The 60,948-nt window shown below is 38.0% G+C and overlaps 1 protein-coding gene across 1 annotated transcript; it reads right to left on the bottom strand.

Moving 5' to 3' along the window:
- Positions 1–12,306: 12,306 nt before the first annotated feature.
- Positions 12,307–57,053, bottom strand: CTSH (cathepsin H). The gene is made up of 12 exons (XM_007479293.3): positions 56,821–57,053; positions 54,206–54,237; positions 50,797–50,902; positions 49,009–49,079; positions 37,608–37,712; positions 28,843–28,929; positions 24,482–24,537; positions 18,743–18,824; positions 18,586–18,654; positions 16,740–16,846; positions 15,539–15,664; positions 12,307–13,389 (listed from the first exon to the last, which is right to left on the bottom strand). The coding sequence occupies exons 1-12, from the start codon at positions 56,906–56,908 to the stop codon at positions 13,314–13,316; spliced, it is 1,005 nt and encodes a 334-aa protein (XP_007479355.1). The 5' UTR covers positions 56,909–57,053; the 3' UTR covers positions 12,307–13,313.
- Positions 57,054–60,948: the final 3,895 nt, after the last annotated feature.

Genomic DNA, 60,948 nt, shown 5'->3' with positions numbered 1-60,948 from the left:
ACTTTTACATTCAGTCTCAACCCTAAATTTACCCCTTACAAATTGAAGGTATTAAAATAGGTAGTGAGGAGACCCAAGCTATCACTCTTTGCAGATGATATTATGGTCTACTTAAAAAATCCTAAAGAATTAACTAAAAACCCAGTAGAAATAATCAACAACTTTATCAAAGTTGCAGTATACAAACTAAAAATACTTAGGAATCTATCTGCTGAGAAAAACACAGGAACTATATGAACACAACTACAAAACACTCTTCATACAACTAAAACTAGATCTAAACTATTGGAAAAACATTGATTGCTCATGGCTAGGACGAGCTATGTGATATGGAAATCACTTTAAAAGACTGATATATATATTAATTTAAGGTTGCCAAGGAATTCAGCTATGAAATTCCTAAATGAAAACTCAAGTCAGCAGTCAACCTTTTATGGAGTTTTTAATTACCAACAGGAGGAAGAAAGGTATTAGAGAGAGAGAGAGAGAGAGAGAGAGACAGAGACAGAGAGAGAGAGAGAAAGGGGAGAGAAGGGAATAGGGCTTAAATACCCCCTCTGCTTAGGCTGGGCCAAAGGCCCAAGGCCTTGGATAGCCAAGGCAAAGAAAAGAGATCAGTCCCTATCACTCATGTGACCAAAATGGAGAAACAGTCTCAGGGCCTCCACTCCAAGCACCCAGGCTCCAACAACCTCCTTTCCTCCACACAGGAAGTCCCCAGACTCCTCAGCTGTCCTCTACCTCACTTCCTGTGTCTCCCCTGTGCCAATGGTGGCTCTAGCTTAACCCAGGACCGCCCAGAGGTCTGTCCCCTTTGCACATGTCTGTTGAAGGTCATATTCTCAAATAATTAAATCTTGAGCTTTGCTGCAACCCTTCCTAAATCCTGTTACCCTGAGTAGGGTGGAGATTGTAGTTTCCAAGACCTGATTCTGTCATTCCAAGTATCTCCATTGTTATTGATCAGGAAATAGCCAAATCCCATCCTCTAAAGAATGGTTAGAACAGGGTTGAGTAGTTTTGAAATTCACAATTTCCCCCGAGGCCCAAGGAAGGCTAACCTCTCTGATGGGTCTTGTAAACGTACTAGCTATGAAATTACAATAGTTAGAGATAAAGGAAAAATAGGAGAGATAGAGAGAGACAGCAAAACCAATGTTTTGTGGGGCACATTGACAAAAGCCAATTAGGGGGCAGCCCCCTTTGGCAGAAGAGTGTACATTCAAAATAAATTCAATCAATCTTCAGTTAAAGCAACCACACCCCAAGGTTCATTCTTGATCTTGATGTAATGTAGGTTTTCTGGCATCTTTCTGCAACAGTTCATTCTCTGGATTTAGGAGTTAGAGAGCTTCTTCCTTGAAGTTGTTTCTCAAATGAAAAAAAATTTTCAATATCTTGGAATTATTAAAATACAATCCCTCCTGAAGTGGGTGTTAAAAAAATCCAGTTCAGCTCAGGATGCATTGTTGAGTTATGGGGGTATATGAGTCAGTTATTAAAAGAATTCAAAAACAATAAAAACAAAACAAACAAAAAACAAAAATATATAAAGGGAAAAAATATGGAAGAAAGTAAAACTTTTGGGAGAAAGGGAAGAAAAAAAATTCAAAATCAGAATCAAAATACCAAAATCTATGTATAAAATGTTGAGTAAACAAGAATAACTTCATAATGGGCCCTTGTAAAGGTCCAATTTACAGTAATTTCTATCCCACAAGTCTGTACGACAGAATGCAGTAATATTTCACTTACCCACTTGCAGCAAAGACTACAGGAAGTTGTCATAAGAAGGAAAGGAACTAGAATTTTATTTTGATAGGGAAGAGTCATTCCCTGGTCTGACTTTTTTCATTCTCAAGGATATAGGGAGCCAGCATGATAGTCAAATTTTTGTACTTGTATGAGTACTTCATAAAGAGTGTAGATACAAAGAAGTCCTACGACTTAACGTATGTCAAGTATCGCAACCTTGAGTCCACATTAGTATTCCCTGTGTGCTCTTTTGGCACTATTCATATAAATTCTGTGCTCCTTATTTTTATCCAATTTCCTGCAATCAGACACAAACATTAATCATAGTCCCATAACATTTTATCAATAAATGGCAGGTTCCCACAGTCTAAAGATGTTTGGGTATGTATATTTAAACTTATATTACTGCAGAGAGAGAGAAAAAAAATTTAATTGCATGTACCTTTTGTACAAGAAATGAGGAAAGGGGAAAAAATTCAAATATTCAAAAGAAAAGCAATAATAAAAAAATAAGGGAAAGAGAAGAAAAAAATCAGGAATTCAATGTGTTTTTGAAAAAACAGCATCCACTTGTCAATGGATTATTATTTTCAATGCATGTGATAGGATACAGTCAATCAGTCGCAGCAGAAAATGAGCAATGAATCCAAGAGTCCTTTTCTCCAACCTTTATAGATGTTGGAGCAGTTAACAATATTTGGAACAGTCCTTCCCACAAAGGCTAAGTTGCTCCAGTATGCTGGAAATTCTTAATATACACCTTGTCTCCTGGGTTCAGGTCGTGAAGTAAAAAGTCTAGTGGTCCGACTTGTACTGCAGCTCCAGATTCATGAAGTTCATGCAGTTTATGCTGTAATTCCTTTATATAGGAAGCAATAATAGTATCTCTCCCTAATAGTGATGTATATGCCGGGGAGAAAGGCTTAGCCTGTATAGGCGGATATCCAAAAAGCATCTCAATGGTGAAATATGTAAGTCTCCTCTAGGCCTGCTTCTAAAATAAAATAGGGCCAGAGGGAGAATTTCAGGCCATTTTAAATGGGTCTCAGTGCATAATTTTCCAGTCATAGTTTTAAGTTCTTTATTTATCCTTTCAACTTGGCCTGAGGTCTGGGGATGATATGGAACATGGAATTTGGGAGTTATCCCCAAGTAAGAATATAGTTGGTTTAAGACAGAATCAGCAAAATAACTTCCTCCATCGGAATCAATACATGCTGGCAGGCCAAAATGAGGAATAATTTCTTTTAAAAGCACCTTAGCAACAAAAGCTGCCGTGGCTCGGGTCGCAGGAAATGCTTCCGGCCATCTGGTCAGTTGATCTACTATGACTAGACAAAATTTATAATGTCCAGCCTTTGGCATTGTTATGAAATCTATCTGTAGGTGCTCAAAAGGTGTGTAAGCCAGAGGACGCCCACCGAAAGCTTTGCCACAAAAGGCGTGTTGGTTATATGCCTGGCAGGTAGAGCAGGCTGAACACACTTTAGAGGCTAAGGTAGTTATACCGGGGGCTATCCATACTCTCTTAACAGAGTCCACGATGTCCTGGGTACCAAAGTGACCATTTTTATGAACAGATTGGCAAATTTGGTGATAGAAACTTCTAGGGAACAGAGGTTTCCCTTCAGACGATACCCACACTCCATTAATCTGTTTTGCTTTAAATTTTTGTTTCCATTTTTCCACTTCCTTTTCATTATGCAAAAATGATAAATTTAAATCATCAGTGGTTGTTAATGTTAAAATTAATCCAGGTCCTTCTATGACTGCTAGCTTTGCAGAGGCATCTGCTTGGTCATTTCCTCTAGAGACAGGGTCAGAGCAACCTGTATGGGCAGAGCAATGAACTACAGCTAGGGCTTCAGGCAGTTTGAGAGCAGAAAGAACTTTATTAATAATTTCTGCATTAGCTATGGATTTTCCAGCTGAGGTTAAAAATCCTCTCTGGAGCCATAGCATCCTGACTGAGTGACAAATGCCAAAAGCATATCTAAAATCCGTATAAATTGTTGCCTTTTTTCCCTTGTCAATTATACAGGCATGTTTCAGAGCTATGAGTTCTGCCCCTTGAGCACTAATATTAGAGGGCAGTGAAGCTGACCATTCAGTGACAAATTCTGTGACTACAGCAGCTCCAGTGTAGCGTATGCCATCTCTCATAAAAGAAGAACCATCATTAAATAAGACCAGATCTGAGTTGTTTAAGGGAGTGTCCAGGAGATCATCTCGAGGCTTTTCTGCCATGGACACTAGTGTTTCACAACTATGTAATGGTTCTCCTGAAGTTGGTAAATCTGGAAGCAAGGTGGCAGGGTTAAGAGTTGAAGAGTGCTTCAAGGTAATGTTTTCACTGTTTAACAAGGTTATTTCATACCTTGTAATTCGCTGATCAGAAAATGTCTGTGTTCTATATCTTAACAACAATGCTTCTACCTCATGTGGGCACATAAATGTCAATGGACATCTCAATACTAGATCAACAGTTTTTGTCACTAGTAAGGCAGTAGCAGCTACTCCTCTAAGACATGGTGGTGCTCCTGATGCTACTGGGTCCAGTTGGGCAGAATAATAGGCAATTGGGCACTGAGAAGGTCCCAAAGTCTGAGTTAAAACACCTGAAGCTACCCCTCTTCGCTCATGTAAATACAAAGTAAATGGCTTGTTGTAATCTGGGATGCCTAGAACAGGGGCAGACAGGATAGCCTCTTTTAGATCTGATAGAGCTGACAGGTGTTCTGGTTCTAATTTGAGGGGTTCAGGGACCGAATCCCTTGTTAGTGCTATAAGGGGTTTAGTAATTTCCCCATAGCAAGGAATCCATTGTGTACAAAACCCTGTTGCTCCCAAAATTGCTCTTAACTGTTTCTTAGTGGTAGGAGCACTTAAATTTTGAATATTCTCAATTTGTTTGGGAGAAATCAAGCAGGCACCTGCAGACAGGATGAACCCCAAATATTCTACTTTATGGAGGCACCACTGAACCTTATCCTTCGAGATCTTATGACCTCTTTTGTGCAATTCCAAAAGAAGGTGCTTGCTATCTTCCTGACATGTTTCTGCATCTGATGAGGCCAAGAGTAGGTCATCTACGTACTTGATTAATTTGCTGTTTTAAAATTTTATATTATCTGTATTGGCTCAAAATTTGCTCAAATAAGCTCGGGCTGTCTACGAAACCTTGTGGCAGACGACTCCAGCAGTATTTACGGCCCTGCCAGGTGAAAGCAAAGATATGCCTCGAGTTCTCATGTATGGGTATCGAAAAGAAGGCTAAGCACAAGTCTACTACTGTAAAGTATGTAGCTGTGCTAGGAATAGAAGAAATATAGTATTGATATTGGAAACTACGGAGTGTCTTTTTATAACGTGATTGTTCACAGAAGAGGTGTTTGCCATTGGTTTTTTTGGTTTTTTATTTTTTTATTTTTGGTTTTTTAACTGGCAGGATGGGTGTGTTGTATTCAGATTTACAAGGGATTATTATTCCTATGCAATTAATGAGTTAATTACTGGGGTAATTCCCTCAATTGCCTCTTTTGAGAGGGGATACTGAGGAATGGAAGGAGGTGAGCTAGATTTAGTTTTTATCTGCACAGGAACAGCAGACTTAAGTAAGCCTACATCGGAAGAAGATGTGGCCCAAAGAGACTCTGGTATATCTTCAGGTATTGCAAAGGTGGGATGCTCTTTTTTCTCCTGATTCTCTGAGAGAATTACAGGGAGTAAATTTAAAGATTCCTCTGGTACTTCCAATGATAAGGAACTATCTGGGGAGCAGGTTATTGTGGCTCTGAGTTTGCATAGAAGGTCCCTCCCCAGCAAATTTAAAGGGGAGTCAGGCATCAAAAGGAAGGAATGTTGTACCTCTAGAGGTCCTACAGACACCATTCTAGGAGGAAGTCTTTTAACTCTTTGGGTTATTCCTGATACTCCCATTACATTCTCTGAGCCAACAGAATAACATTGTAAATCAGATGTTCTCTTTAATACAAAGCAGGAAGCTCCAGTGTCTAATAGGCAATCATAATAGGTATTACCCACCTTTAAAGTAACATGGGGTTCATTATTATGGGGGGTAGTGGATAGGGACAACTGGTAGTAGGACATCAGGGTCTGGAAAATCAAAGGTTGTATCCTCTGATTCCTGTGCCCCAGCCCCCCCCCCAGACACCTTCATTGTGTTTGGGAAATTCCTTGGGCACCCCCCTGAAAAGCGCCCCCCTGAAGGGCACCCCCCTGAGGGGCATTCGTGCCTCGAGTATTTTTTGGATGAGCACCATTTTTTATATTTTGTTGTGGAGTTATTTCATTTGAGTTATCATTTTCCCAATATCCATTCCTATAGTCATCATTCCTAAAGGTGTGTTTTTCATTGTCATAATTATATTTATTTCTATAATTATCACTTCTATGGTTGTTATTAAACTGAGTATTCCTTCCTATAATCTTGAGAAAAGCTCTACACTGTACCATATTGTGGCCCTTCTTCCCACAGAAGTGGCAGGTAATGGATTGATAATTAGATTTCTGGAGAGAGGCAAGTGTCGTTGGTTCATTATCATGCCCACTTTCTAATTCAGTTTTCCTATCTATTACACATCTCATTTTTTTCTTCATTTCCTCCATGTCATCATTATTTTCTTCTTCCTTTTCTTTGTTTCCCTTTAAAACATATATAGCTGTTTTTCGCAATTCTTCAAGGTCCATCTCTGACCATCTTGGACATTGTGTTCTAAAATAATTTTTAATTGTTTTGCAAGAGTTATTGACATAGATCCTTTTAACTTCTCTTAAGCTAGTTTCTTTAGTTAGGTCCCAATCCAGGTATCTGTCCCAAACTCGATTATTCTATCCATGAATCTGGAGGGTTCCTTCATCCTTTTGCTTAATTTTTTCAAGTTCCATCCACTTATCTGTATTGTCTGCACATTCCTTCATTGCCATAAGGATGGCCTCTCTACAACGGTATAGTTGTAGATAATCCTCAGGGTTGTTATAGTCCCATTCGAGATCCTGAGATGGCCAATATGCTGCATTACACCCCCGGGTTTTGTTGACATGTGCAATTATTTTATTTTTTTCACATTCAGTTAAAAAAGCCTGTAGCAAGTTCTCAACGTCCTTGTAAGACAGATTATACTGAAAAAATATGTCTCCCATCTTTTTTGTTACTAGAAAGGGATCTTGTTCATATGTGGGGATATTTCGTGTAAATTCATTTATTTCTTGGGGAGTAAATGGTATCCTATGTCTTAAAGTCACCACATCCCCATTCCGTCCTATTTCAGGTACTTCTCTTAGAGGAAACAGGCCTCTAGTTGAATTTTGTACCTATGGGTCAGTTTGACAAGGACAGGTTTCTCTAGGAGGATGAGATCTCCTTTGTGTTGGAATTTAGTTTTCTGTAGGAGAGGGAACATTAGAAACTGGGATTGCAGGGGAAGGGTTTTGGGGATTAAATTCAGTCAAGATTTGTACTATACAAGAGAAGCAGTCTGTTAACTGAGCTATAGGGAAGGTTTTTTCCATCTCTATTTCAGGGAAGGAAATTTCCTCATTCAAAGGTTCAGAAACAGGTCTGTTTCTGGTAGAGTGGGTGTTTGCCAATTGATCCTGTAAGAAACATTTTAGATCTTCTAATTGGGCTTGCATTTTATCCTCAATTTTTTTCATTTTAGCATCTCTAAATGCAGAATTGAGTACAAAAATGACAGTACATATTAATATAAAAAATTGGAGGTATCCTGCATTCCTCAATGCCCCTAATTCTTTAGCTGCCATATAAATGTCAAAGAATGCAGTACTCATTTATATATATATATTGTAATTATTTCTCTAACAGTCTTCACAAAACACGTGGGGAGCAGGGCAAAGCAAAAAACTTTCCACAGGTTTTTTTTCTAATCTAGGAAGTTGTTCCTTAAGGGAAAGGATATTTAGAAACAGCTCTCCCAGCCAGGACTTTAGGGTCCTGTTGCTGAGATTTAAAACAGCTGTTTTCTATCTAACTATCAGAGTCACACAGCTGAGAAGTATCTGAGGTCCCATTTGAACCTAGGACCTTCTGTCTCTAGGCCTGGCTCTCAATCCACTGAGCCACCCAGCTGCCCCTTAAGATTAAAGGGAAGAAAAAGAAAAACTGCTGATTCCAATTTAACTTAAGGAGAAAAGAGAAGAGAGAAGTTTTTTATACTCATTTGTTCTAGCAGCTGTGTCTTTAAGCCAAGTTAGCTGTTAAAAAGGGACTAAGTGGTGAGAAGGTAGAGTAAAAAGGCAAGAAAATTCAGAAGTTTATTGAGAGAATTCTTTAGGCTCCCTTCATGGTCACCACAATGTGATATGGAAAACACTTTAAAAGACTGATATATATTAATTTAAGGTCGCCAAGGAATTCAGCTATGAAATTCCTAAATGAAAACTCAAGTCAGCAGTCAACCTTTTATGGGGTTTTTAATTACCAACAGGAGGAAGAAAAGTATGAGAGAGAGGGGGGGGGGGGGAGAGAAGGGAATAGGGCTTAAATACCCCCTTTGCTTAGGCTGGGCCAAAAGCCCAAGGCCTTGAATAGCCAAGGCAAAGAAAAGAGATCAGTCCCTATCACTCACGTGACCAAAATGGAGAAACAGTCTCAGGGTCTCCACTCCAAGCACCCAGGCTCCAACAACCTCCTTTCCTCCACACAGGAAGTCCCCAGACTCCTCAGCTGTCCTCTACCTCACTTCCTGTGTCTCCCCTGTGCCAATGGTGGCTCTAGCTTAACCCAGGACCGCCCAGAGGTCTGTCCCCTTTGCACATGTCTGTTGAAGGTCATATTCTCAAATAATTAAATATTGAGCTTTGCTGCAGCCCTTCCAAAATCCTGTTACCCTGAGTAAGGTGGAGATTGTAGTTTTCAAGACCTGATTCTGTCATTCCAAGTATCTCCATTGTTATTGATCAGGAAATAGCCAAATCCCATCCTCTAAAGAATGGTTAGAACAGGGTTGAGTAGTTTTGAAATTCACAGCTAACATAATAAAAATGACAATTCTACCCAAACTAATATACTTATTTAGTGCCATTCCCATTGAACTACCAAAAAACGTTTTTACTGAATTAGGAAAAAAAAAATAACAAAGTTCATTTGGAAGAAAAGATCAAGGATATCCAGGGAAATAATGAAAAAAAAATACAAAGGAAGGTGGCCTCATAGTACCAGATCTCAAACTATACTATAAAGCAGTGGTCATCAAAACAATATGGTACTGGCTAAGAGACAGAAAGGAGGATCAGTGAAATAGACTTGGGGTAAGTGACCTCAGCAAGACAGTCTGAGCAGTCTGATGGAGAAGATGGGATGGAATGGGGTCATTTGTGCAATTAGAGGGGTTTGCCTTGCAAGAATGGTCCTTTCATCATGTGAGACAGGAATGAAGGAAGAGATAGTGGCAGGAGACATCTGAAAGAGATGAGATGAAGAGGGGAAATAAGGCTCTCAGTGAATGTGATTTATATGTTCAGTAAATTATTAGGCAAGGCTCTCAGCTGAGAGAATAGGGGAGGGGGGAGCCATAGCAGGTTGGAAGAAGAATGGAAAGGTTTGAAAGAGTTGGCTGTGGTGAGTGTGATATTAAGTTAATTAATGAAGTAAAAAAAGATTGCCTTTCAGGAGCACTCAGCTGATATAATGTAACATAAATTTGTAATGGACTCAGTCAGCATGATTTCATGTTTTTCTCTATCTTTATTCAAAAGTAAGTATCATGCAGAGGGAGAGGAGCAGAACCAGGAAAACATTGTACACAGAGACTAATACACTGTAGTACAATTGAATGTAATGGACTTCTCCATTAGTGGCAATGCAGTGATCCTGAACAACTTGGAGAAATCTATGAGAAAAACCACTATCCACATTCAGAGGAAACACTGTGGGAGTAAAAACACCAAAGGAAAACAACTGCTTGAAAACATGGATCAAAGGGATATGGTTGGGGATATAGACTCTAAATGAACACCCTAGTGCAAACATCAACAACATGGAAATGGGTTCTGATCAAGGACACAAGTAATACCCAATGAAATTGCGTGTGGGCTATGGGAAGGGTGAGTGGAGTGGAGGGAGGGAAATGTGATTATTGTAACCAAGGAATAATGTTCTAAATTGACTAAATAAACTAATTCAAATTAAAAAAAAGAGGGGAGGTCTCTCTTGGGGCTTGTCCCTTAAAAAAAATTCCTGCCAGTATGCATTTTTAGTTATTGACTATGAAGTTCCCAGAGAATATATTGCTCTTGTGAGAGCTTGGTCAATTTTTTTCTTTGATTTCCTTTGTGATACAATCTATAAATAAAACCACTTAAATTTTTTTTTTATTCAGTTACAAAAAAAAAAGTAAGTATCAAAGGAGCACAGTGGAGAAGGCATCAGACCTGGAGTCAGGGAGATTCGTTCAAATGTGGTATTAGATACCTACTAGACTAAGTGCCCATAAGCAAGTCATTTAGCCCTGATTGCCTCAGTTCTGCATCTGTAACATGGGGACACTCTCTAGAATAGGAAATTAGAGGTCAAGGTATAGATAAAAAACAAGGTTTGGGGCTTTTGGGCAGAGGGAACGGTGGAATGACCATAGATTATGATCAGTCAAAGGAATTCCCTAATTGATGAACACAGATGTGGTCTATTTGTGGGTGATGGCAAGATCAAGGATATGACCATCTGTGTGGGTGGCTGATGTATGGGAGAGGAATAAGTCATGTGAAATGAGTAAGCTGAGCTATGAGGATAAGGTCTTTAAGGAAGTATTGAAATATATTGAAGTATTGAAGTCCCCTAGAATGAAAGCAGGAGTTGAGAAGAAAACTAGGCATACAAAACTGAAAGTCCAACTGGGAAGACAACAGAAAACAGGAGGTTCTATCAACAGTGTTGGGACCTATATCCAGGTTAGTGCTTTATCAGTTCACAAAAAAAAAGGAGGCTAAAAAGAACAAAAGAAAGTACTGTAGTTAATCAATATTCTTCTCTGTGCCCTTTAAAAAATGTCACCTTCCATCTCTGATGTTGCCTAGCCAGGAATGATGTCAGAGTTCCAAGGAGATCCAGTAGTGGCACCTCTATAATACATCTAGGATTGGGTTGGCATCACACATTTATCTAGTGGTTTACAGAGTATCTTGAAGTTTTGGGGAGAACTGGGGAGAAAGGAGAGCAGTAGCTTCCAAAATCAGAAAAAAGGAACAGTAAGAGTTGAAACTATCTCTTCTCCATTCCTAAGTCTTACCTCTAGGGCTATGTTGAAGGAATTGAGACGATTAGGACAGTAAATGGTTAATTGCGGAAATTGATTGAATCACACCAACTCCATCTTGTGACTCAATTGTGGGAGTAACTTATTTCCCTTTCTATTCAATTATGGGCCTAATACAAATTCTGTCCCACGAGAAAAGTTTACTCAGTTGTGGGGATTGGGAGACAACCTTATTGCTTTGTTTGAACCTAGCCCTGCATGGCTAGGAAATTGGATCGCCTGTACCTGTTGTTTGAACTCCTTAAGTAGGTCCTAGGTTACCTTGATGAGGAATGCAGTCAGATCCTAAGATTGATGTAAGGAGTTTTCTCATAATTGTACATCTCAAGCAACAAATATATCTTATCTAAAAACCGGCTCCATATTGATCAATCAGCTATTGTTTCCATGTTCCTTTGATTGCATACAGACACTTGGGAAGTCAGGAAGCTCTGAGTTCAAATGCAGCCTCAGATATCTACTAGCTATATGACCATGGGCAAATGATTTATCCCTGTTTGTCTCATTTCTGCATCTGTAAAATGGAGCTCACTGGAAAAGGAAACTGGAGGTCAAGGTGTGGATGAGGAATAAGGTTTGGGGCTTCAAGGCAGAGGGAATCCAGGGAATTGCATCTGCTTGCTCTCCTCCCAACTTGGAAAATCCTTAATCTTTCCCCCAATTAGAAATCAGATTACCTAATATTATGTTATTTCCTTTAATTAATTGGGCATGTTTGTTTTTAATGTATAAAAGTAAGAGTTTGGTCCTAGACCATTGGAATACATTGCTTAATAAATCAATATTCTCAGAAGATTAAACCTTTGTTTTCTCAGAAATTATCTTTGTTGTTTTCACATATTACAGAAGATGTTGCCAGTGTCTGAATGCTCCAACCCCAGATGTCCTGCTTTCTGTTAAGTTTCACAATGGAGCTGGTGACCTGGAAATTAGCAGTGTCTAATGGGTGGAGGAATATAGTTTGTCCATGGTTGGTTCTTCATGCCTTCTAACTAATTTCCTCAGAAGTATACAGAGACTTCAGCATGTTTGCAACTTCATAAATAGACTGAAAAGCCAAGTCGCTATTTCATGAAGACGTTTTCATCCAAATGGTATCCTCACAATTCATTTCAGTAGTGTCTGGGTGTCTTTCAGGGCACAGAACATCTGTTCTGAATTAAATAGAACTTTCTGCTGATTGCTGTTTCAAATGCTGGCACACGAAGTGCCTTTAACAAATGCAACTTTTTAAAAAGGCCAGAACAAATGAAAGAAATTGTGAAATAGTCAAGTATCTTTATTCAGTTTATCTGTACGCAATAGCATCTCAGTCCTAATAAAAGGACATTTTGGCTTTGAATTCCCAGGAGTCATTGCTGTGATGCTTAGTAAGGCAAAAGAAAATTATGCTAGCAGAATTCTGAAAAGCTCCATTTTACCCCACACATCACCCTTATTTTACAAATGGGGGAATAGGCAGTGAGTTCTGAGGTCTGCTCAAAGGTAAAGTGATTCAGTGGTCAGGTTTCCTCCATTTCAGCTGAGTCAGATTTTCCCCTTGACTCTAATTGTAAGCCAAAATGACTTCAAAACTATTGCGTATCCAGTCAATCAAATTGATTCATCAAAATAAAAATTTAAAAATAGCAACTAGTAGATGGCAAAAAGTTTAAAAAATCATATATTGCATTAAAACATATATATGTGTATATGTCTGTCTGTCTATCTATCTATCTATCTATCTATCTATCTATCTATCTATCTATCTATCTATCTATCTATCTATCTGTATATCTGATTTTTAAAAAGAGAAGCTCAGTGTCAAAAGAATAAAAATTACCTGAGAATGAAATGGCCACAATAGTGTTGTGTGGTTTTCTATATAAAAAAATGGCGCTTTTATTACCTCTTGTTTCATTTAAATGATTGTGTCAAAATCCCTGGGGTACAGTTTGCTATGGTTTTAGCCCTGTTTTACTCAGAGCTTTGATCAGCAAGATAAGAAACAGGATGAATTCTTCCTTGCCTGCACTGCTAGATAGATGTAAGAGGACAGAAATGAAACTGCACTCTTCTGATTCTCAAACTTTCTACTCCACAAAACTGATTTTCCTAAGGGATTTTTCCTAGATGAGGTGGAAGGACAAGAGACTTCACAACTACCAACTAACTTTGGGCTGTCATGGCCAACTTAAAAATTCAGGGTTCACTTAAATTTTTTATGTTGTATTTTGGTATACAATGTTTTCTTCTTTTTTCCCCTTCATCCTTGCCAATCCCTGTTTACATTCCTGGGACGGGGTAAGATGCACAGTCAGCAAGACCACACATGTTCTTTCCACGCTCAATAAGGAAGTACCTGGAGCAAACAGAAGAGAAATGAAAATTAGAGAGGAAGCCTCAGATTGGGAGATCAAAAGACTAAATAGCACTAATGGCAATCTTTAATGACTCTTACAAGGAATGGAGATATGTCCTAAAAAGCTAAAATCCATGGAAGAGGAGATAACTGAGAGAGTAAGCAATGACTCCTATAGGTTTTGGTAGTAATTAATGAAAGGCAGAGAGGACCATGAAGACTTGCACAGGGTTCCTGGGATGAAGTCCTACGTTAATGATTCCTCACCTTGGTGGAAATTTCTGCTTTTCTTAAAGGGTATTACAGAATTCTTAGAACAAAATAGGTTTTAATATACCTTCTTCTGCCCTCACTCATCTAGTAAATTATATAATAGTTAAGGAGAAAAATGGAATATGTATCAAAATAAAAGTAATGTTACAGTTCTACATATTTTCAGCATTCATAATAAATTGTTGAGACTTAAATCCTATTGTGGTATGTCTACCTGGGGGACATAGTTTAAATCCTTCTGCTTTTTTTTTCTCTCTCTCTCTTCCTTTGCGTCTTTCCTTCCTTCCTTCCTTTTTTCCCTTTCCTTGTTAAAAACCCTTACCTTTCTCTCTTAAAATCAGTACTATGTGTTTGTTCCAAGGCAGAAGAGCAGTGAGGGCTAGGCAATGGGGATTTAAGTGACTTGCCCAGGCTTACACAACTAGGAAGTGTCCAAGGCCAGATTTAAATCTAGAACCTCCCACCCCTGGACCTTACTCTCTTATCCCTTGAGCCACCTAGCTGTTCCTTTTCTGCTTTTTTCTAATCAGAAAAGCACTCCAAAGAAGTAGACCATGTAACATCACTATAGGACTACAGGTCAAAGGTCTTTGGGTTTAGGAAAGTTCTTTAAAGAAATAACCTTCAACCAAAGCCACTTTTGCAGATGAATGATAGTCTCTGTTGGGCAGGATACAGAATTATATATCCAGAGACAGGCTGAATGCTCTTGTAGGCAGAGGACCAAATTTGCAAAAGTTCATAAACACAGAATTAAACCTATATACTACATGGGGGTAGGCTGTAGACTCTTAAGACTATGGCATAGGGGAGATGTAAAACAGGGAAACTAAACTGTCTCCTTTTCTCTTTTTCCTCTTGCAATTGTGAAACTTGTGACTTTTTACCAGGAAACACGTTGGATGGGACGAGAAAGTACCATTTTGGTGCATTAGTAACCTCCCAAGGTAAGCATCACATTTTGCTGTATTCAAAGGTCAATAGTATATAATAGGATTCTTCTGTGTAGTTTACTGATGATTTTTCTTAATATTTTCAAGTTCTCATCCTTTCCTTAACAGAGAAAGTAATTTTTCCTTCTGACCAATCTATTCACAATTCCTTTTCTTAAAAGAGACTTTTCCCAATAGAGAGTTATGAAGTTACTAAATTATTAAAAAGTCTATCAGTATTTTTGGTATCACGTGCTCTACGATTAAAACTAATCAACCAAAGACTGGAAGGAATAAAGGTGCCATAGCAAGATAATTAACTGTTAATAAATTAGACATAAAATTCAAGGTACAACTGGACATTTTTACCCAGACACAAAAATCAGATGTGCAGTCCTACATTAAACCAAGACCTTTTATATCAAGCCAGCTTCTAAACAGTGAATACAAACAATGGGAAAAATGGAAAATACCTGGATTTAGTATTTAATAATTCAATAGTAACTTTATCTGAAGTACAAGTCATCAGAGGTATTCTTCTCTAGAAGGATGGAGCTTCTTTTGGTGAACATGTGACTGAAAAGGGCTTTGAATTCTTTATAAAAATGAATTTAAAGATGGTTTTGAAGTGGAAAATTGCTCAGAAGTCATTCAGAAAGTTAGACCTGAAATTCTACACAGTGTTTAACCAGGAAATGAAGTCACATTATTTCCCTATGTATAATTAGGCATGATAGAAATTTAATAAAGAAGGGAGGTGATGGATCTGTAACCCAAATACTAAATGGTTTTTTCAGGCATTGAATCTGTGATGTTGGCCACTCTTGTCCTAAGTACTAACTGAACTGTAAAGAAGTTGATTTATGGCACCAAGAATGGTCACAAGCAGGAAGACTTTTAATTAGCTGTAGAATGTAGTTAAATGATAATCCAGAGTTCCTTACCCGTTGTTCCCCCAAGATGTACCCCAAGAATTTTTCACAATCCAATAAAGTATGCCATTGTTTTTTCCATATCCAACTGCAAGGACTGCATGATTCACTTTATCTGGACTTTTATCACATCTGGGGCTGAAAAACAAATTAAAGGCAACGTTTGTAAAAGAGCTACATCGTTGTAACCGTTACTACCATACTAAATGTCTTCTAATATCTTTGGGAGCTTGCTATTCAAAAAGAACCTTGGGTCAGAATCTTTTGTTAAAGTGAATTCAATGCAATAAACTTTCATTTGTGCCTCTATATACCATATGTCATGCATTGCACTAAGCATTGAGGCTACAAAGAAAAAAAAAGTGACCGTCCTTAAGGAACATATATTCTAGACATCAAGAATCCTCCTGCCTATGAAGTGATTTGCACTCCCTTGATTACTCATTTTATGAACTAATATTAATTTTTTTCATAAACCCATACCTTCTGTCAGTATCAATTCTAATGCAGGAGAGGGGCAAGGGCTAGGCAATTGAGGTTAAGTGACTTATCCAGAGTCACACAGCTAGAAAATGTTTGGGGTCACATTTGAACTCAGATCTTCCCAGCTCCAGACTTGGGGCTCTATCCACTGTGCTATCTAACTGCTTCCATATTTATTCTTATGTATAATTATAAGTATAGTAGAATTCCTAAAATTTGGAACTGGTTCACTGAACATGTAACTTGTTTTTCTTTTTTCTTTTTCCTATCCTTAAGTTTCTTTTACGAGAGCACAAATTATTGCCAAGCAAACTGGTCATATGGTCACAGAATTCCCATTGCTATTGGTATTTCTGGAATTTTAAGTTTTATTTCTGATCCAGATCTTGCAATCTAAGTGGTATTTTTGGCCACAGAATTGTCTACTCTCAGGGATCTTAACTAAACTTAAGATTTTTTTTTTCACTGAAAGGTACTTTAGGTGATGTTTTTCTTTTTGTTTCTTTCTTTTTTTTAACCTTATCTCCTATCTCAGAATCAATGCCAAATATCAATTCTAAGGCAGAAGAGCAGTAAAGGCTAGGTGATGGGTGTTAAGTGACTTGCCTAGGGTCACACATCTAAAAGTGTCTGAAGCCACAGTTGAACTGGCTCTTTATCCACTGAGCCACCTAGCTGCTCTGGCAATGCTTTGTTGTTGTTGTTCTTCTTTTATGTAATAAAAACTCACTTGGAATATATGCCATCACGGTAGCTCATAAAGTCTTCAGTCACTTCAAAGGCAAAACTGACAGGGTTATGGTGGGCCACGGCTTCAGTCATAGCTTCTTCATCATACTGAGGGAGAAAAATAATACCATGAATTATATATTTTATTTTGGCTCTTCTTGTTTCTTTTCCCTCTTTCGCATTTGCTTAAAAATAAGAGATCATTAGATTTACATGCATGGCAAAAACACAACTCAAACTGAAAAATCTCAAAGGAAAAAGACTAACATTTCCCTAATTTAAAAAAGAGAAAATAAACACGCCAGACACTAGAGGTCATATCTAGTTTTCCATTGATCCCAAGAACTAATACTTTAGTTCTGTCAGCTAAATCTTTAATTAATTATATATATTTTCCCCTAGGATGGTAAAATGTTATACAATGGAAGTGTGACTCATGCAAAATCTGCCTTTACATTAGTGGATGTCTCAGTTTAATCCAAGGTGAGACAATGACTATAAAAGATGTATTTTTTATACATTACTTTAGCAGTGATATTTTGAATTTTCTCTAATACAAAACTGATGGTTGTAATTTGCACTCTGTTGAAGCTAACCAGAAGAGAGGTGTAATGGAGTTAAGGTAAGGATGCTGTTTATTCTTTTTAGTTGGAGAAAAAAGTCAAGCGTTCTGTCTTTCTGCTTCCTTAAGGCTCTTGTGAGGTCATAGGCTCACAGACTCAGACATCACAGCATTTCAGACACTAGATACTCTCTAGTCCAGAGGTCCTTAACATTTTTTGTGTTATGGATCTCTTAGGCACTCTGAAGAAGTCTATTCCTCAGAATGTTTTTTAAATGCATAAAAGAAGATACATAGGATTATAAAGGAAACTAATTATATCAAAATGATTATAAAAATATTTTTTAAAAAATCAAGTTCACAAACCCCTTAACAGGTTAAGGGCCCCAAACTATTCCAACCTCTTCATTTGTAGATGAGGAAACTGAGGTTCAGAGAGATTAAATGATTTTCCTAAGGTCACATGTATAGCAGGATTTTCAAGCAAATCATTTGCCACTAAATTCCCCTAAAAAACCAGGGAAAGCAAATCTAACCACAAGTTGTAACTAATGCCTTCTATTCTTACCAAAATGCCAATCAGCTTTTGTTTTATTGGGAAATTTTACATGTAACAATGTTTTTTACCCTATAATCTAATTATGCCTGAAAAATGCCATTTCAGGTTTGTCCACAGAATGCGAACTCTACTGATTTTCCCTAATCAGATTTTATATCATTATAATACAGAATTAATTCCATCCCCCAAATGATTTTTTTTGGCTTTCATTTTTTCCATTTTTCTATACCAACTGGTTGATTGAAGTTTATACCAGACACAGGATGAAACAACAAGGAAACATGGAGTTCCTTTATGTTATAAACATGGTGGTTGAGATGTCATTATAAAAAATATCACTCTCAGAAAACTTTATCATAACAAAATACCAGATAACTACTTAATACCAAAACTCACTATAGCAAATTAATAATGACAATAATAATAGCTAGTATCTCTATGGTACTTTAAGATTTATAATAGAGAAACAGTATAAATACTAATAATTTGATTCTCATAACAACCCTGGAAGACAGGTCCTATTGCTATCCTTATTTTGCAGATGAGGACACTGAAGCAGGCAGAAGTTAAGTGAATTTCCCAGGGTCACATAGCCAGCATCTGTGCTTATCTTTGAACTTAGGTCTTCTTGACTCTCAGTTCAGTGGTAGAGCACTGTGCCATCTAGTCGCCTCTACTGTGAATTCCCGGAACAAAAGATCGTCACCCTGGCATTTTTGTACTCACAATTGTTATGTTGACCACATCTTTGACAAAAGCAATGGCCTTGTCTGGTTTGAATCTGCAAGTGCCATCCTGTTCAAAAGAGCAATGACATTAAGAATCAGTTAGCTATGGCACAACTATTGCAACAATATACTTTTAGATAAGATATCAAGAATACCTTTCCTTCATAAGGATATGTGTCTTCTCCCATAATTCCATTATTATACATTATATACTCAAAAGCTTGGCTTGGGAGACCCCTGTAAAACAATTCAATGACAAGTTTTATTAGGACCACAAAACTTTTTCTGGATAATTGGCAATCAATCACATACATTTTATTTTTTTGAATGTGATAATATATTTATCTAAATTTTACATTTGCAATATATCCAATAAAAGCATTTATTAATTATCTCAAAATGGAAGGTGACAGGATGCAGTCCCTTGCTTCCTAACTTTTAAGTTGAATTCTTTGCTGCTAGATATTAATATAAACATGAGAATATTTGCCTTTATTTTCAGGAAAGTTCAATAAACTGAATGGAAACAATTTCAAATCTCAAAATTCAACCAAATTTGCTTTTGAGAAAACTAAGAACTAAACTCTAATTCAGAACTTTGTTCTTTATCTTCACTGTTATCACTCAGTATTGCGTGGAGTTAAAATCAATTTTGCCCAAATTTGAATGTAGGATTATATTGTTGTAAGTCAGTAATTGATAATCAGATCGAATTGTTGAGATTTACCCATTTATTCAACAAGTATTGCTTATTATGCAAAAAAGCATTATGGTGCTGGTCCATATTCAAAGAGCCTTATAATCTTTATAAATTTATAAAGCTTTATAATCTAATAGAACATCAATATCAATACAAATCAATATCAATACAAAAATTGGTAGTGCCATGTAGGAAATATAAATGCTATAAAAGAAATACAAAACAAGTTTCTTTAGACTGGGGAGAGAAGATAATTTGATGGAAAGTAGAGGGAATGAATGAGATAGTATAGGATGAGATCTTGAGCTTTTTAATCAAAATGGCCAAATGAAGGCTCAAAGAGAGTTGGACTCCTCAAACAACCCTTAAAAAACAAACAAACAGACCCAACAATAAACCAAGGAAAAAGTTAACCAATATTTTAAAATAAGGAAAACAGAATACTAGCAACATTAAAATAATAATGACAACAATAATAGAAAACCATAGGACAACGGGACCAGTTAAGAGTACTAGAAGAAATACAGAAGGAAAAGGAAACCAGGTAAGCATGATACACATAGATAAAAAGATGGATATTTCTTATATGATAGGAGATGGATATTGCATTATGGGCAGAGACAGGAAAGAGAGGCACAAAGAGTGGAGGCTATTTTAAGCAAGGAAATAGCAGGAACAAGAGCTGGAGGAAGAAAATATAGGTACATGGTAGCAGGTAAAGTTGAAACATTAAGCTGAGGTCAGAGCTTAGATGGAATTGAATACTAGGCTAGGAGGTAGCTGAAAAGTTACGAGGTCCTTTTGCTCTTCCTTCACTACCATTTGCTTCTTGAAACCTCCGTGTTACAAAATGAGGCCCAGGAAGCTTGGAAGAAAAAAATATTTCGAAATCAAGAAAATCATAGCTTCATTGGAGGAGGTTTTAACTAATCTTTGAGAAGGGGTAGAACTTTATTATGAAAAACTGCTATGCAGCTAGAAGCTAGGAAGATTAAGATGCAGCTCAAAAATTTGGCAAACATGCAAGACAAAGAATAATCTTATAATTCAGATCATTGAGGTACAGAATGCAATTGACCAACTAAAGAGAAAACTAGACTTAAAATGAAACTCATGGTAGAAATTAAGACGAGAAAACAAGTGATTTCAGAGATTATGAACATTAAAGATGGAACTGAAACAGAAGAAAATGAAGGCATCTTTAAGCTCCACCACAAATGTATTTACTTAGAAGTGTCTTACAGTTGAACTCACTTCTCTGGTGGGGAAGCCCACCAGGGAGGTTGATCTGAGCAAACCTCTGAGCCTGGAGCATCCTCCCATAAAGCCTGACCCCAGTATCCAGCCAGTGAAGACAACCCAGAGTAAATAGGACTTTGCCAGAAAGCTGTTCACCACAAGAAGATTTCCTCTCAATCCCTCTAGACAGCCTTGAACCTGATATTATAGCTAGGACAGCTCTCACAATTGACCCCAGAGGGTCAGGCAGGCAAAGCCTGACCCTGCAGGATTTGGGGAAAAGGGGTTTAATTGTTATTTAGGAATTTCCTATTTCCCACCTTCCCAATATCTTCACTTGCCCTACCTTTCATGTGTTGCTTTTAGAATAAATATCTGTTTACCAGATCAAGTGCCTGCTTCATAGTATCCAAGGAGGGAGACTTGGAGTTTGGGGGGAGGAAGTTACACTTCTCTCCTCAGAGAGGGAGAAGCTTTCTGTCCTATACTTTATTTCAACCAAGTCTCTGAGGGAACAGTAACTTGTGATTCTGAAGGCAACCAGAGTGGGGTTTACCAGGGAAAGAGAGAGGGAAACCCATCAATCCCCTCTCCCCACCTCTTGGCTCCATTCTATCTCTACCACATTTTGGTCCTGCATTCAGTGGTGGGAGACTCCATTCCTCTCCCTTCATTACAGGGGACTCATTTCTCTCTATTACAAGAGTCACCAAAACCATTCTTTACGATGATTAACGTGGCAACAGCTTATAGAATAAATTGAAGTGAGAGACCAGGTAGAAGGCAAGTCTACATGATAGATAATAAATAGAGGTGCTGAAATGGAGTAGTGGCAGTGGAAATCAAAAAGGGGATAGTTACAAGAGAAATTTTGAGGTAGAATTGATATGACTTTTAAATGGACTGAATAAGGAAGATGAAACAAAATAGAAAAATTACTAAGGTTTTGAGTCTGTTGGATGCCATTAGTAGAAACAGAGAAGTTAGAAGGAAGAACTATTTTATGGGGAACATTATGTTTAGCTTTAGATAATTTGAAAAGCAACAATTGGTCTAGTTCTTGCAGATATCTTAGCAACTGAAACAAACCAATTCAACTGACAGTGCTTAATGATTAATTGAGATGATTTATAACAATAAAGCCAATCTGCCTAGAGACACAGCCCCAAATCCAAATCAAATAATAACTTCAAAGAGAACCAGTGAATTCCTAGACTCTTCTTCACTAATCAAATATTTGCCAAAATGATTGGTATAAATAATATTCATATAATGACTGGAGTGCTGGACTTAGGTGCAAGAAGACCTGGTTTCAAATTCTAACTTGGTTCTAACTAGCTATGTGATTCTGGGCAAGTCATTTAACTTCCTCAGCCTTAGTTTCTTCCTCTGTAAAATGAGGATAATAAAATAATAATAAAAATACCTTAATTTCATGTTGCTTATGAGGTTCCAAAGAAATAACATATGTAAAGTACCTTGCAAACCTAAAGTATTATAAATGCTAACTAAATAGAGGAAGGAGTGAAGTGAATCATGGGTAGGGGTTTCTGAAATTGGAATAGTAATGCAATTATGAGTTCAAATTGGCAAGACTTGAGCTTTGACTGCTTGGTTAAGGAATTTAGATAATTCTTCAAGCAACAAGAGGTACTACTGGTTTTTTTAACGGAGGAGGGACATAATAAAAACAATACATTTTTTAGGATTAAAACGTTGGTGACACTGAAGATGGGATGAGAAGAAAAAGAAAGCAGAAGTAAATTTAAACAGTTAAACAGCTCTTGTAATTCAGGAAGTCAACAAACCAAGCATGGAATACACAGAAAATTATAGTATGTGAATATAATAGAACACCAAAAGAATGAATAAATATGAAGGATACAAAGAATTGAGGGAGAGACATTTTGAAAGATTGTGAGGACCTGGTAACTGATTGAATATGTATAGAATGTAAAAGAGAGAGAAATCAGTAGAAAATGGCTACGAGTTTTGGTGACTAGGAGAATGATAATGCTAATGACAAAAATAGGGATGTTACAGAGGACAGACAGGTATGTGTTTCTTTAGGGAAGTGAGCTAAGTATTATAGAAGGTAATAGGACAATCAAAGGAGAAATTTCCTAGAGGCAGCTATATATAACCAGGTGATCAGAGCTCAAGAGAGGTCAGGGCTGGAAATACATTGTAGAAACCTCTGTAAACCTTTTTTTTTTGGGGGGGGGGGGAGGTATTTAAAAAAAACCCTTACCTTCTGTCTTAGAGTCAATACTGTGTATTGGTTCCAAGGCAGAAGAGTGGTAAGGGCTAGCTAGTGGGGGTGAAGTGACTCACCCAGGGTCATACAGCTAGGAAGTATCTGAAGACACATTTGAACCCAGGACTTCTCATCTCTAGGTCTGGCTCTTAATCCATGGAGCCACCTAGTTGCCCCTCATATTTGTTAAAAAAAATGTTTTTTTGGATAATGGATAAATCGCCATCTTTAGAGTCAAGAAGACATAGGTTCAAGTCTTGCCACTTCTATTTAAGTGTTTATAGGCAAATCACTCAGCCTCCCAGACGCCATTTAAGATTATAATATCAGATGAGATGCCAACCTGCAATCAGTGGGAGGAACTTCTTCATCAGGAGTTCCCAATACCTCATTCCTCTCTAGGCTATACTGCAGACTTCCTCTGTCATGCCCTAGCTCTTGATCTGAAGAGCTCCTGTCTTGGAATTCACACACTGGAAATACCTTCTAACCCTGGCCACTCCCTCTGAGTGGACAGCTCCTCTCAAAACCTCTATTTAAGAAAGGTGTCCTGGCCAGGCAGGTCTCATTCCTCTCCAGAACACCAATCTTCTTCTACCATCTCTGCTTCTCTTCAACTTCCTTTTAAGCTTTGTCTCCCTTTATTAGAATCAAAGATCTTCTAGGGTAGAGTCTGTTTTTCTTTCTACTTAGATTATATTCGCTGAGTTCAGCACATAGCAAGCACTTATTAAAATGCTGGTTGAAAGACTGATCAACAAATTTACAAATCACTACACAAATAAACAAAAATCCAAGCCTATAAAAACCCAAACAAAACCTGAACCTCTTGTCTTTGTAGGCTCTGGACAATAATTTCATACCTTAATCTTATCACAAAGAAATACACGTGAGCATTATCATCATTTTACTGAGGCAGCAACTCATATTCTGCAATGTTAAGTGTTTTGTCCAGGTCATACACATGACCTGGACTAGAATAAGGTGTTCTTGGTTTTCAACAGTGTTTTTTCTTTTTTTTTCAATTAATAAGAGTTTCTTTTCTTTCCTCCCTTCCTTCCCAACTTAGAGAAAAAGAAAAGAAATGTAAGAGTTTTGTAACAAATATACATTGCCCATCAAAGCAAATTCCTATATAGACCATGCCCAAAGATATAGTCTGTATTCCTTCAAGCCTGATTCTGGGGGTGGCATATAAAGGAGGCTTCCCTTTTGTAATTTAATTCTAGTTTTGGATGAATGCTTTTAGGGGTTTATGGGAAAATATATTATAAGACTCTATCTTGGTGCTGATAAAATTAATGCTAGTATTTGCCCTTGTAACAGTAGAGGAGATCAGCATACACTTGGAAGATAATTTATTGTGGATTTCTTGGGCTGGATGATGCCCCAGCTGCTGCTACAGATTGTTCTCCAGCAAAACATCCATAACTCAGGGTTATGGAGGATAAGTGCAACTAAATCCAAAATGAGAAATGCTGGATTCAAAAATAGTTGAGAGTAATGGGTAGCCCAGGTTTTTAAGCATGCTGAGTTTGTCTAAGATGGAGCTTTGTATTCCCTACAACATAGGCAGGGGTAGCAGAGGGCTCCGTGTTAGCAAAAACTGGGCATGTTCAAAAGCACGGGCTACACTAGATCGGAAGTGATTTATGAAGTCTCGTCTGTCTAGGAAATGCTGATTCAGGGGTGACTTACCCATTGCATCCATGATTGTTGAAAGCCTGAGCACAGTCCACTAGTTGTTGTTCTGCCTAATGAAATAAAAATGAATTCCAGTGAATTTGATTCAGAAGCAAAATAATTTAGAATCATACATATACTATACTGACATATATTAGGTAAGCTGTGTCAGATCAATAATAATAACAATAAAATAATTATAGCTTTCATTGATTTAGTACTTTAAGGCTTGCAATGTATGTGTATGTATATGGTCAAACATACATACATAAACATATATGTACACATATATACATACTTTAAATATGATCTCATCTAATCCTTAGAACAACTCTGGGAAATAGATGCTATTTTTACTCCCATTTTAAATATGAAGCTCAGAGAGGTTTAGGGAATCGTCCAACATCCCACAAATAGGTAAATCTAAAGCTCCACCTACTATCCAGAAGGAGTCAAACTCCTGCCAGGCTAAATGAGAGGACCCAAACCAGATTAACACATAACTGGGAAATGATTAACAAAATAAGTGAAAATACAACACAACATAGATAATGCTAATCTGTGGTTTCCCAAGTCAATATACAGGTCAGGAACCCAGTTATACCAGAGTCTGAAAGCACTGACACTATGCCAACTAAGTGCCTTTCTGTCAACTACAAACCAAAATGAATATTAGGTAAACTGATGGAAATGACTTTATTTACATTGTTTTAAGTACATAATTGAATATGACTTCTTAGTACATACAATTGTATGCCTTATAAATTTGTGAACATGCTATATCTTACACACAGATTTAGATAAAGGCAAAACAAGTTAGTAAATCCCTAACTTCTATACATAAATGATGAAATGCCATAGTCTTATTAAATGAAGGCCCTTTGAAATTGGAATCTTTAAAATGACCTCAGGTTTAATGAAAGTTTTTATACCTTTTTTGTTGTAAAAAGTGGTTTGTGAAATCTGTTTGCTTTCCAACTTCTCACCATCTTGGTGCAAAATATAGGTTAAAAAAACCCAAAACAGAAACCTTACCTTTCACCTTAGAAACAATACTAAGTATCAGTTCCAAGACACAAGAGTGGTAAGGCTAGGCAATGGGGGTTAAGTGGCTTGATAGGAAGCATCTGAGGCCACAATTGAACCCAAGACCTCTCATATTCAGGTCTGACTTTCTATCCATTGAGCTACCTAGCTGCCCTTCACCTCAAGCTTCATTAACTTTTTTACACCTTTTTTGGGAGGTGAAATCCATATATTTTCCAACTTCCTACCATCTTGGTATAAAATATATTTTATTTCTTTTCCCTCCCTCCCTCCCTTCTCTCCTTCCTTTTCTCTCTTCATTCCTTTCTTCTCTTTCCTTCCTTCCTTCCTTCGAATTTAGGTCCTTTCCACCCTTTATATACATGAGTTTGCTGACCTCAAGCATTAAACATATGACTTGCTAGCCTTTTCAAGGTTGGGCTGGGCTTACTTCATTCAACTAAACCAACATGAAGTAAAATATACTACAATGTTCACAAAACAATCAAATGATTATACCCAGAGCTCAAGTTCCCAGTTTTCTTGAAAGTTCAATCCAAGAAGCCCTTCCTGATCCTCCAGCTACCAGTGCCTCCTCTTCTCCACAAAATGATTTACTCATATTTTGAATTGATTTCTATGTGTAAGTGATGTTTCCCTTGATAGGAAATTAGGCTCTTAGAGGTCTAGAATTGTTTAGTTATTTTTGTCATCATATTGTCCAGTGCTTAGTACTGTGCCTGGCATTAGTAGGTGTTGAATTGATTGATTACTGATCACTGATCTGTTAAGTATGAAGGTGGTTGTTGTTATTAAGATCTGTAATTTCTTTGGTACAGGGAACTTCCTAATTTTGGAAACCCCTTTGGCCAATAAATGAATTTATTAAACTCTTACTATTTGCTAAGCACAGAAGATATTAAACAAAGTCTCTGACCTCAAGTAGCTTGCATTTTATTTTTTTAATTAAACCTTTACCTCTGTCTTAGAATTGATACTAAGTATTTGTTCTAAGGCAGAAGAGCAGTAAGGGCTAGGAAACTGGGGTTAAGTGACTTGCCCACAGTCACACAGCTAGGAAGTGTCTGAGGTCAGATTTGAACCCACATTCTCCCAATTCCAGGCTTGACTTCTCTATCCACTGAGCCACCTCACCTGCCCCTACATGCTTATATTTTAAAAGAGGAAACAATATTTATACAGGGGTGGTGGCCTGGCAGGGTCCCTTAGGCTCAGAAGGTTAGAGGGATGAGGTCTGGAATTATAGTGGGAGCAGATTGGGCCACCTCATTTAGAAACACCAAATGCAATTTAGGCAAAGTTGATATGGTCATGATTCAATTCTCTAGATCTGGAGGGAAGAGCAGGGTCAAAGGGCATATCCATTGGTTAGGTGGGGTTCAGTGGTTGGTGACTGAGGAGAAGAAGTCGAGGAGAGGTATGTAAGGAGGAAGGGAGTGGAAAAATCATTGGGGAGGGGAGCTTATTGGAGGAGCAGTCATTAATTAGAAGAGCGGGGTCCCAGGACAGATGGACAACTAATCTGTAACTTCTGATCCCATAGAGTTGTCTGGGAATACCAAGCAGTTAAATGTCTTGCTCAGGGTCAGAAAGATAGCATTATAATAATAGCTATGATTTATGTATTATTTTAAGTTTTACAAAGTGTTTAAAACCATCTCATTTTATTCTCACAACGACCCTAGGGGATGGGTGCCATTATTATCCTCATTTTATAGATGAGGAAGCTAAGATAAAGAGACAGCTAGTATCTAAGGCCATATTTGAATCTAGATCTTCCTGACTCCAGGTCTAGCACTTAATAATAATAGCTAATATTTATAGACAGCTTACTTTGTGCCAGGCACTGTGTTAAGGGCTTTAAAATAATTATCTCATTTGATTCTAACAACCACCCTGGTAGGTAGGTGCTATTATTATTTCCATTTTATAGCTGAGAAAACTGAAGCAAACTGAAGTTACATGACTTGCCTGGGTCATATAGCTAATAAGCATCTGAGGCTGGATGTGAATTCAAGTCTTTCTGACTCCAGGTTCCGTACTCTATGCACTGTATCACCTAGCACACCAGACAATATATGTCTTGGAAGAAGGGCTTTAGCCCAGATCTTGCCTTTTCACCCTCCAATATGCCTTGTTTCCTCTCACATATAACCTACACAGGGACATGGTTTTTTGTTTTTGTTTTTTGATTCTGTAACATTTCATTTACATCTTTACCCAGTTCTTTGTGTCCTTCATATCTGTTACTTCTTATGATGTTCCACTGTATTCAGATTCTCTAATTTTACACAGCTATTACCCATTTTGCTGGGTACATGGGTCATTTCCAGTTTTTTTTATTACAAATAATTTTGCTAGGAATATAATATATAGTTCCTTTTTTCTTGTCAACATTCTTTTATTATCTAGTTTGGAAAAGACATCAATCTTGGGGCAAATTTTGACTGTTTACGGAGCGAGAGCATCATTTTATTCTTCTTGTCTAAGAATGTAATAGTGCCAAAAGGATGAAAAGGCTCTTTCTGCTGAGAGGGCATCCATCTAGCATTTGATTTACAAGCTCAAATTTCCTTTAGAGCTCAACTACAATCCCACCTACTGTGGGAAACCTTCCTTAAACCCTCTTACTTCCAGTGCCTCCCTCTTTTAATTATTTTTTATTTATTTTGTATATATGTTTACTTAGACTGTTAGATCACTAAGGGTAATATTTGCCTTTTGTCTCTTTTTTGTACTGCCCAGCTCACAGCACAGTGCCTAGTACATAGTAGGCTCTTAATAAATGCTTATTGAATTGAATTAATGACCTGATACAGTCAAAGAATCAGTGCTTATTCCTGATCATACAATTTCATATAAATTGAATAGAGTCAGGCTAATTCAATTCAAGTAACATTAAGTGCTTGCTATATACTAGATATTTTGGGAAAAAACAAACCACAAATCAATCCTTGTTGCCAAGACCCTTATATTTTACTTAAGGGATACAATACACTGACAAGTCTAATAATTTGAGAAGAAAGTACTAAGATTTCATGGAGGAAGGGGCATCTTTGCAGAGCCTTCGAGGAGGATTCAGAGAGAGGAAGATGGGGAGGAAAATCATTGAGGGGGCAGGCATAGGGGAGATGATCAGAGATTTAAAAATGAATGGACTTGTGGAGGCAGGAATTTGGGGAAAAACTCGTAGTTCAGTTTGGCTCAAATGCAGAGTATGTAGAAGAGAATATGAAATAAACAAATTACACTGTGCATTCTGGGAAATAAAAATGAGGTTAGCATATGGATGATTTCTCTTCCAGCACTTCTCAAGTCCTATTTCTTACCAGAGAGAGTAGTTTTCCAGTTGCTATGGCAACAGCAGACTCCAGTCCCCCAGTAGTAGAAAAAGTCCAGCAACTACCACATCCACCCTAATGAAGAAAGAATATTAATCAGTTTTTCTAAACCAACTTTTAGATAGAAAAATAAATTCAAACATATATATGTGTACACACACACACAAAACCCTTCTAGTCTGGCCCCTAGACATAATGTACTGTCAACAGTAATAATAAGTTGGTAAAAAGCAAAACAACCAAACAAAAAAAAAACATTTCTTAAAAGCTATTTGCTAGGCATGGCATTAGAAAGAGGTGCAAAAACAGTCCCTGCCCTCAAGGAGCTCACAGTCTAATAGAGAAAATAGTTGATGTAAATAACTAGGTATGTATAAGACATACATAGAGTAGATGGAAAGTAATCTCAATAGGGAAGGTACTAGCATCTGAAGGGACCAGAAAAAGCTTTATAAAATATGGAAGTTGAACTGAGTTGTTTTGTACTCTAAAGATCATAAAGATTTATTAATTACATGTAATAAGAAATTTTTACCTAAGTTTTCTGGAGTTATATGATCCGAATTGTCTCTATCCCTATCCCTTCCCAGAGCTGGCAAACAATTCGATCTGGGTTATATATGTATTCTCATGCAAAACATATTTCCATGTTGATCATTTTTTTAAGATGATAATCATATAAAACCAAAAGCCCCAAATAAAAACCCAAATAAACTAAAGTGAAAAATCACATGCTTTGATCTGCATCTCAACTCCAATAGTTCTTTCTCTGGAGGTGAAGAGAGAGCATTCTTTGTCATAAGTCCTTCAGAAGTGTCTTGGATCATTGTATTGCTGAAAGCAGTTACGATATTGCTGTGTACAACATTCTCCCGGTTCTGCTTATTTCATTTTGCAACAGTTGTAATGAGTCTTGAAGGAACCAAGAAAACTAGGAGGAAGAGCATTCCAGGCATGGAAGGAAGACAAGCCAGGCAATGTGATGAGAGGGGGAGAGTCATGTGTCAGGAAAAAAGTCAAGTAGGCCAGTGAAATTGGATCATGCAATGTGTGGAAAGAGGCCAAAGATAAGAAAGACTAGAAAAAAGGAAGGCGCAGGTTTTAAAGCACTTTAAATACCAAACAGGATTTTATATATTATCATGGGGGTAACAGGGAGCCATTGGTTTACCAAGTTGGGAGGACAAGAACCTGTGCTTTGGTGGTGGAATGGAAAACACAATGGAATGGGAAAGAGGAGAGGTGATCAAAGACTGAACTGGTTTGCTCACAATGATATATTCAAAGTGTGATTGAAGTCTTCTTACTCTGGATTAATATAATGGTAAAAGGCTCCAGCTCCCTTTGCTAGAGCAACACTGGTTACTAACTTCAAATATTAAAGCATTCTATAAATAAAAGTGAAAATGCTTTATTGAAATTATTTGCTTTGTTCTTCATAACATCCCTATGAGATAGATGCTATAGGCACCATTATCCTTTATTTTACCACTGAGGAAACTGAAGTTCAAAGAAGTTACATTATTTTCCCATATGTATATAATTGCAGTAAATTTTAGAATTGGATCTGTTAGACCAAAGTAACTCCTTTGGGACTAGCCCTTCATTTTGTGACTATAAGTTTCAATGATCTTTGAGTTTCATGCTCTTAAAATGTTTCTGTAAAATCCCTCACTCATGAGACCCTTGACTCCACCTCTAACATTTTGCACTCACCACCCATCTTCTTTACATACACATTGCTCAATAAATAGTTTTTGATTGACTCACCCATGCATCCCTATGTAAATAGTTGTATATATTCACGTTCCTGTAATTTCTTCTTTTGTTCCCTGAAGGCAACTCGGTGCACCCACTCCCCTATACTGAGTAGGCAAACTAGCACAAATACCCAGAACAAGTACCTCCTTTGATTGGAATGCTGCCTTAATTTTAAGTTATGAGTAGGTGACCAGGCTATGTGAGCAAGAAATGACTCAACATGATAACTAGAAATCTGCAAACAAGAGTTTAGATTCAAGGCTCAGGAAAGAATTAGCTGCACTGACAGCCCAATTATTATCCTAGGCAGCTTTCAAAGAGGCAAAACTTCTGGGATTAAGTTTATCTGAAAGGTCAACAGATCATTCACTGAGAAACCCCGGAGGAGAATAAAGAAACAGTAGGGGAAGAGGTAGAAAGGGAACTGTTATAGTTAAGATTAGAAGACCACTTTGGGGTCAGTTTTGGGGAGGGCAGGGGGAGTGGGTGGAAAAAAACCAAACTTTGAGATTCCTTTGGGTTAACCAGTTCCAGATGGAAACACCTTTGGTAGGATTAAGAATATAAGGGCAGATTTTAGTCATTTGCACTTTAGTGTGAAAAATTTCACAACCTGGCTTTAGTCTCAATTTTCCAAAGACATGGAAGTGAGAAAAGAGGAATTCTAATGTAGGGAGGGGCCAGGAAATGAGAAATAATTTTGGAACATGGGGACAGAATCAAGTTTGGATTGGCCACCATGGCAGAGACATTAGGAAATCAGCATTCAGTTGTAGGGTAAACAGAAAAGAGTGTTCAGAGGTGTAAAAAATTATGAGGAAGAGGTAAAGGAGAACTGTAGAAGGGATAGACAAGCTATCTTAGATGGACTATTTTTCAATTGGCTTTGTACCCAGAGTCAAGATCATGTTAGGCCTAAGAGAAGGCAAAATAGCAAAGGAGTCAGGAAATCTGCCATTAATTAGTTATGATTCCTTGGACAAATCACTTAAAACTTTCTTAGACCCAGTTTTCTTTTAAAAGTAGAGATTCTGCCCTACATCAAGATAAACTCAGAATGGATGAATGACTTGAATATAAAGAAGAAAACTATAAGTAAATCAGGTGAACACAGACTAGTATACATGTCAGATCTTTGGGAAAGGAAAGATTTTTAAACCAAGCAAGAGTTAGAAAAAAATAATAAAATATCAAATAAATAATTTTGATTATATAAAATTTAAAAGTTTTTGTACAAACAAAACCAATGCAACCAAAATTAGAAGGGAAACAACAAATTGGGAAACAATCTTTATTAAAAAAAACCTCTGACAAAGGTCTAATTACTCAAATTTATAAAGAGCTAAACCAATTGTACAAAAAATCAAGCCATTCTCCATTTGATAAATGGGCAAGGGACATGACTAGCCAATTTTCAGTTAAAGAAATAAAAACTATTAATAAGCACATGAAAAAGTGTTCTAAATCTCTTATAATCAGAGAAATGCAAATCAAACCAACTCTGAGGTATCACCTCACACCTAGCAGATTGGCTAACATGACAGCAAAGGAAAGTAATGAATGCTGGAGGGGATGTGGCAAAGTCAGGATATTAATTCATTGCTAGTGGAGTTGTGAATTGATCCAGTCATTCTGGAGGGCAATTTGGAACTATGCCCAAAGGGCAATAAAAGACTGTCTGCCCTTTGATCCAGCCATAGCACTGCTAGGCTTGTACCCCAAAGAGATAATGGAGAAAAAGACTTGTACAAGAATATTCATAGCTGCGCTCTTTGTGGTGGCCAAAAATTGGAAAATGAGGGGATGCCCATCAAATGGGGAATGGCTGAACCAATTGTGGTATATGTTGGTGATGGAATACTATTGTGCTCAAAGGAATAATAAAGTGGAGGAATTCCATGGAGACTGGAACAACCTCCAGGAATTGATGCAGAGTGAGAGGAGCAGAACCAGGAAAATATTGTACACAGAGACTGATACACTGTGGTACAATCGAATGTAATGGACTTCTCCATTAGTGGCAATGCAGTGATCCTGAACAACTTGGAGGAATCTATGAGAAAAACTATTAACCACATTCAGAAGAAAAACTGTGGGAGTAAAAACACTGAAGGAAAACAACTGCTTGAATACATGGATCAAAGGGATATGGTTGGGGATGTTGACTCTGGGTGAACATCCTAGTGCAAAGATCAACAACATGGAAATAGGTTTTGATCAAGGACACAAGCAATACCCAATGAAATTGTGAGTTGGCTGCAGGAAGGGTGGGTGAAAGGGAGGGAGGAAATAAAGTGAGTATCGTAACCAAGGAATAACATTCTAAATTGACTAAATAAACTAATATAAATGGAAAAAAAATAAATACTGAGAAGATCAAATGAGATGACATATGGGAGAGAACTTTTTAAACTGCAAAGCTGTACAGATGTAAGGAGTGATTAGCTTTCAAAATGACTAGACTCTAACCTAAAAGTGACCAAGTTCCCACCCAACCTTGAATTTTATTAGTGCTAATTTTTTCTCATAGTCATTATTTTAAAAATATTTTCTGAAATTATTTGGTGAGAGTTCCTGCCAAGGAAACTTGCATAAAGTGGGTAAGCACAAGGGCAGGATAAGGAAATGAGGAACAGATCTCCCTTCTACATGGTACTTTCCCTTACCATATTTCTACCCAACCTGAGAGGCTGCCCCTCTCTCCATTCCCCCCCCCCCATTTCTGACCTTCTATAAGAAAGGAGCTTCCACAAATCACCTGTGCCTGAGAGATATTTTTGGTCCTCTGAAGTCATAGATAACCAAAGCCTACAGGGAACACTGCTGGTGACACTCATCTCATAAGTAGAATTGCCACCTAGAAACCATGTCCAGGTAATGAATCAGAGAACAGTAATGAAGGGGCCACTAGGGACCATCTGGTCCAATCATCTCATTTTATAGATGAGGAAACTGAGTTTCAATGAGAGGAAGTGATTTGTTGAAGGCCAGATAGTCAGGTAGAGGCAGGCCTGGAACTTGAAACCAATTTTCTTATTTTTTAGATGATTGATCTTTCCACTCTTACCCATGTACACTCCAAAGAGGCATAGCCGAAGTCTCATGGTAAGGAAGAGACACCCAGATGCAGGTGAGAAGGAAGAGATTAAGATTCAGGGATTAGAAGTTAATAGGAAACATAGACTTATAGAACATATCCTTATAGGGTCAGATGTTTACAGGGAGAAACAAAACGACCTTATGGACTACATAGTCTAATATTTTACAGAAGGAAACTGAAGCCCATAAAGTTTAAGGTACTGGCCCAACGTTACAAAAGTAGGAGTTAAAAGATTGGTAGCAGGGGGCAGCTGGGTAGCTCAGTGGATTGAGAGCAAGGTCCAGAGACAGGAGGTCCTGGGTTCAAATCTGACTTTAGACTCTTCCCAGCTGTGTGACCCTGGGCAAGTCACTTAACCCCCATTGCTTACCCCTTATCACTCTTCTGCCTTGGAACCAACATACAGTATTGATTCCAAGACGGAAGGTAAGGGTTAAAAAAAAAAAAAAAGATTGGTAGCAGAATCAGGGTTTGAAAAGTCCATGTTTTTAAGATTCTGCCTCTTTCATTTCAGTTATATTGTTTAATCCATTAAGTCTTATATTTGATGTAAGAAATAGTTAAAATAATGAATGCAAGACAATTAGAGACGCTTACATTTGGTATATTTAGTTAAAATAAAGTTATGCTCAAGTTATTTGGCACATTTTGGATCACCAGGTTAATTTAGGTTAAGGGAGATATTCCCTCTATATCTACTGCTAAAACTACTATTCCTATATTAATAACTTGTTCAGAACCTTGAAATAGTTCCTCTCTATTATCACTTTCTATACATCATTTCATCGGGTAGGGAATCTTGTACCAAAAGGCTAGGAGAGGAGATGTTTTTAATAAGTCATTCATGCCATCTTCCAATAATCATAGATTTGGCATTGGAGGGACCTCAGAGGCCACAGAGTCCATCTCTTTTACTTTACAGATGAGGAAACAGAAGCCCAGAGACTTGTCTAGGACCATTCAGCTGCCAAGTGTTGGAGGAAGGTCCCAAACTCTGTATACTATACAAGGCTATTCCTTTTGTCCTTATAGACAAGGTGGAGGTGATTAGATAACTTTTCAGTCAAGAGGATTCAGAGCTTAGTGACTGGTTGAAACCAAAGAGCTCTATCATTTATGTTTTATTTTAACTTGGAAGACTATCCAGGAACCTAGGCGTGTTCTTTTATTTCACATTTTTAACAATGCCCTGGATAAAGGAGCAGATGGAATGCTTTATCAGATTTGCAGATGACAGAGAGTTCAGAATAGTTAACAGCTGGAATGAGATACAGGATTCAAAAAGAGCTTGACAAATACATTTATGGATCAGTTCTTATTAAGATGAAATTTAATAGGTATAAATGTAAATGTTTGATATTTGGGGTTAAAAAAAAAAAGGCCTCATGAGTATAGCTTGGTCCTGATCAGTGTGAATAATGAATATCTGCCTCCTCGCCCCCACCAAAATGGTCACATTATTGGAATTTATACAGTATGTTTCCATTGGCTTGGAAATAATGGCCATATTTAACATAATTATAACTTTAAATAGTGCAACCATTTCAAGGGTTTCAAGATATGTGTCATAGCTACCTAGTCATTTGTCTGAAAAAGCTCTACAGGTTCAACATGAATTGCCATTGTGGCTGAGCAGTCAATAAGCTAATGTACTTAAAAAAAACCCTGTTATTTTCTGTCTTAGAATTGATACTAAGTATTGGTTCTAGACAGAAGAGGAGTAGTAAGAGCTAGGTAATTGGGGACTGTTAGGTGACCCAGGAGATTGAGAGGCAATGGGAAGTCCTGTTCAGATATGGCCTCAGACATTTCCTAGCTGTGTGACCCTGGGCAAGTCACCTAATCCCAATTTCCTAGCTCTTTAAAAAACAAACAAACCTTACCTTCTTTCTTGGAAGCAATACCACACATTGATTGGAAGTCAGAAGGAGCAGTAAGGGCTAGGAAATGGGGGTTAAGCGATTTGCTCAGAGTCACACAGCTAGGAAGTCCCTGATGCCAGATTTGAACCCAGGACCTCCAGTCTCCAGGCTTGATTCTCTCTCCATTGAGCCACCTAGCTGCCCCTAAACTAATGTAATCTTGGTTTCATTGTATTTACCCTGCTTAGACCCCATTGGAGTCTTGTGAGTTCTGGGATCCATATTTTAATTGGGATATTGGCAAATGGTCTATTGGATTCAAACCAAAGTCCTTCTAAACTCCAACTTCATCATTTTTTATACTGTAACTGAGTTGGGTCTTAATGTTAGTCATATACTCGTTCCTTGGTTTCCTTTTCTGCTTACTTTTTGTTTCCCAGGAATGAGCTTCTCTCAGCGCTTATATCCATCTCTTAGAGAGATGAGACTCTCTCATACCTTTATCCCTGAGACTTTGCCTACCCTTGCAGTTCCTTGCATTTTATTCTGTGCCAGATATAAGTCATGAGGGTACTATATTGCCAGTATTCCTCCATCTGGTTCTCCTGTGATATATAAAAACACCTTCCCTGAGGGGGATATTGTGGACTGTTTTGGAGTTGGGTCAATGTCCTGCTTCTAGTCATTAGCTTTTGATGAATGGGGTCTTTAGTGCATTCCAGAGTGCAGGAAGTTGGGGTAGGAAATAGATACTAAATTTGGCTGTCATTTTAAGGTTATCAAGAATGACTGTTGGGGCTGCTGATTTCTACCTGATCTTCTGTATCCTTCAGTAAACATCACTACCTGTCAATTCTCTCCTGTACCTTATAGTTCAAACCCAAGCACTGGTCAAGTCGGTAAAAGTGACAGGATGGCAAAGGGTAAGAACACAGGTATCCCAGAGAAGGGAAGACATGAGGAGTGCCTGGTCATTTTTGTGGAAACTTTATTAGGTGAGCATTTTGTGACCATGCACAGTTTGCTCCATCAAAAGGCACACTCTTCCTTCTCTAACTCAGAATCTCACAGCTCTGAGGCTACCCAAGAAGATTAGACCCAAGTGGCCAAGTTAATAATAAAAGTAAGAAAAGGAATGAAGAGTAAGAGAAACTCCCTTATGGAGATACCATTTGGACCTCGCATAAAACAATGCCATGTCTGATCACAGCTAGAATATTGTTGTTGCTTCTGAGTGGTGTATAAATGAAGGGACACTGACAAATTACAAAACATCCAGAGAAAAACAAAGAAAGGAAGGCAGTGGGGGTGAGATGCAAAACTATATCATAAAGCAGGAATAGACGTAGATCAGATATTCTTACAGACAGAACCAGGACCAGTAGAATTTATTGCCATCATTAAATCGATGAAATAATGGAACACGTTACCTTTCAAGGGGTGAACTTATATCAGGTATCTAGTAGAAGGGATTCCTGCTCTGGGTGAAGAGTTAATTTGGCTTAGTGGAAATAGTTCTAGATCTAGATTACCTTGGATAAATCATGTAAATTCCTTGTAAAGTCCATGTAAAAACCTTAGTTCTCTCATCCGTAAAATGAGATGTATGGAATATGTGGTCCCTATGGTTCCTTCTAGTTCTAGATCTATGATCCTTTGACCTGGGATTAAATCCTGGTTCTGCCACTTAATATCGGCACAACCTTGGGACAACTCACTTCATTTACCTCTATGAGCTTAAGTTTCTTCTTCTGTAAAATGACAGAAGCTGGACTAGTTAACCTCTAAGGACCCTTCCAACTTTAAATTGCAATTTTCCATGAATTTGATAAGAGAGGAAAAGATAATAATCATGACTAGTTAGAGGAAGAGTGTGGAATTGGGACTTGGGGTGGAAGAGGGGGAGAGAACTTTCTGGATTTTCTTTTTGTAATAGTCTTTTTTACTATTATGTAAGACTAATACACTATATAAAATGATATATAATTTCATGGAAATTATTGGGAAATTCATTGAATTATTGCCCATACCTGGTTTTTTACTGGTGAGACATAATTTCCTTTCTTTCTCCAATCCATAAAGTCTGGGTATGGCCCAACACGTCGAACATGGCTGCCTTTAGTAGCTGAGCAATTCTGAAACAATAAAATGCCTTTGTTAGGAAAAAATGCACTTAGATTTTTTAAAAAAGAAAACATGATTATACTAGAATATATAGTATGGGGATTACATAAGTGGGAAATCTTTTCCCTCAGCATAAAAACAGATACTTCCAAAATGAATTTGGGGTCAGTTTATAGGACAGTATCCTGGCAGCTGAATCTTTGTCTTCTACGCTTTGAGAAGCTTCAACTCCCCCCATCCCCTTTCCTGAATAAGCACATAACCCTTTTTGAAGTATTGGAGTTTTTTTTTTTAATGCTAGCAGCCACAAAGAAAGAGGGGAAATGGAAATGAATAAATATAGAAAGGTGAGAAGCAATCTTAAAAGTCTTAAGAGTTATAGTTGCCCAAGTATTCATTGGAATGTCAATATAGTTATTTAAGCCTGAATATCAGAGAAGTTATTAGTTTCCAATGTGGCATACTGGGAAAACTGTTAGACCTGTAATTAGAGGATTTGGGCCCAAATCCCAGTCCTGCCACTTACTCTCTGGTTTTCCTCAAGTAAGTCATATAACATTTCTGGGCTTCAGTAATTTCATTTGTAAAATGAAAACTTAGACCAGATGATCCTGAAGGTCCCTTCCATAGATTTAAGTCTACTATGATATTCCCTAACATATTTTTTCTCTCTTTGGAGTTAGATACACAAAAACCCTCTATTTTTTTAAAAAAAGTTGATCTCTATGGCCATTTTTTCAGTATTAGAGGTTGTGGAGGCAGAAATATATAGATAGCAGATGGCACAGTGGGGAACTAGGTTACATAGTGGGCTTGGAATCAGGAAGATTCATGTTCATGAATTCAAATCTGGTCTTAGACACTTACTAGCTAGCTGACCCTGGCTAAGTCACTTAACTCTGTTTGCCTTGGTTCCTCATCGTACAATGACCTGGAGGAGAAAATGGCAAACCACTTTAATATCTTTGCCAAGTAGAGAGTTAAAAAGAGTTGGATAGGACTGAAAAATGACCAAAAACAACAGGTGGCACCGTGGATAGAGTGCTGGACTTGGAGTGAGAAAGACCTGAATTTAATTCTGGTCTTGGACACTTGCTATTTGTGTGACTCAGGGCAAGACTCTTAACCCCTATCTGCCTCAGTTTCTTCATCTATAATAATGGGAATGATAATGATAGCACCAACCTGCCAGAGTTGTTGTGAGGATCAAAAAAGATAATATTTATAAAGTTCTTTGCAAATGCTAGCTATTTTTATCACTATATTGCTTACATAAAAGACTCAGTGAAATTATTATGGTTTCCAAGAGCCTCGGGATTAGCCTCTACTTCAATTTCATCTTCCTGATGCAGAGAGATCTGTTTCCTGACAAGTGAGAGCTTAGAGCCCGATATATCAATGCAGAATATCTATCTATGCAGAAAATATCTATGCAGAAAACTTGAGGTTTGGTCTGCTTTGTTATTATTCAGTCATCTTTCTGTTTGTTTGTGGTTTTTTTTTCACTCTTACCTTCCATCTTAGAATCAGCATTGTGTATTGGTGCCAAAGCATAAGAGTAGTAAAGGTTAGACAACTGGGATTATATGACTTGCTCAGGGTCACACAGCTAGGAAGTATCTGAGGCCAAATTTGAACCCAGGATCTCCTGTCTCCATGTCTGGCTCTCAATCCACTGAGGTCTCTAGCTGCCCCCTACTCACTCATTTTTCAGGCATGCCCAACTTTTGGTAAGACCATTTGGAGTTTTCTTGGCAAAGATACTGGAGTGACTTCTCCAGCACGTGTTAAAGATGAGAAAACTGAGGCAAATAGGGTTAAGTGACTTGCCTAGGGTCATACAGTGATTAAGTATCTGAGGTCAGATTTATACTCAGGAGTCTTTCTGACTCCAAATCTGGCATTCTATCCACTATGACACCTAGCTGCCTATATAAAAATCACCATAGTAATGATAGTTAAATCCTTGGGAGATGATGAGGTTATCAAGAGAGAGACTGTAGATAGAAAAGAGAATGTGGTTTAAGCCAGAACCTTGAGGAACACCCATAATTAGGGGCATCATACGTATGAAATGCCAGCAAGGGAGATTGAAGAATAGGGAAATAGGTAGAAGCTATACCAGGTAAGAGAAGTATTACAAAAAAAGAGAAGAGAGAATATCCAGGAAGAGAGAGTAGTCGTTGGTATCTAGTGCTACAGAGAAGTAAAGAAGGATGAAAACTGAGAAAAGACCATCAGTCTTGGCAACTTTTGAAAAGGGAGTTTCAGTTGAGTGAAAAATTTGTTTGTCCTTTGTTTTCAAAGAGGACCAGTACCATCATGGGATAAAGCCTTGACTTATGCATGAACTGGATTTAAATGAGGCAGTATTGTATAAAATTCACAGCCTCACTTTCTCTTCTAGTCATCCAAGTTCAGTGGCAAGTCAAAAATCAGGATGACTGGTGATGGCCTGGGATGCAGGGGATGATTATGGCATCTCTGATATCTGACCAAACTCTTAAATGCTCCACAACTCCTGCTTCAGTCTCCTCCATGACTGCTGGAACAAATTGTTTTTATCCACCCATTCTGTCATCTGGTGATGACCCAGTATGACTCTGGTGTCTTCAATGTTTGACCAAGCTCTATAGAGCCTACTTCAGCTACCTTTGTGGCTGTGGGAATAAATTGTTCTCACTGGCCATTCCACTGGGGAAAGTCTTCATATGCTTGGGGTAGGTGCCCCCTAACTCACCAATAGGTTTGTGGCCCATTGGTTACCCTCAATCTGGCTTAGCCCATCTGCAAAGATGGTTTATCAAGGTATGGCCGCTGCATATGCTATAGCTGATAAATTCAGTAGCCAGATTACAAAGGATTCAGTAGAGAGAGAGGAAAGCAAAGGTAATGAGTGCTAAGTTGTCGGTCTGCTAAGCTGTCTCAAATATGGCAGTCATTAAGTATTTGCTATGGCCCTACTATGTAGGATCCTCAGAATAGTCAGTCCCTGCCTAAGAGGTAAGTAACTATAATCCACTTCTCCCCTGATATCCCTGCTAATTTGGAAACCAAACAGTGGCATGGCACTCTGGTCACTTTCTAGTTACAACTTTTTAGAGTGGGTGATGTTGTAGGGATAACCAAACGAATGCTTAACACAGTTCCAAACTTATGGGCTCCTACACTCTCCAAGGAAACAAATAAAAAATTTTTATGGATATGTGATTTCACCAGAGTGGATATGCCCTTGAATGACATAGATTACAGCCCATCCTGGGCCAACTCTTACCCATAACCTCCATAAATCCTTGACATTGCTTGACCACCAATGAAACACATGCACTGTCCATTCTTTATCCCCGGATTATCTACTTTTCTGATCACATGTCACTGTTATACTTCATGAAACTTCTAGGAAATCCCTCATTTGTAATATGTGTTAGTCTGCTTATGTCCCCAAGGTGCCTCTCCATTGCTCAGCTTCAATTCTTTGGATGACTTGTCATCAGAACATTCGTGCTAAAAACATTTGTTTCAGGAACAAGCCTGGAGTCATTAAATAGATTGATTGCCTACTTAAAGGCAATCCAATTTATACTTTTCCTTCTGCTCAATTCTGGACTCACTTCACTGTCCAGTTGCAGGTTTTGTCCCGGATGCATGAACTAATAGAAGAGAGCTCAATAGATTGTCCTTCCAACTGTCTATTGTACTCTGGACAATGGATATTTTTTAACCACTTGGTTAAAAAATTGGTATGGATAGTGGATGGGTAGGCCAAATTCTTATATGTTTATAATCCATGAGGCTTTGCAGTGTTCCAAGGCTTTCCCATGGTTTGCACGATAGCACTGAAAACAGGAATATCTCACTATACCTCTCTTACTTGGACTCAATGCTGGACACCTTCCATGATGGTGGCAAATCCCCCTTTTGTGAGAGAATGTTTCCCTGCTGTTTTCCTTGATTTATATTAATAATCAGAGTGCAATTGAATAATGTTATCTCTTTTGTTATTTTTCAAGAATCTTATATTGATGTGGCATGAAAGTCCCACAAATTCTGTCAAGTAACTGTACACAATCAAAAGAACATAGCCCCATTCTGATCAATTAGTTACTGTTTCTATCTTTCATATAAGATATATAAGTTGCTTAGAATCACAATTATGAGAAAACTCCTCCTATCAGTCTTTAGACATAACCTAGGTCATTGGTTAGGGTCTCTGAACAGCAAGGACAGGTGGTTCTATTCCCCAGTCATTCAAGACTAGGGTCATATAATGCTCAATTTCCATACTCACAGACTTCCTTAGAGTGTGGGAAGAAAAGAGCAAAATTTGGTCTAAGGTTGCCCCAGGATATTTAACATATCATTAGCATCCCCTTTACATTGCAGCTTGCTCCTCTTTCCCCTCATCCCCCACCAGTGGGCTAACAGAGTGAACCATGGGTAAAGTGACATCAGATCCTTGGAAACAATCAAGAGAAAAAGCATTCCTGAAAATCTCCCAGAGACTTTCCACCCCCAGCCCTTTCCATCACCATGGCCTTTCCATCACCACATCTTTCTATCACAAGGACCACTCTATCACCAGGACCATTTTACTACTTTCCTCCCTCTCCCAATAAAGCTTGTTCCATCACCATGGAGATTGCCCGAGTCATTAATTCTTTGGACAAGACCCAAGTCTCACCCATATGAGTTTGACTTTTGAATGAGATACCTTGTTGGGTGAGAGACTTAAGGAAGTGTTTTCCTTTGCCAAGTCAAATGTTTTTAAATTTAGCAAATATTACAGAAAGAAAATATGTGAAACGATGACTATTTTGTACAACTTGTTTTTTAGAAAATTATATATATTAAATTCAAAATTACTTTTCCATTCACCCTGTAAGAACCCTCTTCTAAATATTATTTCTACAATGTGAGGTTTTTGAGAGAAAGAATTGTTTTTGCTTTTCTATATTTATTCCCAGCACTTAGCATTTACTGTGCTTAGCACAAAGTAAGTTCTAAATACATGCTTTTACATTCTAAGACCCACAAGTTATAAGCCTGAGGGATTGGGAAGATGATGTTATTATCAACAGAAATATAGAAGATGGAGGAATGGCAGATTTGGGGGAAGTTAATGAGTTGAGATTGTATTGTTAAGGAATGTATCCCAGGCTAATATATAATAGGAGCTCAGAAACTAAGCAAGAATTGGAAATGATTAGAAAACCACAAGATAATAAAAAAAAAGCTTGAAGAAAAATAAAGAGAAGATTATATCAGGGGCAGCCAGGTAGTACAGTAGATATAGAGCTAGGCTGGAAATCATTACTATCAGTGTGACCTTGGGCAGATCGCTTAACCTCTGCTTCAGTTTCCTCAACTGTAAAATGGGAATAATAATAGCCCCTACCTCCCAGGGTTATTATAAGGATCAAAGAAGAAAACACAGCTCAGTGCCTGGCACGTGATAGGTGCTGAATAAACACCCACTTCCTTCTTTCCTTGGGTCAAAGGGAGAGGTGGTGGAGAAAGAAATGGGATTGAAAAGACCCCTATAAAGGACCTAATTTACAAAAAAGGACCTACTTTTACAAAAATATTTATAGCAGCTCTTTTTGTGGTGGCAAAGAATTGGAAATTATGGGGTCATTCATCAACTGGGGCATGGCCGAACAAATTGTGGAACATGTTGGTAATGGAATACTATTGTGCTACAAGAAATGATAAGCAAGATGATTTCAGAAAAAACTGGAAAGCTCAGTGAGAACTGATGCAGAGCAAAATAAGCAGAACTGGAAGAACACTGTACACAATGACAGTAATATTTAGACAACGATTATCTGAAAACTTGGCTACTCTCAGCAATGCAATGATCTGGGACAATCCTGAAAGACTTATGACAGGGGATGCTATCCCACCTCCAGAGAAAGAATCATTGGAGTCATCTTTCACATCAGTGTATTTTGGATTTTAATTGGGGGTTTTTGGTTATGTATGACTTTATTATTATAACACTGGCCAATATGGAAGTGTGTTTTGCATGACAATAAAAAACGAAGAAAAATAAAGGAAAGAACCCATAGGGTTTGCTTTGGCAAGAAGGAGAGCCAAGTCAAGCCAAAGGGAAGGATGGGACCATGAATGATGACATTAAGAGGGTAAAATAAGTGAAAGAAGGAGTTGATCAAGTTCTTCTAGAGGACCTCAATTTCAGCAGTGAAGGAGAATAGTCATCTATGAAAGCAAACAGGTAGGGGATGAGATGAGTTTAGGAATTCTAGGAGAGGGGAAATAGCTTGGAGCAGCCACTGTGGGGAATATGAAAAAGGTCAACAAAAAATGAGTGTGGATATCAGGATCACCTTTTATCAGAGAGAGAGAGAGAGAGCTCAGTTAGAGTAAGAGCAGATATTTGTAGTAGATGTCATACAAGTTCCTCCTGCAGATTTAGGCAACTCAGAAGAAAGAATGGAGGGGGCAGATGGATTTATTTGGAGCTGAGGAAAGGTTAGCAGGGTGTGAATGGAAGTCACCCATCCTTAGGGAGGTAAGCGAGAATGCTGGGGGTGGAGGTGGTGACTTTCTGTTTGAAGTCTTCCCTTCATAGGTACACATATGAGTGAAACAACTCAAAAACAATTAGTCATCAGTAAGGTCCAGATATAAACTAAAGCAATGGATGATAAGGAAATGAATATTAAAGGAGCAATAAGAAGTCTTCCTCAAAGACCAGAGTTTTAAGATGACTTCTGAAGGACAGATTAGACAGCATTTGGTGAGGAGGAATGTGTGTGGGTGAAAGATGATGGTAATGTCAGGATATTTAGCTGGGGAGAATGATGTAAGGTAATGCACAGAGATAAAAATCACTAGATTATATTTAAAAGATGGTAAGCACATTAGCTTAATCATGCTGGCTAGTCAGAAAAGTGAGGGGCTGGCCCTGAATTGGTAAATTGAGTTTGGGTCTGATTGGATAGGGGTTGGGTGTCTAAAAATGCAGAGACAGGATAAAGGGGTGTTTGAGGAAGATGCAGCTTTAAATATAGAAATGAGTGTGGAGGCTTATAAGGAGTCAGTCTGGAGTGAAGGCTGCCATTTACTTATTAGGTGATTTGGGCTTAACTAGGCTAGTGACTAAAGAATTATAAATGAAGCTTTTACCCATCTTGGAAAAAGCCATAAAAATGATTGGCGGAATATGAAAGAAGCACGAGTAAGCCCACTTTCTTTGTTTATGTCAGATAACAAATGATGCTTTTTCGTTAAGGAGATGATCTGAAGATGTGCTTTGGAGTTCAGGCTCTGCTATTACTAGCTCTGTAACCCTGAGCAGATTAACTGTTTTCTCTAAGTCTGAGTGCCTTCATCTGTAAAATGAATAGTCTGAGCCTGACATCAGGAAGACACATCTTTATGAGTTTAAATCTGGCCTCAGACATTTGCTAGCTGTGTAACCCTGGACAAACTACTCAACCCTGTTGGCTTAAATTTCCTCATCTAGAAAATGAGCTGCAGAAGGAAATGGCAAACCATTCCAGTATCTGCCCAGAAAAACCCAAATGGGGTCATGAAGGGTCGGATCCGACTGAAACAACTGAATGGCAATGATATTTATACTGCCTCTTAACACTGAGCTATAAGCAGAGTGCTTTGTAAACTGTAAGTTGCCATAAAATGTAAATTATTGATTCATAAACTTAAAAATCGAATGAATATGACCCTGGGCAAGTCTCTTAACCCCAAATGCCTAGGCCCCCTTACTGCTCTTCTGCCCTGGAATGGATATTTAGTATTGACTCTAAGATTGAAGGTAAGGGTTTTTAAAAAATGGAATTAAGTTTGTTTTGGGCTTACTCCTATTCTTAGTTTTATGGAACTGACTTGTATATAGAAGGTGCCTTATGCTTTCTAGGCACTTAATTAATGCCTGTTAGATTGAAGACAAATTATGATTTAACTTGAGAAACAACCCATCGAAGGTATAAATAAGGGAGCCCCCAAATTGAGCAAAAAATAGAATTATTTTTAAATTGTACCTAAAGTCACATAGAAGCTTAATGGAAGGAAAGATTAGGATGCAATAACCCCCAAAGCTAATACAATTATAGACTGCCTTCAGAGAAGTGACCAGAATAAAGGAAATAATATGCTATAGTCTAACTGGACAGACCCCATTTGGAGTATTGTGGCAGTTCTGGGCATCACATATAAAGAACACATTGATAAACTAAAGCACGTTGAAAGAACTGGTAATATTTACCTTAGAGAAGATAGACAGCGGATATTAGAGCTATCTTTTTTTTTTTTAAACACTTACCTTCTATCTTAGAATCAATACTACAAGTATTGGTTCCAAGGCAGAAGAGTGGTAAGGGATAGGCAATTGGGGTTAAGTGACTTGCCCAGGGTCACACAGCTAGGAAGTATCTGAAGCCAAATAGGACTTCCCTCTCTAGGCCTGACTCTCTATTCACTGAACCACCTAGCTGCCTTAGAGCTCTCTTGAAGTATATAATAGGAAGGGGGTGGAGAGCCAAGCCTAGAGATGAGAGTTCTGGGTTCAAATTTGGTGTCAGTCACTTCCCAGCTGTGTGACCCTGTGCAAGCAACTTAATCCCCATTTGCTTGGCCCTTACTACTTTGGAACCAACACACATTATTGATTCTAAGACAGAAGATAAGGGTTTAAAAAAAAAGTCTACAATAGGAAATAATTTGGAAGGGCAACCACATTTGTTTTACTTGGCCCTGGAGCTTTAGGGACTAGAGAGCAAAACTAAGAACAATGAGTTGAAATTCTAGAGAAGCACATTTGACAAGAAAAACCTCTAATCAGAGTTTTACAGAAGTAGTTCGAATTGCCTGTGTAGATGATTAGTTCTATATTACTGGAAGTTTTAAGTTGAGGCTGGATGATGACTCAGGGATATTGTAGAAAGGATTCTTGGATAGGTAGGTGGCACAGTGGATAGTCAGGAAGATAAGAGCCCAAATCTAGCCCCAGACATCTATGTGACCCAGGGGAAGATGCTTAACCTGTTTACCTCAGTTTCCCCATCTGTAAAGTTGGGATAGTAAGAGCAAAAGTGCTTAGCCCAGACCTGGCACATAGAAATGCTACTTACATATTATTATTATTATTATTATTATTAATGGTTTCAATCAGATGTCCTTTGACATGTCTTCTAAACTGAGCTCTGATGATTCTCTTTCCCATTGCCAACGCTATTTAATTAGGAAGTCAGGATCAGGAAAAGCCTCCCAAGGCAGCTGCTTTTATCAAGAGCCTGTCTTGTCAGTTCCTGGAATCTATTTCTTCTGTCCAGCTGGCTCTGCTGCAACAGTAAGATTCAGGGTAGCCTCAGGCTTCTCTGCTCTCGTACTCAAAAAAAGAAAAAAAAATCCCACTCAGCCTTTCACAGGTTATGAAGTACTTTCACTTACATTCCTCTTATTGGATCTCCACACCACCATGAAGCAGTAGAGCAGGTTTGCCATGTTACAGATGAAGAAACTGAGGTTTAAGGAGGTCAAATGGTTTGCCCAAAGACACAACTAAGAAGTGTCAGGACAAGAATCCCGAAGCCCACTGCAGGATTTTTCCCAGAGCTGCTTCTTTTGGGGGCCTGATAGGTAAGAATTCAAATGAAGTAGATCACAGAAGCAATGGGAATGGAGGCAGGTGGGAGTGGTCATGTGGATAGATTGTTTCACTGGTAATTACTAAATGTAAGAAGTCCTAAAGGAAGGTTTGAGGCGTTTTGGTAGGCAATCCCTTAAAGAGTACCCTTGGAAGAGCATGGAGAAGAATAAAAAGGAACAAGAGAAAACGGACCAATGGAAGGAGGCATTCCCCATAGCAATTAGATCTCGGACCCAGTGAAATGAAAGCAAATGCATTTTCTATTGGGTGACTCATCAATTCCTCAGTTATCTCTTCTCTAAACCAATACGTAGAGTGCCTGCTCCTGCAGCGCAGGTCCTGGGCATCCTGGCCAAACGTCACTTGCAATGTGTCCCCCGAGGGTGGCTGCAGAACCTAGAGGCGGTTCTGAGGATCTGGGAGTTGTTAACTAATGCTATATAGCTTATAAGCCGCCATCTGTGTGATTATTAGTTGATATCAATTAGTCGTCCAGACTTAATTAGCTTTTTGAAAGGAGTATTTACTAATGAGGTATAAGAACAGTTGATAACAAAATATCTCCCTAAAAGTTGGGACACACTTTCCTATGAATACACATCTCCTGCATCCTGGCCATTGCTAGTTGTTCTGACTTTTATCTTACCATTGAACTTTAGTGTCTCTGGAAGGGAGAATGAGGCCAATGACTTTGGGCATCTCTGCCTCATTTCAATAACAATTCCTGGGTGAGTTAAGATATCAGTCTGTGATGTCATTGGGCCTTTTTGAAAACAAAAGACAGACAGCAACAACAAAGTCTTGAAGCAATCTTTCCTCAGTGTGTCCAATTTTTCCTCCATCCCTGATGCCAGCACTGCAATCAGCTGTTCTGGGGATAACTAGGGAGCTAATGGTTAGTCCAACATCTTCTGGCTCTCACAAGGTCCTCCTCTGACCAAAGGAAGAGGGAGAAGCCAAGGTGCTCTCCTGTCTTCAATGTAATTCTTTCACAGGAGCATGGATGAAGGCTTTTACTACTGAACTGCCAGAGGATTGAATGCCCAGGTTCCAAATTTGCTTGCTATTTTATAGATGACCCACAGAATTTGAACGAGTTTCTTCAGCCAAAAACAATACACTTTTCCTGTGCAACATTGCACTCGTTGGATAGCTCTAAAGGACTTCTAAATCGATCAAGGACTTTTTGAATATAGTCTAAAGGATACTATTGATTCAATAGTGATATCATGGCCCTTGATCTAACCTACCAAAAGTATTAGGGCTTAGTTTCTTCTCACTTTAAGTGAGGTGGGAATAATTGATTATTTTCCTCCCCTCCCCCTGCACCCCTGCCCCTCGTTTTTTCATTCCTACTTCCCAACTTCCAACTTTTGTGTCTTTCTTCTGTTCCTTCTTTCATTTGAATAGTTCTCTTAACCCATGACATAACCAAATGTCCTTGGTGTCATGTGAGTAGTTTAAAACACAAGGTTCTGGATTTCCAGTCAGCCAAATTCCCTCGAGGTTAAGAATGGGTTTCAACTTTTCTGGTCGCAAGGAGTGATTCTGAACAGAAACTCATTTGAAGAGAGAGAAAATGGAAGATAGACGAAAGGAGACACACCACATTGTAAAATAATCCAAAAGGTTTGCATTTTAAAAATCTTAGATTTGTCAGAATGAACAACACTTACTTGAGGTTCACTCATAAGATACTGCTTTTTGAATTCATCAAACGACATATCTGAAAACTGGTTCAGTCCCACTAAAAGAAAGTTTCAAAAAAGAGTTAGAAAACCAATAGCAAAAAAGGAAAAATAAAATGCTTTATTCACATGACCTTTGTTTATTTCTCTCATAACTTTTAGTCTTTTTTCTGTACTTCTGAATTCTTTCAATTTTCTATGTTGGTCTACAAATTTCTATGTTCTCATGTATTGAATTCCTTTCATTTCTAGATTTATGTAAGAGTAACTTGGTTGCTGGTCTTGCTAGCATCTCCTTCATCTATTTGGCATCTCTTCTCCCCTTTCCAAGTCATCATAACTCAGGCATATGGTCTCTGGTATTCTTTTGGGCTTGGAGTTAATTAAGAGAGATTAAGCCTAGAGAGAACTGTGGCTCTCACCCTAAGTAAGTCATTTATCAGTTTGGATAAGAACACCTGGACTAAATGCTGCCCAAGTCTGACTAGGGTATGGGCTTCTGGGGATATCTTAAATCTGAGCAGAGTAGAAAGCCCTTTACTATTCCAGTCCCAGATGTCCTAATACAATTTTACTAAAACTCCTCTAGGCTGACTATACTAGGATTCTTTATCTGGCTATCTGATCATTTGAGTCCTCCCTTTTTTGTACACCACTCTTCTAAAACTTCCACAATAAATTTAACTACAAAAATCATTGCATAATATTCCATCTCTCCCAGCCAATACCAAATATTTGGGGCTAGGTCTAGTTTAGGCCGATGGAATTTAAGCTTGGAATTAAAATATACTTGTAATATACTTGTAGATCATAAATTTTTCAAAAACCTTTAATAATGATATGATTACAAGAGATACAATTCCTAATTAAATTGAAATAAAATGCCTCATTGCCATATTGACCTCAGCAATTAACAACACCTAGTAAGGAAGTTGTCCCTATAGGGCAATGGGAATTTTGCCATAAACACCAAGGTATCAATTCATTCTAACACTATATAGCTTCAGGGGCTAAGGAAGGCAAACCAATAATTAAAAAACCTCCTGATCATCTAATTCCAAGGATGACCACTCTGTCCTCTTAGAGGGAAATTGGTTTTACATATATATATATATGTATGTATAGTTTCTCCCTGTAATTTCTACTACAAGGAAAAACAATGCCTATGCATATAAATAGCACATATAAATACAAGATAATTACAGTATTATTATATACAAGCTAATGTTCTCTCTACAGCTCCCAGTTCATTAACTCTTAAGATTGATATTTTTATTCCTTCTCAGCCACATGTGATTATGTGGTTATGATCATACAAATACTTGGTTTCACCATCACCCATTTATATATTTAGCCTCTATTACCTAGAATTCTGAAATTATTCTCTCTGATCACAAATGCTTAACCTTATACTTTCCCTTTACTTCATTCCTAAACCTATTTTTATTCCTCATATTAACCTTGCCTTTCAAGTCTTCCTCTTTCTGTCTTCACTTCCATTCTTTTTCAGTCTTGACCATAGTCAATAAATATTTACTAAGCACATTATTATGTGCCAGTCATCATGCTAAGAAATGGACAAAGGTAATTAAGCAGATCAGCTATTATTTGCTTTTTCATCTGGCTTGAAAGTTTTGTATGGATCCTTTCATAAGTTTTTCTGGGCTCAGTCATAATTTCTATCTAGATTATTCCCTTATCTACAAATTCAATACTAAATTCTCTTGGCTTATACTCTCCTGCTATTTTAAAAATATCATAATTTTACTACTGTACATGTGTATGAATGTTTCCCAGCATTGTGTTCATCAATTCGTCTCTTATTATTGAGAAAATTGTGTAGTCTTCGATGATATTCATTCAAATTATATGTCTTGTTGAACTAAAAAACAAAATAAAACATACACTCATATAAGAAATGTAAATCTAGAAAGCAGCATTAGTTTAACAAAAGAAACACTTACTGTTATTTTTTTGTAAGACAAAAAGGGAAGACCTTTCCTGCTAATTTACTTTATTGTACTAACCAGTTTAGGCCATCTCAATGTGGCAGTTTAAAAAAAAGATGACTATCTAATGCCTTACATAGAAATGTCCATACAGGAATGTGGGAGATGAGGCTCTAGTCTTTCTCTAAATGCTAGATGAGTGCAAATGAAGAGTTTTACTACATTCAAACACATTTTCATTTGTTTATGGGCACTAATTGGCAGACCAGGAAGGCAGAATTATCTTATTCAAAGTAGACAAGTAATAAGCCCAAAAAGACCTTAATGAACTTGTTAATTTTTCATTTTCATTTGTTGATTGTTATTATTAGAAGTTTTGCAAGTACAGTATCAAACTATTAATTAATGAATTGATATTGGGACATCTCTGAGCTACTATAACAGGATGCAAATATGAAAAAATCTTAGAATTTTAAACTGTGGTGGAACTATAATATAGAAATGACATCTCTCTCCTAAAGGGAAATTAGATTAGATAATAAGACAAAAATGTTATGTAAAAAAATTTCTTTTTTTTTTTTTTTCATTTTTTAAAAACCCTTACCTACCCCATCTTGGAATCAATACTGTGTATGGGTTCCAAGGCAGAAGAGCAGTAAGGACTAGGCAATGGGGGTTAAGTGACTCAGCTGAGGTCATATAATTTGGAACTGTCTGAGGCCAGATTTGAACCTAGGACCTCTCTAGGTCTGGCTCACAATCCACGGAGCTACCCAGCTGCCCCCTGTAAAAATTTTCCAATTAAATAGAATAGTTAATTTTCAGGATTAGATTTTCCCCTCCTCAAACAACTATATACATGTGCATATGGACTGGCTTCCAAATATATCTAGTAAGGAAATTCAGGCTTTGAGTGTGCTTTAGTAATAAATTCTCAAAATTGGATTAAAGATTTACAACTAAAATTGTACTGATAATTCTAAAGAAAGTGAAATTATTTTCCTGTTTTTAAAGTAATTGTCTGATAACATTAAAGGACAGAAAAGCTCATTTTACTATTTAGACCCTCACAAATTTTTTTAAAAGATTCTTATATCAGTGACAAAATTTAGGCAAAAATATAAATAGCAAGTGGTATATAAAACTGAAATTCTAGGAAGTTTAAGGGTTAGAGAACCACATTTAAGAGATAGTGTTGAATTGTACTGTCTTGGACTATCTGTACAGGCAGATTTTGGCAGATGCTAATCTAGAAACCTCTATAAGTGGTTTGGAACCAGAGAAGCACAGTTCCCTTCAAAAGTGTCCTGAGAATGAAACCAATTCCAGAATGTCCCAGAAAAGATATTCAGGAACCATGGGACATCTGGGACTCAAAATATACTGAGTAAATATTGAGAATGAGTACTAAGATAAAAGGATACTTAATGTTGGATAGTGCTGATGATAATGATTATATTGCATTGGCTTTTTGTTTCATGGTTTTTATGTTTATGATTTTTCTTGATTACCTTTGTGATACATAAATCTCCCCCCACAAAATTAATCGATTGTGAGCCCCTTAAGTAGACTTGCTAAGTAGAGGCTTCTGTATACCTTTCCTTTGTGCAAGGGTCCCTCCCCTTCACTGAAAGGGGGATGTCAGGACCCCAAAATTAACTCTAACGTCTCTCATTTCTCAAATTGATTATTGATAAGTATAACTATTAATTAGAAACTGGAACTGATTGATTTGCCTCTGTAGTAAGATATAGTTCTAGCTGCTAATAGATTTGATAGCTGAGTAAGATTTAGGATTAATGATAAAGCTAATCATTTAGTTATGATGTATTTATAAAGATAATCAAATCAATAACTTAGATATGAGAATGTATATCAGAGTGGCTGTATCCCCCTTGGGAAATACTTTTCTTCCCTTCTTTCTTGGCAAACCAGCCACAAAATGGCCAGGGGTTTGGAGATTTCCTGCTCTACAGAGGCTTTAGATCCTCTTTTCATAGGGCTGTCAAAACTCCCTTTCAAAACAAGACAATCAACTGGTGGATATAATGCTCTAATCCAATCCAATGTTAGAATTATCAGCAGCCCCACCTTAGACATGCCTCCATTGGCTTCCTAATTGAGAAGTTACAAATCACCTATTCCAGAAATCCCTCATAACACCCACTCAGTTTTTTGCAGTCTTGGATGTAATCCCCAGTTTTGTTCTTCATTAAAAAAAACAAACAAAAAAACATTACCTTCCATAGTAGAATCAATGCTGTATGTTGGTTCTAAGGCAGAAGAGAGGTCAGGGCAAGGCAACTGGGGCTAAGTAAGTGACTTGCCCAGGGTCACACAGCTAAGAGTATCTTAGGTAAGATTTGAACCCAGGACCTTCTATCGCTAGGCCTTGTTCACTGATCTTCCTAGTGTAAAATTGAGATTTGAACTCTGGATTTTAATCCCCACAAGCCCTTGCTCCACTTCCCCAAAATGTTTTGTAATCTCACAGGAATTCTGAGGTGGGCTGAGATCAAGAAAGGATTTAATCTGATTGCAAAGGTTTTTGGCTTCTTTTGGACTTCCGTTTTGGAGCAGACTTGGCTTTTTCCATAATGTAGGTGAGGTCTTGTCTAGGCCTCTGTGGCCTAGGCACCACTTGTTTCTTATCCTGTATTTTCTTTTAATCCTTAACTTTTAATAAACCTCTAAAATTATAATACTCCTTGAAGAGAGAAACTAATTTCTACCTGCCTCAGTTTCCCTAAATTTTAACTGTTACACTACCTACCCCCTCAAAAAATGATCTTTAAAAAAATATAATCTGACAATATATAGAAACTAACGATAAATTTAAAACATTTAAAAATGTTTTTGTTCTCTTTAAATACATCTTGAAAATTTTAAAATAGCCAGAATATTCACTAGTATATAATAGGAACTCTCTTTAGAGAAAAAGGGTGGCTAAATTTGTCATTAATATAATATAGTGATAATGGTCTGAACATTCAAAGCAGTATATCCAAGACCCCCCATTTACTATTATAAGGAATTATAATGAGTAGCTTGTTTTTCATCAATTGAAATTGTACTTGATAAATATTATTGCAGAAAGTTTCGTTTAAAAAAAGATAGACTCTGGTGATGAATTGGAAAATCCCTTCTCTTTATATCTGTTACCACAATTGACTTCATTTCTTAACAGGAAACTTGTGAGATTTAAAAATTTCAAAAAAGAAGAAGTAAACACTGACCTTTTTTGTCCATGAATGAAATTGAAACTTCTCTGTAAAGGTAAAAGCACATTTTAGAATTTGGCAAAAGCCTGATATATTTGGTCTACAATCAAGTAAATGAATTAATAAATAAAAATTTCTTTTTAAGGGTCAATAACTGCTTTAGTTATCTAGTAAAATAAAAACTTTACAAAATGGAAACTTCTAATAACTAGAATTTCTGATACTCTCTGAGGAAAATGTTCAGGCTAACTCCACAAATATGAGTAGCTGAATTTAGTGCTATGGCTTGCAATGGGATCAGTGGAAAGCTATTCTTTCTACATTAATTAAGTAGCTCAATGGATGGAGCACTGGCCTGGAGTAGGGAATTACTTGAATTCAAATTTGGCTTCGGACACTTACTAGCTGTATGTTCCTGGGCAAATCACTGTAACCCCCGTTTGCCTTAATTCACTGGAGAAGGAAAAGGCAAACCACTCCATTATCTTTACCAGGAAACCTCAAGGCCAGTCTTGTGCTATGGTCTACAGGTCACATTTGAACAACAACATACATTAATCATCTACTCTATTCTTTTAATGATTCCAGGGCAAAGTCTAGAAAAACTAGGGTTGCAAACTAAAGAGAGATCAGTGAGACTGAATTCTTAAGGAATTAAAAAAAAATTCTAATATCAAACCCTCTAAGTCTCCAAATGTGGGACAAAGTTTTAGTTTTACTGGCTGTCACTTAGGGATAATCCATCTCTTCCCTGCCTATATGTGCAAATGCAAGCCATGGTGATCTTACTGATATAGTGTTGCAGGAAACTATTATTTGTAGATCACTTCATTGTGAAACATTGTTCATGGCATGTATAAGCTTGCTGATTTTATCCATAACACAATAACTTTACCCACTGGCAGGCACTAGGGTTTAACTTTACCCACTGGCAGGCACTAGGGTTAATTAAAGACAGGAGAGTGAAGTTTTGGACAGCAAGGGGATAAATGTGTACTAGTGTGACTTGGGTAGCAGGTTCTAAGGCTGTTCATCAAATACTCTCTCCTCTTTGTTATGTGACAACAGCCTTAATGGAGGCAGAGGGAGTTACTGTCAACAAAAGCACTGAGTTCTTGTGGGCTGAGCTCTAAGTTAACTAATTTCTAACAAAAACCACCCTTCCCAGTATCTGTAGTTTGTTTTGAGATTAAATACCAGAAATATTCATATCTTTCTAGATAAGATCAGGACAAACAGATTTAATAGACAGAGTTTATATATGCCTATATCCAGGAAGATATGGAGAGGATTTAGAAGGATGTTTCCAAGTAAGCCAATAATGGAGCTCTCTTTAAACCCCAGACTCCCTCTTGGAGAAAATACATTAGTTCTACAGGTTCCATTTTCAATTTCAAGTCTACAGCCAAATTTCCTTTAGTTATGATAATTTTTCAGTTCCTAAAAGCACTACTAAACCCTTGAAAATTCTGGTATAGTATGAAAGAGTACTGGCTGGGAAGCCTGAGGACCTGGGTCCTTAGATAAATCCTTAGATAAGTCATTTATTCTCTCTGGCTTCAGTTTTTGCACTTGTAAAAAGAGGGTTGGATCAGCTAAAGCAAGGTCCCTTTGAGTTCTAGAACTCAGATTCCAAGTTTCTATCTGGAGGGAGACAGGAGAACTGAGGTCTAGGTCAGTCTGGCTCTGCTGGCCACAGACTAGTTCTGGGATCGTGGGCAAGTCCCTTCACCTTTCGCGGCCTCAGAGTTTTCCTCCCTGTAAAATGAAGAAGTTGGGACTATATTTCTAGGGGTCTCTTCCAGTTAAAAAAAAAAACAAAAACCCTAGGGTCTATGGTTTTAACGTTTGTCTAATGTCATTACATTTAATTCATGCCCACAAGAAACCTGGCTATTTTAAAACCAGGAACTCAAGTTTCAGATGGCTAGGGGTGTCCACAGGGGCTTAGTTTCAGCCCCGTGGGGTTTCCAGAGCTCCCTTCCAATATGTGGCTATTGAGCTACTCAGCAGCAGTCCTTAGTTCTCTATTTGTGAAGTACTCAAGTAGGAACTCGTTTCGAAGGACTGATGTGCCGCAGGATTTAAATTATTCACCCATTTTACAGATATCGAGAGAAAACACCGTTATTATTAAGGGAAGGAAGACAGGAAAATATAAAACACCCTTAGCATTAAGGAGTAGGAGAAAGGAAAAGATGGGAATATCATATCGCAAAAGTGTGGGTCTGAATAACCCCTGGGTCTCCTCTCTCTTTAGCTTACTTCGGTTCCCTTCCCCCCCCCCCCCCCCAAGAGTGCTCTTGTGTGGTTTAGTCTTATGATTTACTTTCATTTTCCAGACTTCCCAGAAAGGAACTAGATGTATTATGTGGGTCCGTGGAGCCTGTACCTCTGGAGCATATGGGGATTCTACTTAAGGGAACTGCCAAGTTCTCCTTCTCTGGCCCCATAACCGCTCTCTGACCTGGGATCCTCCTTGGGGGACTGTCAAGTTCTCCTCCCTTGGCCTCATGACCCCGCTCAGTTGTCCTCTCGGGCACCGTTTGGCGGCCGCCGAAATGAAGTTGGAGAAGCCAGGAGGCGGACTTTGTTTTCCAGGAATTTCCTGTCCCATCCTTCGGTCTTACCTTGTGCAGTAACATTGTGAAAACTGGAAACAACCGGGGATAGAAAGAAAGCCCCCGCCGCTAGGAGCAACAGCAGCTCGCAGCGCATTTTGAGGGATGCTGGGACCCTGGAAACTAGGCACTGTCCTAGCCTGTGTCCCGGCAATGGCGATGAGGCGGCTGCAGCTGCTTCTGCTACTCGGGTGCTTAAGTAACTGCTTAAATGTCTGGGTCAGGAGGCTGCTGGGAGGAGGGGCAGCTTACTGGTGCGGAGCCTCCGATTTCATCACACCTCTTCGGTGGTTCTAGAGGGCCAGCCTCTCTCTCCTGCAGTGATTGCTCCATGAAGGAGGAAGTAGCACCAAGTTAGGGCTGGAGTAATTAGACTAGGGACTTGCCTAGCTGGAAACAATTAGCCTGAGGGTACCTCGACTTGGCCTCCGAGTTGGGAACTGAATGGATGGCGTTGTGGGATCGAATGAACGCAAAAACATTTATTGAGCTTTTACTACGAGAGAAGCACTGTGCACTTGGATTTCAGTTGATGGGAAAAGAAAAGGCCAAATTCTGGAACTGAGAGGATCAGGAGGCATGTGATGACTGTGGGACGACTGCCCCCATTACATATACTACAAGCTGTCCCCAAAGTCTTACTGAATTTTTAAGCTACTGAAGCTTAAAGTTTAACTATTTTGAAACTGCACTAAGATTTCTGGGACACAAGGAGCTACCCCAAACTTTAATTTTGGGGGGACACAAAGAGTACTAAAACTTTAAGGCACTAATAACTTAAAAACCACAAAGACTTTGGGGACACGAAAATTTTAGTGGCTTAGAACTGCCTAAGACTTTTGGGCTATCCTGTATATAATATTTTTTTTAATGACAGAATTTCCCTTAGTGAAGGGAGTCATCACTTTATCTTGATTCCACTGTAAGATTATTTCTAGAATTTCAACCACATGACTTAATAGCGGGCAGGAGACAGCTAATAAAGGAGAGTTTATAATTATTATATTTTCAACATGAGTATTTACACTGACAAAATTGTCAAACACTACAAATCAGGGTTTAATTTATTGTATTGTTGATTATCTAGACTTAGAGAGCCATTAGTGAGGTTCAGTATATGCTAGCTGCCTCTTTCTAGGCAGGTAGGGTGGGAAGGGCAGGATAAAGCCTGGAGGCAGATGCTCTGGCTTTGAGCTCTTACCCTGGTTGAATGAATGTGGACTCTGTAAAATCTTTCTGAACCTTCCTTTGCTAATCTATGAAATAGGGCTAATAATACTTGCTCTTGTGAGGAAAGGATGTTAGTTATATAGTTTTTAAAAATCCTTACTTTCTCTCTTAGAATCAGTGCTATGTTTTGGTTCCAAGGCAGAAGAGTCTAAGGGCAAGGCATGGGGGGTCCAGTGACTTGCCCAGGGTCACTCAGCTAGGAAGTATCTGAGGTCACATTTAAATCTGAAATCTCCTGTCTTTAGGTCTGGCTCTCAATCCACTGCACCACCCCTCCACCCACTCATTACAGATCTTTTTAATGGGATTGGTAGGATGACAACCTAAAGATTGGCACTGCCCATAAATTCTCTCCGTGAAACCTGGGGTTTAGGATCTTGCACTCCTTGTTCATGAAGTACCCCTTTTCATAGCTCTCATCTCTCAGTCTGAGTAATTATGCTACTACCTCTTCAAGACTGAGATGAAGAAATCTTTTCTCTGAATTGGAGAACATGCAAATTCCACCTACTTATATCCAAGGCAGCCAGCTATTAGCAACTCTGAATTGGAGGAAACCCCACCTCTGACTCAGGTCTGTTTTTAATTAGGCTGATTTCTGGTCTATTTCCCAAAATGGGGAAAAAAAGGATGACTTTGCAACTGACCCCCTTTTATTCACAGTAGGGATGATACCACCAACAACTGTCTAAGCTAATACATTCTCATCCCCTTGATGAGACATAAAGTCTCAGACAAAGGCCCATCACCAAGCTGATCAAGATACAAACTTATTATTCCTCTTTTCTCTTTCTCCCTCCCCTATCAACCTTCTACGTAAAGTAGGTAACATGGGAACAGGGGAAAGATGGATGACTCTGGCATCAGAAGACATGTTCAAATCTTTCCTCTGAAAGTTAAATATGTTTCCTTGGTCAAGTTGCCAAACAACCATGAACCTTTGTGTCCTCAGCTGTAAAATGATGAGGGGTAGGAAGAGATGGTTTCATAAATTCTTTTTTTTTTGTATCTTGGACCCCTTTGGCAGTCAGATGAAGTATATAGACTTTTTCAGAATAATATTTTCAAATCCATAAAATAAAACATATAGGGGGGCAGCTGGGTAGCTCAGTGAATTGAGAGCTAGCCCTAGAGATGGGAGGTCCTAGGTTCAAATCTGGCCTCAGACACTTCCCAGCTGTGTGACCCTGGGCAAGTCACTTGACCCCCATTGCCTACCCTTACCACTCTTCTGCCTTGGAGCCAATACACAGTATTGACTCCAAGACGGAAGGTAAGGGTTTAAAAAAAAATAAAAATAATAAAACATATAGGATTACAAAGGAAGTCAAGTACATTAAAATGTATTTTTTCAAAATACTTTAAAAAAAGGTAAATTTAAGAAATCCACGTTAAGAACTCAAGCTCTGGATCTATGATTATATGGTCTTTTACTGAAAAATCAGAATTCTACCTAGAGAAATGAGATATTTAATATTGGAAATGTCCTAGTTTCAAATAAAATTTTCCACAATGGATTCAGGAAGCAAGAAATGAATCCTAGTGTTAAATCCTAATTGGGAGGGGCAACAAGGTGGCACAGTATATAGAGTGCCAGGCCTGGCACAAAAACAATAAAAAAAAAACCTAACTGAAACTGGAAAGGTACTGTTTAATGTTTCAAGCACAGCAGAATGCAATGTGTATAATGGAAAGAACACTGAATTTGAAATTTGAGGTCCTGTATTCAAGTACTAGCTTTTCTACTTGTTAACTTCATGACTTTGGGTAAGTTAGTTCAACTCTGTGGGATCTGTTTTCTCATCTACGAAATGAGGAAGATTGGATTAGATTCTTTTTAAGGTTTCTTCCAGTTTTAAATACTATGATACTAAAATTCTTCTGGGGTAATTCATTTATTACTTTGAATTAAGGAAGACAACTGGTGTTTTCAGCAGGGAAGTTGCCATTTGGGTGAATGTGTTTATGCTCATCAAGAGAAGAAGTATTGACTCCTGAGCAAATTAGCTAGGTCACCTTGAGGGTGCCACTGCCCACACTGGTGACTTCCCCATGCTTTAGCTGACCCAGTCGCTTATCAGATTATTACCAACCATGTAATTATGCCCCCAACCTATGATTACAGTCAATTTAGGGCCTAGGGTGTGGTCAACCCATATCTTCCCAAGTGTCCGACCCCACCAGACAGGAATTGAATTGAGTGAGAGACATTAGAAACTTAGGAAGAAGCAGAGGGCATTTTAATGTATTCTTCTCAAGCAGAATATGCACACATGCGGGAACCCCTAGTCTAAGGAGAGGAGTCCCTTACAGAAATTAACCAGATTTTATTGTATGAAAGAGATGGAAGAGTAAAAGAAAAAAACAGAGTTATTGCTTAGAGGACAGGTTAACAGTAAATTCTTGACAGTAACTCCTTGGAATGACTTTTGGGATTTTGAGAAGATGGGCTGTTATCTGGAAATCTCTGGAGCCCCTGTCTTTTCAGGAAAAGTTCCTAGGATTGTTCTCAGATCCTGTTGGGGCAGTTAGGGTAGGGTTTAGTTGGAAGGTCCTTATTTCACAAGCTTAGCTTGTAGTGGCAAAGGAATATTGTTATATACCAGAAACTCCTGGAAAAAATGAAAGCTTGAGGATATCCATTCAATTGTTATAGTGAGTGCTCCTTTGCTTTCTCAGTATAGACACTTCCTTTTAAATTTATTTTATTTTTTATTATTTCAAATGTTTACAAATTCAAACAAAACAGGCATTTCCATATATGAAGAAAAAGACAATATTACACAAATGAAATTACAGACCTCTTATATGTTTAGCTTACTTTTCTTCATATTTAGATAATAAATGTCATTTACTGGTTTCCCAACCCCTCCCTACCCTCTGCACATCACACAGGATCATTATGGA

This window comes from Monodelphis domestica, chromosome 1 (genome assembly GCF_027887165.1).
Source record: "Monodelphis domestica isolate mMonDom1 chromosome 1, mMonDom1.pri, whole genome shotgun sequence".
In the NCBI taxonomy this organism is placed as follows: Eukaryota; Metazoa; Chordata; class Mammalia; order Didelphimorphia; family Didelphidae; genus Monodelphis; species Monodelphis domestica.
The sequence above is the reverse complement of the archived record's forward strand: the minus strand, read 5'-3'. Positions and strand labels throughout refer to the sequence as shown.

Excerpts from the sequence above, each read along its gene's own strand:
- CTSH (XM_007479293.3), bottom strand. The coding sequence starts at position 56,908 with ATGCGCTGCGAGCTGCTGTTGCTCCTAGCGGCGGGGGCTTTCTTTCTA. Across the intron at positions 15,665-16,739 it reads CGTGATGGCATATATTCCAA|CCCCAGATGTGATAAAAGTC; the intron begins GTGAGTTTTTAT and ends TTTGTTTTTCAG. Across the intron at positions 13,390-15,538 it reads ACATCTTGGGGGAACAACGG|GTACTTCCTTATTGAGCGTG; the intron begins GTAAGGAACTCT and ends TGTTTGCTCCAG.